General features: G+C 42.2%; 2 protein-coding genes across 2 annotated transcripts; both read left to right on the top strand.

Moving 5' to 3' along the window:
* The first annotated feature begins 3,747 nt into the window (after window positions 1–3,747).
* On the top strand, window positions 3,748–11,455 carry gpr176 (G protein-coupled receptor 176). The gene is made up of 3 exons (XM_036542891.1): window positions 3,748–4,158; window positions 7,544–7,796; window positions 10,171–11,455. The coding sequence occupies exons 1-3, from the start codon at window positions 3,918–3,920 to the stop codon at window positions 11,330–11,332; spliced, it is 1,656 nt and encodes a 551-aa protein (XP_036398784.1). The 5' UTR covers window positions 3,748–3,917; the 3' UTR covers window positions 11,333–11,455.
* Window positions 11,456–22,178: 10,723 nt separating this feature from the next.
* Window positions 22,179–60,647, top strand: fsip1 (fibrous sheath interacting protein 1). Its single transcript, XM_036542323.1, is given in 10 exon segments — window positions 22,179–22,343; window positions 24,001–24,163; window positions 24,463–24,638; window positions 24,766–24,859; window positions 25,616–25,693; window positions 26,556–26,692; window positions 26,904–27,014; window positions 33,250–33,417; window positions 59,420–59,557; window positions 60,462–60,647. Coding segments are annotated over 10 exon segments (1,416 nt in total).
* The last annotated feature ends 11,442 nt before the right edge of the window (window positions 60,648–72,089 follow it).

The raw sequence follows: 72,089 nt of genomic DNA, 5'->3' as shown, positions 1-72,089 counted from the left end.
TCAGACTTGGGCACAGAGAAAATCTCTCTCTTTTTGAAAGACTGAAGAAATTGTTATTCAGAAGGCCTTTCTCAGTCTTCTATACACATTGCAGCCTTTCATCTGTCAATGGAAGACTCACTCTGTTTCTTTTATCAAGAATAAAACTTTGCTGGTAGGATTTCAAAAAGCAAATTATTCGTTTCACTCAAACACTGAAAGCAATTGGTTGCCTGATGACCCTTTGCTGGATAATTGGGAGTAAATTCTTAATTTTTCAGGTTGAACATGCAGGTTTACCTGGCACCACTGGAGAGGCCATGCTTCACATTGCAGAAGGTGATTTATTGAAGCTGCCCTTTGCTAAAAGAAGACTCATACAGGCATATCCAGTTTTGCACATCAATTGATTTTACTCAGTTTATTAAAAGGGTATTGATCAAACTGACACAAAGGTGATAAAGTCTCTAAATTATAGGCTGTATGAGCATGTTGTCTTCTTGTGTTTCCTCACAGTGCCTGGAGGATTCTCTGTAAATCTAATTTTCACAATCTAATTGCTCAGTCACGCCACAGTCTGTGCTGTATGCCACTACAATATCTATGCCTACTATAATATTGAGAGTACTCAGTAATAGCGTGAACATTACTTACTTTATAAAAATTATTTTTATGTAGTGTATTGCCAATGACTGATTATCTTGAAAATTTAATCAGTTACACAGAGATCATGTCATATGATGTTACCACTGAAATTTCACACCTGGTCTTACATGGGACCAGGTGTGAAATTTCAGTGGTAACGTCATGACTACAGTATATCCTTTCATGAATCATACAATAACATGCAAATAGGGGGTTTTCCCCATCTTTGATATCCAATGGCAAAACATCTGTGGTTACACTTCTATGCAAATAACGGTCTACATTTCTATAAAGTTGATGTACCAACCACCAAATATATGAAATACATATGTATCTCTCTCTGCATACCAAAAAAGATCCTGACCAACCAAAATGGTCCAACACCATTAGCAGTCATCTACAAAACAAGTCAAGGCTAGCTAATGTCTCTCTGTTTCCTAGTCATCTTAAAGGTCCGATTGTGGACCCTAGTTCTTACCAGCCTTCTTCAGCATTACCAACAATTTTTCTTTGCTTTCTTGGCTTTTAAAAAACCCACAGAGATATTTTAATTAAATGGCTTAAAGATTATCACTGGTAAATGTCCAATACTCTTTGTCTTTCCCATGCAACAAATATGAAGTTGATGACTATTTTCAGTGAGTAGCAGATTGATTGATTATTGTTTCTCAATTAGTGTATTCTGTACTGGCATGTAATGTTTATTATTTTCATGAGGTTGAAAATTGGCGTTGGGTACAGGTATTGATCTTAACTGCCTCCAATACTGGAGGTCCAACACTATCTGATACACTGATACTTAGCCAGAGCAACTTTCAATTTTATCCATTCATATATTCACTGAGGCAATTGTGGGTTAAGTAGCTTGCCCAAGGGTACAACAGCAGAACCCCTGCTCCTTACCACACTTTCTTATCAGTTCTTCACTATGGCCATGGTTTACCTAAAGGGAACCACAGTGATGAAATCACTGCTCTAGAGTTTGGGATTCTGAATGTAAGAGGTGTCCTCTGTGTTGTCATTGGAACCAAGGTCTGCTCTGAGACAACATGAGCAACTGGTTGATAGTAGCTTACCAAGCAAATGAAGGATGTGGGAGGTGCAGATGCACCTCGGACTTGGAGCATATTTGGATCCTTCATACATTTCTGACTGTCGCAGAATCAAAAGGAACATCAGAAAGCACCTGGGTGAAGGCCTTTTCTGTTGCAAATGGAATATGAAAGGAGTTCAGGCCAAGACCCCAGAGAAATTCTCTTATGAAAAGCTGGAGAAAGGGGTCTTCAACCTGTTCTCTCCATTACCTGACGTAGCCCTCTTGATCTCCTGTGTGTGTTGTGTGCTTAACTTGGTAATAGCAGACAGCCTGGCTTCAGTATTCCTAAGTCTTTGAGTCATTCTGTGCACTATATTGCATCAGACCTACCTGTAAACCTTTCATTATGAAGACCATGTTGCTTCTACGGTGGGTAGAAAAGCTACCACTTCTATGCAGATTCCACATAACCAATATGAAACCAAACTAGGAGGAATGTCTCTCCTTGCTGCAATGTTTGCTTTGTGGTGTTTTATGAACAACACAGTTCAAAATTCCGAATTACATATACAGTAGCCTACATATACTGTATACTACCTAGCATTATAAACGGATAACATGTTTGTTGTACCACACTGGATAAGCCGACTAACCAAACAATTATGCAAATTAATAACACCTGGAGTTAGTGTATCACCCTTAAGAGGTTTACAGATCTTAATAGTTTACAGACCTTCTTGGTCAATTTATTTATATTATAATGTCCAATATGTCCGTGTCTTTGAATCAATTGAACTCATACTATTGTTATACGGAGTGCCGTATGGTAAAACACCTTGAGAGGTGCGGGAATGTTAAGCGTCATGCATTCTTTTCATGGATTTCACCATCCATTGATATAATAAAGACACAGTTAGATACCCATTCCCCACCTGCTCCAATCCACGGTTTTAGGAGGAGGGGCTCACTACCACAAGGCTCCAGCCCTCAGCTCGGGAAATGTAGCTATATCAAAACGGGCAGTGGACTGCCACGCTTTAAGTCTGTTCGGCGCTGGCGCATACTATTCGAACCAGACGGGAACTGTAGCACACGAAAAAAGCATTTTGGCCGTTTTACAGTTTTTGCCGATTGAGCGTAAATAATCACCAATGCACGCAGTCGCCTTGTACAGCTCAGGGCAGTTCGTGGTGAGTACATTTGTCATATTTTCTGTGGACAGAAGGGCAGTTTCAGATGCAAATCCGTAAATACACGAGGCTGAAAACGATCACCATATTGCATTAAAACACGGGACTTTGTGATAATGCTTTAGAGATAAGCCAGTGGGAGAAATTTCATTATTTTCAGTCGTCTGTGAATTGTGCGCAGCGCTTAATTATATTTCGTACTGGTGCAGAGAACAAGGTAGCCCCAGTTCTTTCAAATTGAAGGAGGGTTTCATGATTGGTCAAATGTATTTGTCCGCCAATATTACATGTTATTCGAGGCTACTCCATATGTTCTCAGACGCGTAGTAATATTCTATTCAGATGCTGTACCATACCATGTGAGAACTATTACACATATACCTTATCCAGTCGTCCAGTAACAAGGCGCTGTGTCGTGATATACACAGAACACATATTTCTTCCAGATCACATAGTTTTGGTTTGCAGATCGTCTGAGATGCAAAATGGAAAAGCTTTGGGAAATATGGCAGACAATTTTGGAGAAAAGATTTTGCCAGATGTTGCTTTTCCTTCAGTAAAGTGCCCTTATTTCAATGTCTCCTGGCAACTACCACACGGGAGATGACACGCCGGGTCATGTATGGAAAGGGAAGATTGGAGAGAATGAATAAGTTAGAGTAAGTGGACTTGTATGAAATATGCTTTTTTCCTGTATTAGTAATTTTATTTCAGCATTCATATGTGTCCATCTCGTAGCCGAAAATATGTGGCTCTTTAGTTGTTACAAGCAAGAAAGACATAAGCTCTGCACAACAAATAAGAACGATTGGGGGTCGTCCACCCTAAGGCAATGAAATTAAAAGCACAGCACCTTTCCCTTTTCAACTTTTCGTATTCATGAAGCATTTACACAATGCGATGATGAAATTAAATAATTACCACGAATTGTGTAGTCTGTGTCACATTAAGGTAAACTACGTATTGTGAAATACACTAATCAAAGGGCGTCAGCGTCACCTCATACTTTGTTAGTTTAGTCGTTGTGATGTAATCTGGCGTCTAATGAAATCGTGAACACAACGAACATGGAAGAGGAGGATAATAATTTTGTCAGTTGGGCCTTGATAACTGGAAATGGAAGTGGGGTAGTCACGCCAGCAAACCGCATCCGCGAGTTCCAAAACACGTCCACTCCCTGGGCACTGTGGGATAACGTGAGTGCGAACGAGATGTTTCCTCTGGATAGACGTCGATACAGCCAGGAGAAGACTTACAGGAACTTCACCGTCACCATCCAGGTTCTCATCTTTATCGGATCTTTGTTGGGTGAGTGAATTGCACGAACTTTTCTGTGCACTGTGGCGTAGTGATGAGGCTCAACTTTTAGAAAGCTATAGGTTCAAATCTCGACTACGACACTGCTGTTGCCCCCACGAGCAACATATAACATTGAATAGCTTCAGTGACCGGTTGTAAAATGTTTGTTGTGCCAAATGGAAAATGGACTAGTTTGCTGAGCAAGAAATAAATAAAAAAATTAAAACGATCAAAACATTTATTGGTTTCTGCATACTCCGAAGAAGACATTATCCCTATGGTTAAAAGTGGTCCTGGCTTATCGTAGGCCTACATCTTAAATCAAGAATTATATTTGTTACTTGACAGGTACAATTTTTCTTTTGCCATTCAAGACAAAAAATGACCTGTGTCTGTATACCAGTCAGGTCATCGTGGACCTTTCAGACACAGTTTATGTCAAATGTCCTCCTAATTGTTTTTAGTAATTAATACAATGCTGGACCTTACAGTCCTCACTTTGTAACTATATGGTGGCTCAGTGTAGTGAACATTTACCATTGGTTTTTAAGCTTCAGGGCAAACTAGTTTTTTTCTGTTGTTGAGCCGTTACTGCACCTTCTTGACAAGCTGCCATAAAGCAGTCCAAATCTTCTTATGTGCTGAGGAGCTGCTGCAGTACAGGGCAGTAACGAAATTTTTGAAACACAAATGCAACACAGCAGACATATTACTCTTGCCATTCTCACAATGTTGTTATGGTGCTGTAACAATGAGATTTTGTTACTTAGCATAATAGGGACTTAATGTGTAGGACAGCAGGTAGTCACAGTCCATTTCAGTTGCTCAGCAATAGTGTAATAATTGGCAGACTCGTTGTGTGAAGCTGTGGCTTCTCTTTTGTCTTTATATGAAAGCCACAAAAGTACGTCAGTGTCCAGTGCTGAGATTTGGGCCTCACCTGTTTCCTTTCTGCATGAGAACATTAGAGTGTCGATTTAATCCAGGCAGATGTGTGAGCATGGTTACCAAGGAGCCCTCTTACAACCAGGTCCACAGTTCAAACACCAATAATGTTTGATTTAAAAAAGAATCGATTTCCCTAGCACTATAAATGCAGCATATGATGGGGGGTTTGCAGTTTATATTGCTTGTCTCAGTTGCCTCCTCACCAATACAAGCAGTTGTTTTTTATCTGTTAAATGCACAGTATAAGACAGTGAACACACACAACTGATGGAGGACTGTTTACTAGAAGATGTTTTATCTGAGGATTACACTGTGGCTGTTGGCAGTATAGAGCAGCTGTCATAAATGATGCACCATTAGCCAACGCCAGTTGTGATGCTTGAAGACATCTGTCATACATTGTCACATTCTGAGTGTTGCACCCCTTTTAACAAAATTCTTAAAGACCTTTGACAGTGAAATAAGGTGAATCATAAACAGATGGTATGTCAAAAGTAGATGAAGATGAAGTCATCATGCTCTGATCTGCTGATTGAATAGATCCTTCATTCCAGACTGTACATTCTCTCATACCATTTCTCTAATCATTGTGAAAATGGCTTCTTGGAAAAGTACCTTTAACTTTTTTCACATCAACCAATGGCATGCTACAACCACAGGGAAAGCTCCAAAATCTAACAACAAAAGAAATTCATGGAACCTCCAAGTAATCAGCAAAATGGTTTGAAGCCCTGTGAAAGTGAGAGGAATCTCTTGGATGTTCTCACATACTTGCTGTAGCAAGCTAGCTATGTGTGGTCACATTATCATTCTAGCTGCTCAGCAGAGGCCCTCATCCTGCACCATATAAAGTGCTTACATTAGGTGCCATGTACCTGGCTCAGTGGCACCATAGCATTCCACAAATCTGGGGGAGTCCTCTGCAGGCCAGTGGCCAGAAGAGAGCAGAAGGACTCATGTGGGACAGCTGTGAGCACTCAGACTCATAGTCCTGCGTCCTGTGATAACAATTGCAATGCTCGCGGCAGCGTTCCCCACAGTAGCACTGCATTTCAAGGAGGGCGCTAATGATTCGGTACCCATGAGGCTAATTACCTAACCCTTTTGGAAGCACTTCTTCTAAGTCGCTCTGGATAAGAGCATCCGCCAAATGAACGAACGAATGTAAATTCAAAAGCAAGACTGGGACAAGGCTCAGGAAACACACTGTTGATTTTCTGTTTCGTTTCAGTTTGCTCTTTGCCATAAAGAGATGAAACGCTGGCGCACAGATTGCTGTCAGCTTCGGTCCATTTTAACTGAGAATGGAAAAGGAAAACGTGATGGCTGTGATGAAACAGTGGAGCATGAGGGCTTGGTCAGAGTACTCACTGGTTTGCCACTAAATGCAGCGTTGTCTATCCAAACTTCCTTTCTGTTCCCAGCATGTCTTTCCTCGTTTTACCCTATCCGGACAGTTCTTGTCATTATGGCTCCTTCCTGTTGTTCAACTAAAGTGAAAATTGGAAAGCTGTCCAATGAGGTTTTGAATTTTATACCTACTGAGAGTAATAGAAATTTAACATTTGATCAATATCCTGTTTAGGTAATTACTTTTTGGATGCATTTGATATAGTATTTGTTGTCTGGACTCCATAATATACCTTTCAAACAGTTTTTAGGTAGATCAGTAAACATTTGCCCAGTATTGTAAATGCACATTTAATTTGATCATCACTCCTCAAAATTCTGATAAACTTAATTACTCAAGCCGCTGACTGAAATATTAACCAACAATTTTAGTGAGACGAGTGATGTTGTTTGATCAAGGATATGTCTTTTAAAGCACTTCGAAATGCAGCTCTCTCAATGGTTTGCTTTGGCAACAGGTTTGCTTCCATAAATAGCGCTGTATTGCAAGAGCGCGTCACTGAGGGAATTGACAGAAATAAACAGCTAAGTTTAGCTCCTCAGGTCTAATGTATTCTGTGCTTTTACCTTATTTTATGTTAGCAAAGCAAGGTGTATCATACTTCTCCATTTTTGCCATTACATATATATATGTCCCTCTTGGAGCCCCACTGCATTGCACCATATGAAAGCTTACTGGGTATCAATTTAGGTATCAATTTGACTTTAAATGCCAAAAACAGCCAGAAAGTGTCTTAGTAAACAATTCATGAAGTTTGAGTTGCTCTAATGACTTGAATAGCTGCAAAGTTAATAAACAAATACCCTCTACTGAGTAACATTCTCTATCCTCATTCAAAATGTAAGGTACACGATATACAAGATATGCAAGAAATACAAGATGTACAGCCACAGATACACAAGCGCTCACACACACACACTCATACACATATATGGCTATAGTGGTTTGCTGGCCATCAAGTGGTTTGCTTGGGTTCATCAAGACTGTGCATAGCTGTAGTATGCCAACAATGCCTCTCTGTGTTGACTGTAACAGGTAACACCATGGTACTGTGGTCCACGTGCCGCACCACTGTCTTCAAATCAGTCACCAACCGCTTCATCAGGAACCTGGCGTGCTCAGGCATCTGTGCCAGCCTGGTGTGCGTGCCCTTCGACATTGCGCTGAGCGCCAGCCCCCGCTGCTGCTGGTGGGTCTACACCCTGCTCTTCTGCAAGGTCATCAAGTTCCTCCACAAGCTCTTCTGCTCCGTCACCATCCTCAGCTTCACAACTATTGCCCTGGACAGGTAGGTGGCCACTGTCCTTCAAGTGGGAAACAAAAAGGATTAGCATACAAAGCAGATAGACATAAAACCAAAGGAAGGTACTGGTGCTCTACCTTCTAGTTTTACCAATATGCATGAGACAAGTAAAACAGATTTTAAAAATTAAGCATCATTTGGAGGACAATTGAAGCAGAAGAGTCAGATGTTAGATTTTTATTATTCAAATATTGGTATAACTATTTAGTTTTTACTATTTGTATTTTTGTAAAATTGCCATTTTTGTTTTGTGTATCATATTTTTACCTCTCTGTGAAGACTGTGATACCACATATCTGTGCTTTTGTTGTCGTCTGAAAAAGTTTCTGTTCTTCAGCTGAGTGGGAGCATGACACTATAGGTCCCAGGCAGGGCACACATGTCGAGTGCGTCAGACCATTCAGTCAACTCTAATTTTCAATACAACATAGTTTATTGGTTAATAGATAGTTGCTGTCATAACAACCAGCTTTTTGCACTCCCATTGGTTGCTCTGAGGTACCAAGAGGTTTTCTTGCTGTTTTAGCTTCTTTGTTGTCTGATAAAAAGATTGCCTTGATGAAAGTTTTAAGTCAAAGCATATTGGTTTTTTAGAAATACAAATAGCAGATAAACATTTTGAATGGTTCGCCAAAGGAGCCTCTCTCTTTTTAAAATGACTGTCTCACCACACTCCCATAGCTTCCTCTCACTTTGGTCTCAGGAGGTTGCGTCAATATCACACCAGTGCTGAGAGAATGCTGTGTGGAAAGCGAGCCGTATGCACTGTGTTGTTAAATGATCCAGCTTTTTTTAGCAGCCGCTTCAAAACTTTTCACATTAGTGTCCCGTTTCCAGGTTTTCTGTGAATGCTGGGATCATTGGCTTAATGTTATACTTCAGCCTCAAGACCAATGAAGTAATCCTAGATGATAACTAAGGGGATTTTGATTATTAAAAAAAAAAGAAAAATATGAAAAATATACAATGAAAAAAGTGAGATTCACATTTTCAACAAATAATTGTACAATTGTGAACATTGTACATTTTATGAATGTGGATTATGAAGACTGTATATGGTGCATGGTTTTTGTGTGTAATAGGCTACGGTATATAATTTCATAATCCTTGAAACTTCTCTTTTACCCAGTAGGTATGTTCAGAGTGGAAAGCACTCCTACAGTCACTTGGCCACCCGCACACACCCATCCTCATACCAACCTACATACATACATACACACACACACACATACACACACACACACACACACTACTATATGTGCACACACTGCAGTCTGGCCTGTACACACTGGGGGCACTGCTGTGTATCCCTTTCATGAGCAGTACCGTAGCACAAACTCTCTTGCCCATTCTGAGTAATGTAAGTGAGAGTGATTAAGGCATAGCATGTGCTGCAGATTTAGCCTAATCAGACTGCATGAGGTTAGAGGTCCCTGGGCAAGGTGGCTGTCGACAGGGAAATATCCCTCTGTTGAAGTCTGATGGTTATGGTTAAGTAAAAAAATAAATGGATTTTACCATGACTTTATGATTACATGGGATATCACTATGTCACAGAAATGGTTTCCTTCATTCCCAGTTCAGCACCCATCTGTGAAGAGCAGCAGGAAAGATTCACATAAATGTCTTTTATTAATGCGTGGCATTATTGATTCGCTCAACAGACTTCCTTGTTTGAGCTGACTAACTGTCACTGTTTATACAGTGTGTTCCATACCAGATGGGTTTAACGTAAGTAGATATTTCAATGGTAGCCCTTCACCCTCCCAAGCCCATTTTCTAAGCATACCTCCATATGACCTACCTAAGAGATAACTAAAAAAGAAGATGGAATGTCACACACAATGCACAATGTCACAGCAGTGCAGCCTGGCCATAGCAGTATATCATATCATGTTTGTATTGAATGGTAGAATCAAGGTCATTCAGGAAGCAATGTGGTGTCGTGGTAAGAAGCAAGCCTCCTAGCCGAAAGGCTTCTGGTTTGATTTCCCTCAGAGGAACTGCTGTTGTACCTTTGAGCAAGGCACTTAAGCCACAATTGCCTCAGTAAATATCCAGCTGTAATAAATGGATAAAATTGTAACCTACTATGTCAGTTGCTCTGGATTAGAGTGTCTGCTAAATGACAATAATGTAATATAATGTCTTTGTTGTCTTTAGCAGACAGTGATAAGTGTACTTGGAAGTGTACCAGGGAGGGATAACATCATTTTACTGCTTTTAACAATTTATTTAACAGCAACAGCTGTGTTTTACTGATTGTGTTACATGTTTATGTCTGACTAATTTACAGCAAGATAAGCATTTGTTATTTTCACAACAGTTTTTTAAAAATAATTTAAATTCTCATTTTCAGGTACTACTCAGTTTTATATCCTCTAGAGAGGAAGATCTCAGACACGAAGTCCCGAGACCTGCTCATCTATATCTGGGTCCACGCAGTGGTTGCCAGCGTGCCTGTGTTTGCGGTGACCAACGTGACGGACATCTACGCCACGGCTCTGTGCACGGAGGCCCAGAGCCCTTCCATGGGCCACCTGGTCTACGTCGTGGCCTATAACGTCACCACTGTGATCCTGCCCCTGGCCGTGGTCTTCTTCCTCATGGTTCTGATCCGCCGGGCCCTGAGCGCCAGCCAGAAGAAGAAGGTGATCATCGCTGCCCTGCGGACGCCGCAGAACAGCATCTCCATCCCATACGTGTCTCAGCGCGAGGCGGAGCTGCACGCCATGCTGCTGTCCATGGTGCTCATCTTCCTGGTCTGCAGCGTGCCCTATGCCACGCTGGTGGTCTACCGCTCGGTGCTGGACGTCCCTGAGGTGTCCGTGTTCCTGCTGCTCACCGCCGTCTGGCTGCCCAAAGTGTCCCTCCTCGTAAACCCGCTGCTCTTCCTCACCGTCAACGGGTCGGTGCGGAAGTGCCTGCTGGGCGCCCTGGCGCAGCTGCACCGGCGCTACAGCCGGCGGAACGCGGTGAGGGCGGGCGGCCTGGCCGAGGCGGTGGGCGAGCCGGGCGTGCGCTCCGGCAGCCAGCTGCTGGAGATGTTCAACATTGGCCAGCAGCAGATCTTCCGGGCCTCCGAGGAGGACGAGGAGAACGAGGTGCGCTCCGTGGGCTCGGGGGATTTCCGGCGCGGCGAGGAGGAGCGGGTCTCCGGCGCCGGCCTGGGGCTCGGGCCACCGCTCCAGGAGGGCACTGCAGGGGCCGGGGCAGTTGCTCCGGCCCCCAGGAGCTCCCCTCTCCACAGCTGCGCTGAGTCCTCTGCTCAGGTGGCCCCAGCCACGCCCTCGGACCCAGAGGAAGGTGGTGACAAGTATGCAACGCAATTCGGTTTCGGGCCTTTCGAGCTGCCCCCACAGTGGCTCTCAGAGACCAGGAACAGCAAAAAGAGGCTCCTCCCCCCACTGGGCAACACCCCCGAGGAGCTCATCCAGACCAAGCAGCCCAAGCTCCGCACGTCAGAGAGACGCATCAGCAGGAACAACAAAGTCAGCATATTCCCCAAAGTGGACCCCTGAAACCCACACTGACTCCCATAGACGAGCAAACTCTCTTTCATCCCTCTCACAGAGCACACAGAATTCCCCTTATGAGCCTCATCAGCCTGCATTTCTTTTTCTGGCAGGGAAATATTCGTTGAGGGACCCTTGAGCTGTGTTAAGAAGGATGGTGTCCAATTACTATCGTTGGAAATCTACAAAACAAAGAATCAGTCAGCTGAATATGATGTCAAGGACTATATTTTTAATATAATGGAACAACAGCAACATTGTGTCAGGTTATCAAGGTAATTAGAGCTTTGCACAAAGTATACACAATGGAGGAAAAAATCATTTCAGTTGAATAAGCAGAGGCAACTCCTTTCAGTGGAATGGCTTCAGTCTTTTGATCATCACTAGTAGAAAGACATTTCTCTGAGAAATGGGCTCCCAAAGCTGGGTCATGTAGCCCACCCATCTTAGCCCCTGCTTGTCCCAAGGAAACAGCCTTTGTAAAAATTTGTTACCAGATTTAGACCTTTTTTCACAAAGCGTAATTTTCCTTTTATGTCTTAGATACTGATTTTCTCTACAGATCACCTGGGGGTCTGATGTTTTTTTTTTGCATTTGACTATTATGATTATATGTTGGTGTTTGTGCTCCATGATACAAATCATTGCTTGTTTGTTCATTGTATTGATCTTCTGCAAGGTGGTAAAGAAGGGCAGTCTAGCCAATGAGGTATGCAATACCTGCTGCAGAAAACATGAAAGCCTGTTACTGTTGTTAAATTTATTGTAGCTGAGTTTATAAATATTCAGAGAGTACTTGAAGGGTAAAATTGGGATGAATTCATTATAGTGGTACTGCAAAAGCATTGCGTATTAAAAGGTTTACTGGGCAGTGCTCAGGAAAAATGGTTATAATTGTAAGCCTACAGATGACATAATTGTAATGAAATCATTGATAGTAATGCTTATTTTTAGACCCTTTAGTGATTGGCCAGTGACATTTACTTGGAAAACAATACCACAGTACCACAGACATTTAAAAAAGCAATATTTCTCCATTTATGGAGAGGTCATTGGATTCAGTCCATGCTGTTAAGATAATTGTTTTATGTTAATCTTGTATCACATCAGATTGACTACACTTGAGCAAATCTGTTTCTTGTAGTACTGTGCTTTAGAATCAATGAAGTCATGTGAATCAGTGAGCTGTTTACATTTTTGATCATCTAATTTTCATTTTTGCCAACAATCTGAATGCATCAAATTCATGGACATATTTGTAAGACATACAGATGTATTTAAAACATATATATGTGGACCAAATAATTTATTCTGTTTTCTTTTATTTATTTTTCAGTATTATAATCCCTTCTCATTTACTCTAAGCAGTGTTTACCTGCTTACATTTGAATAAGAGCATTGAAAGTGTGTGTGGCAATAAACCAATGAGCATAAATACAAATCATCTTGACTGAAACTTCAGGTTGGTTGAAGCTGATGTATGTACATTCTCTGCTTGACTTTTCATCACTGTGAATTTGATAAGGAGACTGCAGAGCCATTTCAGATTAAATGTTTTCCTCAAACACTTACCAAATATCAACTCTTATGTCCTTCAATTAAAATAACTCCCCTATGAATCTATCCCCTGGTTCATTTGGTTGGTATACATTTTCAGAAATGATCTATCATGATATGCTGAAGCTAAAGCCATGACATTTTGAAATGGAGGATAATGTAAGAATGACCTTTGCCAGCTGGTACACTTATATCCACAGTAATTCTGCAAAGGGACCTTAGGTATTTGTGTTTCAGTGCTAAGTGCAGTGCTTAATAGCTCCCTCTAATGAATGACAGATAAGCAAGGCTTTGTGTAAATCACCAGTCACATTGTCTTTGGAATAGAAAGAATGAAATTTGGTTTGGCTCTGTCTCTCATTAGATGTTGCTCCAGAACAGCTGAATACCAAGTGTAGGGAAACCAGATTTCAGAATCGTTTTAATTGCTGGGAATTTGTAATTATACCTAGTCACTTTCCAGATTGGTTATCAGAAATGGCTTCATTGGAGAGGTAACAGTGGCATCTACAAGAAACTCAACATAGTTTTAAGAGGTGAAATGGAATTCATTTGCATGTGACCATGTTAAAAACAAGCATCAACAATTGTGAATTACAAATTTTATTTGCAGGGCATGTTCCTTTTCTGACTGTCTTGGTGGGAGTCATTAAGCTGTTAAATGATACACAGTGCTTTTTGTTTAGTCCACAGACATGAAATACAGAGAAACTACAGCAACAAACTCCTGAAATCCAGTCTCTCGTGCAACACTGAGGACTACTCTGCTTTCATTGTCGAGCAAACTATTTGTGTCATGTTTAGCCAGCTAGTTCTGTTATTCAGCTAAACAGTAAATGGACAGAAATGTTTCACACTTACACTTGTTTCTTATGGAGAAGGTGGATAGCATTGGCTGTGTACTAGGTAGCTAGCAGAGGAGAGGTTAGCTACAGCTGCAGACAATGCTGCCCTCCTGGTCTGGCTATGCCATCAGAACAGGTAGACTGACCGTTTTCACTTTAAGACCAAAAACAATTTCTAAATATTTGTAGATAAGGCCCCCGTAGGCCCCTGATACTGACATCAACAGGTTGATGTCAGTAAACCTGCTGTTTGAATTAATGTGCCAATAATGTGTATTCAACAAGTGAGAATAATGACTGTTGCCCTTATCTAAGTTATGAAAAAAAAAATAGTTTGCAAACAGTGGTTACAAAAGCTTTGTGTTTACGCTTTGAGAGATGAGCAGAATTCATCTGAAAGCTCAAAATGGCTTTTTTTGTGCTATGGCAATCATTCTGACATAGCAGAATAGTTTGTGTTGTAATCTGTTTCGTGATTTTGTGCAGTGCATGGCAGTCTTAAAATCTTTCCCTGCTAGAAACCTGCAGCCTTATTTCAAATGTGCGTACACCTTGTGGCGCCAAGACAGTAGTTAACGTTCACACACCTCACGCTCCCTGTCACGGGGGCCACAGGTCTAAAGCTGGTCATGCTCCCCCATCTGGTCCCTATTCCCTTCTGGTGAGCCAGATCCCTGATGCATAGCCAGCCCAAAGTGTCCCCCATCATTCTTCTCAATTCAGGGTCAGTGTATGTTGACACTCCAGCAAGTCTGCTTTCAAAGCCATCAGCATAGGACACTATGTAGAAACAAGGTGAGCTAGAGCCTGTAGGTATATTGCTATAGAATTGGTCATAGACTGCAAAATACCTGTATGTCCCATTGTGGTGAAAAATTCATATTTCTCTCTATTTTTCCTGGTGCCTTGGCCTGGTTCTCGTGCAGAGGAATCTTTGCCCAAGGAAGTGAGTTGTCTTAAGCCCACTCAGCACAACATTGTTTTGATCTAAGCTGATTTCACATGGTTCTCATGTTGGAGATAAACTGCCATGTTTACCCAGTATTGTGAGAGCTATGTAGCCAGTTTTTTCCCTTTCCCCCAAATAGCTGGACCCTAGTGCCGGCCAGAATTTATATTGGTTCCTTTTGCAGTGCACCCATTTAAAAAAATTTAGACACAGCATGGAAGCTAGGTCATTGCAGCCTTGAGCTCTGCCTGTGTTTCTGCCTGCTGTGCGGTGTTGGCTGTAACAGTTTAAAATAGTCTGCCTGAATTTTGTGACATGGTAAAGATAGCTTTTGCTTTAGTCTTCTAAGACTCAATTACTGTCGGTGTTAATATCCAGTTCCTTCCTCACAGCTGCAGAGAGGGAGCAGAAAACATTACACAACACATGATTTTAACACATAATTGGTAGTGCATGGGTATTCACAATCTGAACTCGCATTTTTTTAGGATGAAGGAGGCAGCCCAAGAAACGGTTTCCCAATCGTCTATTCATTCATTCCTGATGCAATCTTATGCAATCTTGACCTTCTAGAGGATCTTTGGAGGGACAGTCCTTGAGGAGCAGTACATTTTCAAATCTTCCTTTCTTAATTTTACCTTCGTGTAACCATGCAAAGTTTGTTCAGTTGTACCAGACAAATTTGCACAATACTTCAACAGGCCTAACACCAGATGACCAATATCATAATGTGTTATAATGCATTAAGTGTTTGAGACCAACCTGGCACTGCTTTCATCCAGATGATTCTGTATTACTCTCTTGCCAGGTTGTGTGGTTGTGTTGGCATGTGCTGCCCTATGAGTTCACAATGGCCATTTATGCTGAATGATCCCATTCACTAGACTGAGAAATGATTGTTGTTCTTGGTTTTCACTGCTGTAGTCTACCTACTATATTGGTCAACTAAATATAACTCATTATAGCACTTTACACATTGAATCTGATTAGAGACTAAAAGATTAATGTCTTAATACCTCTTTAAAAACACAAATTTGCTTTTTTATGTGTATGATTTGCTGATACTCAATGTGTTATTGGACATTTTATTGGACTCTCACAATATTCTGTGTTGTGGTCCCCAGTAAATATTAGATGCCTTCATTTTGCAGATAATTGGTGTATAACTCATGAAGTGGCCTAGATTATTCTAACCCCAACAGAAAGGAGTTTAATCGGAAGTAATCGTCTTTGGAAACATAGCACCATTCTGTGTCTGAATCTTAACTGTAGCACATGACATGTGGCTATTTTAGGAGCAAAGTCACTGTTATCATAGTGTTTATAGAAGCAAGGCATCAGTTGTCATCACTAGTATCGTAAGTCATATTTCATCTACCTTCATTGTCACCATTCACATCAGTCATCTCAATTGATATTATCCTCATTACCAGTGCCACTGTAACTGTCACCCCACATGGGGTTTAAAGGTCAAATTGACATCCTGACCTCACTTGAATTTAAAAATATCATTTCCAAAAGTGCTACAGGTAACACATTCTCTCAGTTGTGCATTGGTTCAGTCTCGAGCTTCTATATGAGGTTAGTGAGTTTGTGAACAATGGGTGAGTTCTGACTGCGTATATATTTCTGAAACATGAAAATTCAAAAAAGACGATATGAGGAAGCTGAGAAATTCCAAGAGACTGCATCAAATTAACCAGTTATTGAAAATCTCCAGCTGCACATAATATGTTCAGGCTGATCCCAAATACACCCACAGAAAAACATTCTTAATAAGAGCTTTGATGTAATCTTGGTTCAGTGTTCCAGGTCAAGAAACTATGACCAATATAGTGTTCATGCACCATGCTATTCTCTTTTTAGACTTTTGCCAGTGTGAAATAATACTGAAGCCAAATTACAAACAGACATATTCCTATGTGAAACATCACTGGACTCAACAGACTCCCTGCAGATCCAATAAAAGAGTGTTTTTATGTCGGTTTTGTGTGCCTTGGAAAGCTCACAAATTAATTTCTTCCCATACTTCCTGATTAGAAGGATTTAGAGCTTTTGCCAAATCACAGTCCAGAGGGATTGTGTGTTCTTGGAATGGAGGCACAGTGGCCTTTGTTCCCTCAAAAGTTTGTGGTTCACATGTTACACAACCACTGTTGATACCACAATGGAATTAAGCTAAGTCCACTCAGACGCAGAAGGTAGGGCTGAACTGAAGTGGTGGTCCCATTAGTGTAAATACAGGACATTAAACAGTTAGTGAGATGTAGCATGGTTTCAGACAGCTATTTGGGCCTATGACAGAAAAAGTCTACCACCTGACCTTGTATGTTGTGTGACATAAATTGATCATGACATCTGACAATGTATTTATACAGAATATATACCGAAGTGTGTACAGAATCTCAGAGACCCTGTTTTGTGTACTTGTAACTGTGTGTGAGTAACTTCCTTTGTGTTCTGAACCCAGCTGGATTAACTGCCAAAAGACTTTGCTCACGAGTTTGAGTGATGCCAACTGGGGAACGGCCTAATTGCCTGGTGGCAGTAATGGCTCTGACACCTGACGTATGGTCAGGCTGACTTCAGCCTGTGTTTTCAGCAGGCCCTTAACAATTCTCATGTGTTTGCCCAGACTTCTACTTGCTCTATATATTCTAATAAATAAGCCAGAACATTTTGTCAGTGCTCAATTGTATTACCTGAGTTTTGTGAAACTATTTTTATGATACACTCCAGTGTGAGCTCACTGACTCCCCCTAGATTTTCTCATAAAATGCAATGTCATTCAAAGTAACTATAAACGTGAAAGTAAATTTAAAAGAACTCAGACTCACCTTGGAGGTTAATTTCAATAAATTTTCTTGAGATATTGAGAGATTTCTCCAAGATACCTTTCTGTATATATTGTCTGTCTTTCATGCTTTACAGTTGCCTGGAATACCAGTTTGTGTGTTGCTCAGCAACACAGAATCCAGCCATGTTCAAACCCCGGGCTTTCCATCACAGCCACTTGCATTATTAATTATGCCTTCCCGTTGTTCTGCGTTCAATGGCAGATGGCACTACAAATATAATACTCAGTATCATTTCTGAGAGAAGAATAAGTTGTCAGCTGATTACCTGCATGTGTCATTTATCCTGAGCTGTCAGTCAAGCCATGGACAACGGGTGTAGTGTTCTCGTGCAGTGTGTCGAAACTCTGACTAAACACCAAGTTAAACCGTTGCCAATGAAGAGAGTCGTAGTAAGATTGACCACTTACTTTGACATTTCCTCATACATGCTGCATACGGTGAAAACTGTAAATAAAAAACAATACAAAATATTAAGTGTCTGTGTTCTTAACGAAATACTACTGTGCATAGCTGTAAAACAAAATATATATTGCCGTTTTGTACCGTAGGTAGCAGTTACCATGGCTACTAGCATTGTCATTAACTTATGTATGATAGCGAACAAATCGCTACTAAGATAACTTATCAAACATCGTTTTTAAATAAATTGTTACTAATATATGTTCACACAACATGTCAGATAACTCAGTTTACAGCATTGCCTTTAAGATGCTTCACAGTAGCTTATATTTCGATTTTGCCTCACGTATCTCTTACTTACCTGCCGAACCAGAAACAGTTTAACCGCAAGGTGTCTGAACCGCAAGTGACGTCATCAAACGACACAAGCAGTTAACGAATATCATCATTTACGAACGAACCCACAAACTGCAAAGCAGTTATCAATTTGTTATATTCAATAAGAAATAATTACCAACAACTTAATATTATTTGTTTTGAAGTAGAAATTTGAAACAAAGAAGATAAACAAATGCCTTAAGGGCAACACAAGGGGCCATGCTCAGATATAATATAACTGCTTCATGCAAATAGTCTATTGTATTTCTTGTACTCTGTCTAGCAGGGCTGCCTGTGCTGTTGAATATGATTTACACCTGTGGATCCAGCTCATTTAGTGGGCTGATTGAGCTACTCCCTCCGTGGAGCGGCCTGAGAGTATGGGCCTCATCAGATGGGCAGTCACAGCCACGGCGTCCCCCAGGAAGGCGGTGTCTTCAGTTGGCCTGACTCATCTTGCTGGGTTCGGGTGGATCTTGCTTGACAGATGAGAGGAAGTGCCATTTAATGGATGGTTTGGTATGCAGTCTGCTCAGTCACGCGCAGAGAGTGGGGGCCTGGTGGCGCAGTGGGAAATCTGCTTATCAGATCGCACTTCTGCAAGTGGGCATGTGGCCACCTCGGTGTGCCCGAGGGCCCACTTTGGAAAGCATCTGCGCATCTGCCTTGACTGGGGAAATCTTGGCTGCATGCAGTAATGTGCCATTGAATAAATTTACATCCTGGCAAATGGTTAGCAGGCATGAAATAATGGCTTGGTTCAGTTTCTTGGAGCAATCCAATATTTCACCATTGGGTCTGTCTGGTGTGATAGAAGTACTGTGGTCCTCTCATTTCCTGTTATGTTACTGATGAAGACAGTATCAACAGGGCTGCCTCTGACACACTAGGACAGATTGTGCAAAACCTGGCTTTTCCTTGTAGCTAGCAGACCTGGCTGCCAACCAGAATTTTCAATGATACTAGTGCTGAGGGGGAGCAGAAAAAGAGGCGTTAGTACTTAGGTGTTATAGCAACCAATGTCAGTGCTTTCAAAATTAGTTAAAAATTCTATATTACCTCAAAGTTGCAGTACATTTTATTTATTTACCTTATTTCTTAGCATAACACTGTTGTTCTCAAGGGTGTTAGAACAGATTCACACTGGAAAGGGGAGACAGCAGCTGGGTTTGCTTTCTGCTCTATGGCTATGTTGCCAAGCTTGAGTATTAACTGACCTTGTGTGGCAAAGACTTGCGCTATATTCTGTCACTTAAATAAAGACTTGACTTCAATATATATGGCTTACATGACTTAAATATATATGAACTGCACCTGCGTGCTTGAAAATCTGCTGGTTTACGCATGAAACTCAAGCCTGTCTCATAAGCTAGGTCAAGATGAAAAACTGAAAGGGCTGTCCTAGGGCTTGATAGAGGGCATATCAAGAGGCTCCATTAGGAAGTTCCAAATCCTGCGTGAGGCACTACTTTTGTACCTGAGTTACTTAACCTGAACTGCATATTGAATAGCTTCAGTTAATAGATCCAGCTTAACAAATGGATAATATATGCTGCTGTGGATAAAAGACTCTTCTAGGCCAAGGGTATAATGTATTGCTAGAGAGGGAGTCCTGTTTTGAAATACCTTTTATGCAGGCGTTCTGGGACTCTATTGGAAGGGTATGAGATTAGACAGCTGAGCAATGGATGTTTTCTCTGTCACGCCTGTTTCAGCAGTACTGGACAGTGACGCTGGTCTTACTCTGATACTTTGCTGGCTATCCGGCATCAAAACAGCCTTTCTGTTCTTTCAGTTTTACACTGGCAACACAACGGCAGGAAGAAAATTGGAGAGTGAGAATGGCAGTAGGATAGATAAAAGTTTAGATGGATGATATGTATCTGCTAGAATCGTTAATACCCACTTTTACCTTCCCAGGCCAATACTCTCCAAATCAATACCTAGATAAAAAACAACTCTGTTTTTCTATCTTGGGTCACTGTGCAAATGCAAAAGATTGGGTAAACAACAAGATTATTTGCTGAGACAATTTCAGCTAAAATAATCACTTAAAGAGTCTCCTGAAGTAATACCAAAATAAAGTGGATGGTTTCGTGCCAAACTACAGTGATAACATGTTTAAAAGTCACTTTGCTGAAGTCTTACTCCAAACTTTACAATATGATTTATTCAGGAAGATGAATGACTACAATTCATATGAATATATACATATATATATATATATATAACTTGAAAGAAGAACCCAATTTTCCACCCCATGAAATTAAATTCAAAGGATTAGTGTCAAGGTCAGGGGCACAGAGGAAAACTGAATAATTGTAGTAATTATAGTGCTACCTAGAACCAGCAGCAATTTTGAAAAAAGAAAAATATTTACCATATTTGAAATTTGTCAAAAGCCCTCTCTTAAATATAATGGCAAACTGAAGGAGGTGTCTGTAGGAGAGGCAGTCTTTGGGGTTATGGACTGAGAGTGCTCCTTAGCTGTAGAAAAAATTCACCATGGCAACAACATTCACCTACTTTTCAACTCATTCAGCAATAATCTCTGGATGTAATACCTGCCTTGTCTTCTTGGGCAGAGCAGAGCAGGGCATTCAAATCATTTTTCATATGCTATCAATTAAGGCCCTAGTCCAAAGCTGGTACTGGGGACAAGAATGATGTCCTAATTATTGTTATGGACATGCTCTCAGAGTGGGAAAATAGCCTCTCCTCAGATTATGATGACAATGATGATGGCATTATCAGAAGCTCATTTAGCCAATGCCCTTATACAGAACATTACATTTGAGTAACATTTAGCTATAGCTGACTAAATATAACCACAATTAAGAGGCAAGCAATTTGAAAAAAAAAAAAAACGTTCAGACACAAAACAAAGGTGCAGAACAGTCAGTACAAGTAAATTAATCCAGAGGTTATTTAAGTTATATTGGGCGAATGCGATGAAGTTACTTAAGACATGACACTGTCTTTTCCAGGGCTTAGCAGCATTTGCTTTGTGATGACTTCATTTCATATATATCTAAGTTTGAAATAACACAATGTCCACAGTTAAACTAGTAGCGATAATAATTAACTACTGGCAACATATTTAAAATGCTAAATGAAATTAGTTACGCTTATTCAATTGTTGTACAATTCAGTTGTACAGATAATCAAAATATTTGTCAATTATTAGTGGTAATATGGAGTAGTGCAATAATATTTATTTATTTGGTGCCACATATGGTTTTGAAAGAGAAACAATAAAGTTGTCCTGAGTTTGCATAGCAACCTAATCCGGGCATTTTAATGTTCCTGGATACCAGCTGAACTGGAACGCTTGTGAAAACCGGCAAGCCAACGCTACTGAAAAGGTGCGTACCATTAAGATGGCTAGTTACCTATTATAGTTTTGTTTTCATAATATAGCTTGTCAACAAGCGGCTAACATATGATTGTTGTTGCAGTTGTTCTCTCATTTATCTTTTCTCTCCCAGTTGATTATGGTAGCACATTAGCTTGGTAAAAAAACTTCGCTGCATGAAAAGGAGTCAAGCAATTTTAACCATGTAAGTTAGCAACTTTTCATTGGTTTACATAGAAGCTCCTTGCGCTCTTAGTGGTTTGTAGGCTATCTAGCAAGTTAGCAAGAACACAGATTGCTAGTCTTTAGAGATGACGAGAAATATCTGTCAAACGTCCTTCTTGCTATTATTATTGTGACTGGAGGAAAACGTTTTAGCTAACGTTAAAAGGGAACTGTTGGTAACGTTAGCTGCCTACTTAAAACTGTCAGCTAGCTAATCACAAAAATGACTGCAACGTGACGCTACTTGAATCAGTAGCCGATGCTATTCTTTTCTGTTTAGATCACAATGGACATAACGAAAGGCAGTCTTGATGAAATCTCACGCCCGGCGTCCAGCGAGCGTTCTCGTCCAGGCAGCCGCGTTTCCAGTGTGTCTTTGCACGATAGAGGAAGGGCCAGCCATGCTGTCTCTTCATTGGAAATCCTAAGTCCCGATGTCCCAGAAACGCAGGTAGCACTCAGTGGCAGTTGTGTTAAAATTTCTCTATTCAGTCGCGATGTATTTATCCACCTCCATTCACCTTCATCCCTCTTCTCAGCCCCAGTAATTGTGTTAATTTTCTTATCAGTCAAAAATGTTTTCCACATGTTTCGTGCCACACGAAGTAAACCGTATGAGGCAATGCTATATTACAGGTATACAGTAGGTAGGATATGGCATGTAACATGTATTGAACAATGAAAGAACAATAATTTGAATGAATAAAAAGGGTGACTAGGAGCTAACAGCAGTTTGTTTTCACTTTTAGATTCCTAAACGAATACATGATGCACTATATTTTGGGCTGCTGCTCTCTTGGGTTCAAATATTTATTTGACCAAAAAATGCTAATGCTTAGACACATAGTCCTCTATAAGAGCATTCAGGAGCACTTGAACAGGCAGATAAATTCAGCAGTCCTCTGACAATTCAGATATTGGGGCTGTTGAACATAGGCAAATCTTACTAATTGAAGATGTAATGTTATTTAGTCTTCATCTTAATGTAATTATTTGGCTGACCATGTGAGCAGGATTACATCTAAACACAAGACTAGCAGTTGTGTACATTGTTCAAACACTGTGAACATCCTCATGTTGGTCGAAAGACTGAAATAAAGGGTTAAATTAATTGCAGGGTTATTGGGTAACATGTTGACATGTCCTTGTGGAATTTCCCAGTTCTCTAGAGTGTCTAGTAATTTCTCAAAATTTTACTAGACATCTTGCTGTAATAGGACAAACACCTCCTCAGATAAACTGCATTTTGGGGGTTTAGAGGGAATGTGGGTGTTGGAAAGGGGAGGTGATCTTGTGAGATGATTGCCAAAAAGAGAAGCATATTTGCCAGCACTCATACCATGGGACTTGAATGAGAACAAAAACTCAATACAATTAGTCTGATCTCTCAATGTCTCTGGGATGAAAAGTTATGAAGTCTGGACTGACTCATAATTGCTTAGGCAAGGCTGTTCAATAAACAGATTATTATTTTCAGTGCAATATAAAATTGCTCCTCTTGAATCCCTGACGACTCCTGTTGCAGTCCTAGTGCATAGCACAGGACTAAGTCTTGGCAGATGCTGTTGGTTTTACCTCAACAGGAAGAATATACCATATATCTGAGAGGGACATGGTTAAATCTTCACAGCACAATGTTTCTACTGTTCTAATTACTTAGCCATACACAGCTGCAGAAACTTCATTTATACTTCTTTGGTGAAATGCAAATGCTTTCCTTTCTGTTATGAAAGAATAAGGAATGTATTATCTGGTAAAGTGAAATTGCACCTGTAATATGTGCCTTGTGATGTCATGCCGTCTTTGAACAACAGCCTCATTTGGTGGTACTGGTGTCTTGTCTAACAGTGGGTCTTCATCCCTTACTTCCTCTGGCTGCACATTAATCCCATTTTTCTGGCCTTTATTATTAGGGACACAGTGGTACACAACTTGGGCATTTACATGGTTGATAAATGAAGGCCTTGGTCCCCACACATGGAAAGAACATCATAACTTCCTTCATTTCCCATGGAATTAGCCAGAAATAGCTTAATTGTTGAAACAGAAGTTGAAGAAAGTGGTGATTACTCTTTCAGCCTGAACCTCGCGGCCGTTATTCTGTGTAGGAATGCAGGAGTGCAAACCTAAACCTCTCCTCGGAAAACTTCTCCTCAAACCCCTCTGAAGATGTGCCCCACAGACTATTGGATGCAGGACCTTCTCAGCTCACCGCTGTGCAAGCAGAGGACGGTAAAGAGTCTCTACCTGGCAACTGCTCCCCTGATCCTGGTGGGTATGGTGCAGTGTTTTTATTAGAAGCATTAACTATTCAGACAGGACATGAAAATGAATCATATCACTTTTATTGTGTGAGAGAAGTGCCAGCCTGGTAGATTAGTTAGGCTGTGAAGAAAAAAATGGCACATATATACTTATACTGTTTATACTTGTACAACTGGTAAGAAAAAAAAATGTAATTTGCATGCAGCAAGTCAAACAGTTAGGCTGTGTTCATCTAAACATTTTTGGAAATTTTCATAGACATCATTTTTGGCTGATAAATGTCCTCTTTCTGAAATGGAATGAAGCTACAGACTGCTCTAATGCTGATGGATCTGAAGAGGAGAGCAAGGATCCAGAGCTTGTGAAAGCCATCAGTAAAATGAAGAGGCTGGACAACCTTTTGGCTCAGAGGATCTCTAAGGAAAAAGAAGTCAAGAGGAGAGGGAAGGAACTCCATCAGAAACTATGGCAAGAGTTACAGGTCTGAACACTCACTGTAGTGTTTTGGAATGTATCTGGATGTATCACTTCACAGAAGTGGAATACTCATTATAACCCAGCATTTTTGCATGTTGGTCAAGTTTTAAAAGAGCACTCACCACTTGCAGGAGATGAAGTCCATAGAGGCACCTGAACGTGCCGATGAAGCTGAAAATACGAGACTTTTTTTGGCCCTGGCCTCCAACAGTAAGTGCTTTGAATGTGTATGTCAGAATACATTGCACATATATGACTGTTTCAAATTAATTGGGTAATTCAGAAAATCAGTACACATATGAGAACCGTAATTCTCAAGGTTAGGATGGATTATTTGGCACAACGTAGGTGCCAGTGTCTGAAACAAATGTGTATACACTGTAGCTACAGGACTTTGTTTGGGAATACTACTTTGCACTGTAATGGTGGAGAAAATGCTGAAAACATGGCAGAATGTCCTATGACCCAACACTCATACTGTAGGCAAGTTTTGAGTAGTCCATTGCTCATTACTAAGTGATGATTACTCCAGGATGACATATTTTAGTGGATTTAGTGGTATGTCTGGTGGAAGCCCCATTCCATAGAGCCACACAAGCCTGCTCATTTTTGATATTTCTTGAAGGGGGAGATGAGAAAGACATGAAGGAGGTATTTGATATACTGGCCCTACTCTCTGTATATAGTTTGCACAGATTGAAGTAAAAGAGAGGTACCTTTTTGGTGGGATGCAGATTTTCAAAAAATTTCATTAAACAGCAAACTCAGCTTCTGCAGACGTTCGGTATTGCAGTCAAGTTGAAACTAGGCCTGCATCTTAGTACTGAAAGCCAGGCTCGGGTAATGGAACTCATACTTCTTCTGCGTACACCAGCCTGTTCAGAGGTGAAAGGCAAAGCTGCTTTAACCTGGTCAGTGCGGATAGGTTGATAACATTAAATGTTTTTGGTCTCTTAACATTAGCCATTGGCTCCAGTGAAGAGGGAGAGTATGATGTGCTGTTTGGGACCCAGGTTCCAGATGACCTGTATGACAGTGATGAGAAACACTGGAAGGAAGGTAAGCAGCATGAATGAACGAGAGCAATCAGCAGGGTAAAATCAACAACAAAACACTGAAGTCCACACTTTGGGCCAATTAATGTATGTAATTTTGAAAAGATCCTTTGAGGTTGGAGCCAAATTGTTAAGCCAATCTGTTCAGTTAACTGAGTCCCTCTAAGAAATCAATGTATTCAACAGGTGATATTGCCAGTACCTCCAGTACCTCCAGGCATCAGTGTGAAATTGACAACAAGGGTGAGTTCAATACATCATTGCTCATCGTCTCATAATGGTGCTGACAGAGAGCCAGGTCCATAGCCTAAATTATTTTTGTTTAGTCATGGTTCTCGAATGCCTTAGAATTCTCAATCAAGCTATTTTCAGTTACTTACGCTAGGTGGCGACATTATCTCAGAAAACAAATGTACCCTTTGGAAACTAGAATGCTATTCCAACTATTTGATACTGTTGGACACTGGTGTTAAGCTGTAGTGAGCCTATTCTTTTCATGCTTTCTTTCCTTTAATCCATTGAAAAGCAGAGGTAAACTGTGCATGCTGAACTTGAATTGATTCAACTATAATTCATGTTATTTGCCTTACTGTTTTCTTGGTAACAGCAACAGTAAGGGTAAGTTTGTCAAATGTCATGCTTTTTACATAGCCTTTTAGCAACACAACAAAACGAGTGAATGTACAGCAATAATGAACATTCACAAAAAAAGAATGTGGAAGGGTTTTCCCGGACAGCTGGACAGGTTTATGTCCCTTTGCGTCCTCTGTGTCATGAGCAGATCTGGAAGGGTCGCCAGATTGCTCCCAGCCTCATGTGTTTACACGCATGAATTTTTTTGCGAAGTGTGCGTGACTGGGTTTCAGGTGAACCAGACAACAGTAAAACGGCAGATTCCTCCAAAGTGGGTCACGGGGAGAGGATGGCGGAGCAGTCAGAAGGCAGACAAAGTGGAGTCGACAGAGGCAAGAAGAAACAAGACTTTGTGAAGAAAAACATAGAGGTATGCCGGGGGACATAAACTATGGGCATACACCTCACTTATATCTAGTCAAGTCGTTTCGCTACTAGTAGCTTTTGGTTCACAGTGCACGTCGTTAATGAGTTTAATCAATGTATAAATTTAAAATGGCTTTTGAATTAAGCAGTGGTTTGAGCGTTCCCTGGTATTGGCCGGACACAGCTGTGTGGTGACATATCTGGTAATGTGACAGCTGGCAAGGGACGCTGGGAGCCAAGTTGTCATGACGGCGGCAGAGAAGGCGCGGCTAGCGGAAATCCTTTGGGATGTGGATGATGGGGACGAGGAGCCGGCCGATGAAGAGGTACGTCCTGATCGGGAGCGGTGTCCAAGGGGAGGTCATCTGGGAGTCACACTCTGGTCCCTCACACCCAGAACCTCTCCGCTCTCATACATACAGCAGCACTGCTGCTCTGTGCCCCATGCCAGCATATCCAGAGGTGGAGATGTGCCTTCCACCACTGAAAGCACAGCATCCTCACAGGCACATGGGGCCATAGGCACAGGCCTAGTAGCATGTGAATTTCAATGGAAATGGACAGAACCCTAAACCTGGGGAAATGAAAATGTAATTGTAGATCATAAAGGTCTTTTCTGAGTTTCTTTTCTCTGAGGTTCTCCCATCATATGTCCTTGTGTCATCCAATTAACACATCGGCAGTGAAGGACTTGTTTTTCTCTGAATTCATCTTTAGATTTTGAAGCCAGTTTTTGAAATTATATTTTTGTCCTTCACAGTTTTATTAGAATAATGAGCTGAGACCCAGGGAACCACTTGACCCGCATGTACACACAGATTACACATCTCCCGAACCACAGATTGCTTGCAAAAATTAATGTATGATGGACACAGTTGATTTAATTTTTTCTTCCACACCCGAATCGGGCAGCTTAGCTTTCCGTTTGCATATGCTTAGCATATGCATTTAGGATGGTGTCAGCTCGACAGAACAGGATACCTCCCTCTGTTTTTTGTAAAAACTAAAATGCTTTGAGTTTAATCAGCATAATCATGTCGCACATGTTTTGCGAAGGTACATCAAACTATCTTCGTTGTATTGAGGAGCTTAATATTTTCAGCAAACAGCAGCATGATTTCTTTCTTTGTTCAGCATGTTTTACACAGTCGAGTGAAGCTTAGTCTTTCCTCAGCCTCAAGTCTCCAAAGCATGCATTAACGCAGACCACAGGTGCAAAACTCTCACTCCATGACAATTATGCAGTATGATCCTCTACCATTGTGTCTTCTGGTACCACTGTGTCTTCTTGACTAGACATGTTTCAGCACACAGACATCTGGAACGAGTGCATTAAAAGTAGAACCCCATATTGCTATGTTAAAGTGTTGTGTCTGAAGGAAATCACCCAGCGGCGGTGATCACCCTGTAGGGGGATTCCTAACAAAGATGGCGCTCTCTGCTCCTGACGTGGCCGTCCTCCTCGCAGCTCTGTGTCAGTGTGTCAGCGCCTACAGCGGGGGGCAGAGACAGATGTGATAATGTAGGTCAGAGCCGCACCCCACGTGACTGATGACGTGCTGACGACCTGCAGGGCAGGCAGCCCCAAGCTGGTCATTTCCAGCATCCAAAACCAGATGTGAAGCACTCTTTACAGTTCACGTGGGATCCTTCCATGTTGCGGGCCGTAGCCGAAACGTGTGGCATCATCGACTGTCATAAATTCCCAGAGGAATGTGTCTGCTTTTAGTGGGCAGCAGAAGGCATGTTAATTATCATCTGCCTTTGTGACAAAGGGTGTCTTGTATTTCATTTTTGAACCTTTGGTACATTTGTCGTTGCACATGTGGAAATCTCTGCTGTGGAGTTAGACAGTGTAATACTGTTTAACTCTCCTTTATTGATGTGAAAATATATCCAGAATTAATGTTAATTATCAAATAAGCCGACAATCATGAAAGACTACTAATATGACTGGAGAGATACACAGGTATGAGATGCTAAATGTAAAAGAATACTTTACCATTTAGCACATGTACCCAAAGATGTATGGTATGAGATGTAGCTGCTCTGCGTTTATGAACAATGTCTGTAGTTAGCATCTCCTTTCAAAACCTTAGTTTCATGTGTAACTACTTTTTCTAAGTGAGTCCAACACCATGTTTACCGTTGATACTGGATAGATTATATCATATCTGTCTTTTACTTTTCTTTGTTCATGATAGCAGCGACACCTGATAAGGAAATGTGTCCTCAGGCACATTTCTGTAAAACCTTTGCATTTACATTAAAAGTAAATAAGTCATATATATTGTTCACCGTATCACACATTGCAATCTAAAAAGGTCAAGACCCCACAGCAAGTGCAATTACAGGCCCTTGGCCCTTTGACTTGACCCTGACCTCTAGTGGTGACTTTTCATACTGCAACCCTTTCATTTGAACTTGGAAAGAAATGGTCATGCTAACATACTGAGCCAAATACCAAATAGTCACAGTGAAATTAATACCTCTAACAACAACAACAAAAAGCATTAAGAAAATAAAATTCTTTCCTCTGCAAATGGAAATGTCAATATTCCTATTTTGATGTTTCATATGTGCCTGTAGCTGGGTGGTAAGTTTTTGTCAAGCGTTGCATTTTTAGGAATTTTGTGTTCCCTTGGATGGAGTGGATTTATGGGATCTCCACTTATTTCCTGAAGGCTGGATTTACTTAAAGCCTTGAGATGTAAGAGTAATTGTTCAGAATGCCCCGAGCGGCTTTACACATCTGGTAAGAGCAGTGAATCAGTGGTCACGTTTTCCCTTGTCAAAGCCTCCGGGACCTAATCTTTGCCTCCCCTCTGTAATGTATAGTATGGAGTAAACAGTGGTTCCTTCATGTTATTCAGTCAATAGATTACTGCATTGCCACCATTTAATATGTAAGATAGCCCCTACAGTGATTCCAGAAACCCTGTCATCCACTTAGCTTGTTTTTCAACCATTAACCATTTCATGTTCAACAGTGCAGTTGTACATTAGACTCACTGTGATAGTCTGCAGCCATGCAGGAGCGCAGGTGAGATGAATGCAATCCTTCAACGCGTGCATATGCTGCCGGCTCTTATTCCCATCACACAGTGCAGGGCAGTGGGGGCCAGCTGGAGGATAAGAGCTGCTCCACTGATGTCATCTGAACAACTATGTACCTGACAAATCGCGGTGGGCCTGAAAGCAGTGAGACTACGAAACCCCGGCCAACCCGCCCACCCCTAAGTCTGGCGGAACAAAGGTGGTTTGTTCTGCTGCTCTGGGTTCCCGGTTGTCATTGGCGGATGACGTGGTCAGTTTCGAACCCAGGCTGCAGGGCTCAGTCTGTGCTCAAGACAAGCGCCTTGTGAGGCTAGCTACTGGGGAGTGTCCTTGTGGTTTGAAGCAGCATCCAGTAGACAGCCTCCCATGATGCCCACCTCTCATGTTTGAGGTTCCTTTTTGACTGCAGCAGTCCTGGCAGCTGAAACCGATTTGTGGGGCAGGTGTGGTGAGCTCTGTGCTCTTAGTGTAAGGATGTGGAACTTACCTTTCTCATACGGGAATATTTAAGGCTCACTAGAGCTACCCTCTCTCTCTTGAAGGCGTTGCCAAAGTTTTTGAAGTCTGGCCATGAAACGTATTGCTTTATTTTTTGGTCCCCTTTTAGAGCAATTCTGCAGCAATTGTGGTTCAGATAAGCCAGTGTGTGGAGCGCACATACTCTGAGATTTTATAGGGTCAGCTAAGACTTCCTGTTGTTGTCAGGCCCTCGGTTATGAATGGCTGTTGGACAGCGAGAGTGCCTTTTGAAGTCTTTTGGAAGTAGCTGGATCCTATGACAGCGAGGAGCCTGCACGAATGACCGGAGGTCTTGCGTCCAGGCAGAGAACCTGGAACCATCCAGCAGGACCCATAATCAACTGCAGGCCACGCTTCTTTTTATCACAGTGCTTTATAGACTTATTATAGCTGTATTTTATTAATTCGTGGAACTGTTATCTGTGAGCCGTCAGACTTTGAGGACCAGAGGTACCAGTAATAAACATGCCTACATAGTGATACTTTCCTTTCTCAGTGTAATTGGAACAAGCACTGGCTTGACGTAAGGGCTGAGGGTATGGCGAATTGCACAGTCCCTCACTGCTTATGCGGAGCATGATGGGAGTAGCAGGTCCATGCTGCGCTTTGATGGACACTGAGCCTGACCATGTTATTCTTTGAATGTGAAGTTGGAAACTTCCGTAAGTGTCTGGTCACCAGCTGTGCAGCAAAACAGGAGAATGTTCACACCCAAAGTGTGTTGGTGACACTTTCTGACCGGATCCTACTGACCCGGAGTGGTTCAGTAAAGATCCTCCGGGCAGTCGCAGTGGGAATATTCACCCCTCAATTGCACAGTACCTGGGCACAGGCAAGGGTTCCCAGGAAAAGCGATGCAGGTCCTGTGATCGTCGCAGGACGACGATCTCTTAGTGGAAAAAATGTGCCTCAGTCCCATCTCTTTGACTTTGATCTCGTTTCATGCCAGTAACCAGCAGAGTTCTCCAAATAGATGTTTAAAAAAGCAAGAGACAAACTGAAAGCATTCACTGAGTTTGTAAAAAAGTGTTTCGCTGCTGTGCCAAAGACACAGTTAAACTGTCGCTATTGAGCAACCACAGTGGGTGCTGCAGCATTAAGCTGTTTTTGTTTCAGGCAATAAAGTAGGATATATGGCCCCTCAGTCGCAGCACTGACAAGACAACATAAATCTGCAGCCGTGAGAGCGCTAATCTAAAGCCTAGTGATCCAAAATTCATGTTGTTATTGCCTCAGAGAGGCACTATTTTTAGCTTTTAGTTTTTTAATCAGAAACCTTTAAAAACTTAATGAGCCTTCCTGCTGTGGAAGTACTGTGTCCATCCACTGAAACGGATTTATGTTTAGATGCCTGTCTTTTTGCAGGTTCAATCTTGTTTGGAGGCGATGCCCTTTGACCGAAAACATTGTGCTAGCTAACGCAAGCAGCTTGGATAGTAACTGTCTTTTCAAGATCATATTTGATCTGTTTAGTATAAACTAAAAGCTACAACAGGCTAACTTTTTTGCCTTCCTAAGGCCTTTCTTAAAAACAATTCTATGCGTAATGGTCTGAGGGTTTTTATAAGCTGATAGTTGATGTAGATGAAGAATAAGAATTCTGATCAAACCCACAATTTTTATTGTTGTGAAGTCATAAAAAAGAGATACTGGTCTGTGACTTTGACTCTGTCGCCATCTGCTGTTGAAACTATAGTATAGCTCTATGCATCAATACGTATGTAGTCTCTAGAATTGTGGCCAGTTCCTGTCTTGGAGGACTGACATCCTGACACTTTTAGTTGCTTTTTAGTTTGCATCTGGTTTATACCTGGAATACAAAGCTAGTTTTCTTATCCAGTAATGACCTGTAAGGACTTCAAATTAATGTCTGGCAAAATGAAACCAAGAGGCCAGGTTGCACCTCAGGACTGTAATTGTTTATCATTGTTAAGGGCAAGGGCTGCCTGTGGCTGTATGTGCAGTCTCATTATCTTCAAAGAATCTCCAGTCTTTCTTTGAAGTATGTAAAGCACAGTGTCGCTCAAAGATTTTTGACACTTTATGTCAAAATATTTTGATGTGTTAAGGTAGGATATGAAATACTTTAGAATGTCATGTATGTTCTGTCTGATGAATCTGAGGGTTGTAGAGCATTCGGTGCCAAGAGGATGATTCAGGGCTCTATGTCGCTGCTCAGGCCTGGGCACTGATTCGCAGCTAAGATCAGCAGCTGAAAAGAGGCCAGACCTTTCAGCAGCCTTTGCACTCACACTAAGGGATGATGATGTGTTTAGGCCAGCAGGTTGAAAAATCTCACTTTACCACTGAGGTCAGGCAGAGAGACCTCATGGCCACCCACTGTTTTATAAGACAGTCTGTTACCCAGGACATTTATTTATTGTGAAACAGGGAGAGAGAGAGGGGTCACTGTTTGGACTGTTTCATTGGAAGTATTGAGACTTGGCAAGATCCACATTGCACAGCAATAAGGTTATTGTCCCCACTCCAAAAACAAACACCAGGTGCAAGAAAATTGCTTTTGGAGTGCCTCTCTAAGTGAGCGTGTAATGTGTGACAGTAGTTTGGTTTACTGGCCAACTGACCCCATTTTATCAGAATATTTATCAAATACCCCAGAGCAGAATTTTGCAAAGTAGGTCAAGGCTAATTTAAAAAGGAATATTTAAAAGCTTGCTGAAATGCTGCTCAGTCTGGTGAACCAACAGTGAGAGCGTTGGCAACACTCTTGCCCAAAATCTTAAACCCCTGTTCAAAATTTCATTAATCCTAATTGGTGTTAGACCTTTTGTGTAAAGTAAGGAATCTGATTTGTAGGGAGAAAATTCATTCCTGAATTACATACATGTATTAATTACTGACACATGCATTGAAAATTATTTGGGAGGTAAAAGATGCATCAGCCTGTATTAGGAGGTTACGTAAGTTGCTCTGTTTTTTGATAGATAGAACACTCCCTCATATCCTGGCATTGTTTCCCTCTAGGTAGCCCCCTCTCTTAGGGCTGTGTCTGTGCCAGCAGGGGAGGGCTATACCCCTGAACCTGCAGAACTACACCAGCTCCGTCACATCGACTCCAGACTCCAACTCCTTCTTCCCGAAGAGGACTTCCTGTCTGTGTGCAGCAGCTACTCTGACTTCAGCCTGCCTGAGGTACATACTGTACACTTCTGCTATCTACTCACAACGGTTTGCGAAGGTCCCATTAAATCCCGAACGCAGTTCACCACCCCCGCAACTTAAGGTCATTAAGTGTCATTACAGTGGACGGCGCAGTAGGCCTCCGCCATTAAGGTGTTGTAAAAAGTCTTGCCGGCTTCCTCCTGGAAGCTCTCAGCGGGGTCAGAGTGCTGTTTGCCATAAAGGGCTGGCTTTGTTTGTGCCTTTGTGTTCCTGCCTCCTGGTCGTAACCACAGGGTTGAATCACCGCATCCACCCGGCAGCTCTCCCTCGCAGTGTAAACGTCTCGTAAAACCTGTCAAAATGCAGCGCCACACTTTCACTTTTCTGCTGCACACATACAGCGTACTGTAGCGTGATTCCCTTGTCTTCAGAAAGCCCGGGGTTTGGCCACCGGGCCTCTCCTTTAAGCAGAGCTTCCACACTCTTGGAAAACACTGGAAAATGCCTTCATCTCGGAAATTTCTTTAAAAGTGGTGGCAAGTAGTCAAATACCTCACTCTCCTTGGAAGGTCGTAGGACATTGCTCATGTCTAAAAAAAAGTTCACCTTTTCTTTTGCAGTGAGCCAAGTATGTCCATCGTTTTTGCTCATTCAGATCACTTGTTGTAATTTACTATCAAGTCCAGCAATTTTAAATGCATATATCGCTAATACATTGGCTAGCTCGATGGCATGTAAGGCCAAACAGAAGTCATCTGTGGCTGGTGTTTACCAATAGTATTTACCACGCTTAAAGAAGTGTATTACCCACTGTGTCTGTAGAGAAATGAAATATTTTTGAAAACTGTCTCAAAAATCTCATTGAAAGCTGAGGATAATTATTGATCTGTATGACTGGAAAGCATGTTTAAAGTACTCTTAACACATTTAACCCCTCAGACAAGGTGCGGTAGTGGAATGTAATGATGCTTTGAGTGTTATATAGCCTTAGAGGATAAACAAACAGGCCTACTTAGCTAGGAGTTACAACTGGCACATGTCAAGTTCGTTGGCTGTTACTTGGTATCAAAGTGAGGCTCACACAATACACCTCATAGCCCTAATGTACACTGTAGGGGTATCCAATTCTTCTCCTAAATTGGTCAAAGTCTAGGAGGGTTTTGTCTTCCACAGATCTTAATTTGGCTAATTAGCAAGTTCGCACCTTAACTTTTACCACTCCACCCAGAGAGTGCTGGAAGGCTAATTCCATAGTGCAGCTTTAAGACAAGAACGGGGCACCCCTTCCACTAATTGTAGACACTGGAAGTACAGTACCCTCATTATTTATTCATACTCTTTTTAAATTTGAAGAAAAACTGCTTCAACAGGAAAAAAATGACTGCAATATTTTTGCTCATGTGAAATTAAAATCAATGAAAATCTAAAAACAGAAGCATCCCATGCTTTAATCTTCAAACACAATTCTGCTTCAGCATACAGCAAAATGTATAGACGTTTTAAGGGTTAGTGACCTCCACAGATGAGGTGATGACTATGAAAATATTCGTATGAAGCTGAACCTGCCAGTTTCCACTGCAGCGTCCAGCATGAAAACGTACAAGGCTAAAAGTACCTTTGATGGCAAATCGGTACATCGTAGGTACATGTGCAAACTATCAAACGACTACAGTTGATTGTTTTGTTTTTCTGTCAGTTTGTGCATCTTAAGAATGAGAATAAAAAAACTATTTTAATACTTTTCATCTGAGGAGGGTGACAGCTTGACTGTTACTATTTACAATTTGCATGTGTTCGCAGTGTTTTAATTTTACTTTTGTTGGAAAGGCCTTGCGTTTTGGCTGTTTATTCAGTGTGTGCAGACATTTTTTTCATCGTGTTCGGATGTATGAGCACTGCGGTTCAGGTGAGGGCCTAAACCCCCCCTGCGTTGCTCAGACAGCTCGTCAGGAGGCCGGGAGGCGCTGTGGGCCCTGCGTGACGGCTGTCCCAGGCGTGCCAGCGCAGCCATCCTGGCAGAGCGATGCGCAGGGAATGCAAAGCTGTAGCTCAGTGGAAGGGGGGGGTGAGTGGGGGGCGGGGGGCTCATGTGGTCTTAATTTGTTTGATATCATGCCACAGGTGCTTCTTCTGGGCAAGACCTCTCTCACACTTGATGCTGAGAGACTGAGATAGCCTGCCTTCGGCTCACCTTTGATCCATATTTTTTGCTAGCCTGCTGTATCTTTTGAAAAAAATAAAAAAATAAAACTGAACATTAGTGTAGAATAGATAATGCATTGTGGATACTGAAAGAAACAAAAATGAATCTAAACATGTAGACTGACACGGAACTCTGAGAAGGGGTCACAGTTCTGACAATATGAAAATGTAGTGGCAAAAGCAGAAGGACATCTTGTCCAGAACTGCAAGGTTCATGGATCTTTTTCGCAGTGTGTTGTGTGCTCCTTTAAACGGCTTGTTCTTTAGCCAGCTGGCCATTTATCTGCTCATTAAAAACCTCTGCGGAGCTTGGAATATGTTTTGGGCCTGCTTTTCATTATTATTTTAAACTGAGGTTTTCGTTTACCTTTCAGTGGCCACGTCCAAGGTGTGACTGAGGAAGACACGTAGATGGACAGTCAGTGAACTTGGCAGGTCTGCCTTCTCATCTCCTTTCGGTCAGCTCATTTATAAGGTGTTTGCCATAGAAATCATGTTCACCCCCTTGTATCCCACCCTGCCATTGTTACGGGTTAGTTAGGCTATCTGGAAGGTGTTTTTAAGTGTTGTGACAAACACAGAGGGGCTAAAACAGTAACAGCACTACGACCCACATTGACCTGTCCCCCTGAGAGCTCAGGGCACTTTTCCGGTTTTGGAGAACCAGGAATGCTGCACATTGCTGAGCCAGTTCTCACGCCTCTGCTAACCTGTATCTTAACTCCACTTTCTATGACTTGGAGCTCATTTGTGGACTCTCTGCATCTGAGAGGGGAATTGAACGAGACCAAAATGTCAATATCCTCGACATTTCATCAGTCATGATCAAAAAATTTGAGTCTGCCCAGGAAAGTGTGCTGCTATTCTGCTGTTCTGATACATATGGGAAGCTCACTTCACCACTCAAGGGCAGGGGTGGAGAAGGGACGTGAACAAGACGAGTGATGCTTCCAGGAAGGGACTTCAAGGTGACAAGAGTTAATGGAGTGAAGTAGTCCTATCAGGAGTGTAGGGTGTAACAATAGATTGTATGTATGGGAGTCATTTTTTGTTAGTTCTGGGCAGGGAAGAACCAGAGTGTTTAATTTATCAGAACCATTACTAGTAGCCAATGTAGAGAAGTGAGGAGTGGTGCGACATGACAGCATGTCGGTCTGGTTGTAGATCAGTCCAGCAGCTGCGTTCTGAAGCAGCTGGATAGGTCTGATAGTGCTTGCTGGGAGGCCAGCCAGAAAAGAGCTGCAGTGGTGGAATCCGGAGAGAACCGTGGCTCCAACCAAGAGTTGTTTTTGAAGAGCTGCTTTTGAATTTACGAGGCTTGCTTGGGTTTGCTCCTTTTCCCCAGGAAGCAAATGGTTATGTTTGGAGAGAGCTGTTGCAAGGCTATGCGGCATGACATGCACAAAACCCATAATCTCCTGTTTTTTTCACCTAATCGCTAATCAAGACACCTGTGGTAAAATCATCCTGGGAAAAGGAAGATACCAAGTCTGCACTGCGTTTTCCAAGATGTTTGGAAATGTTAAAATTTCACCAGGAAATCGACCAAAATTCAAGTGGCAGCAAAGGAATGTCACAGGAATTCCAGTCAGATGCTGTATTCAGCCATGTTCAAAGGAAATGGCTGGATCAAAGGAGAGTATATCTCCCTGATATAAACATATATAAAACTTTATTTTGAGAATTTTTTTGTGTAAAAGTAGTGTGCAAGCTGCATTCTGAGAAGATCCACATCAAGAGGGAAATGATTAACATCAGATACTGTGTGAAAATCCATGTGTCTCAGGAAAGCTGCAAATACTGACTGCAGCCTACCAACCACCATTTCTTTTGGAGGTTGGGAAAACACCACTGTCTTTAGAAGGGGAGAGGAGAAGTTGTGAGGCCGAGTGCACGACTGCCAGTGTAAACGGCATTTTCAAAGGTAGTCACATTTTTTGCTTTGTGCATTTGGCTGCAAATTACTCTCACGAGGGCTGTAAATTGTGAATTGTGAGATCATGTTGGCAGAGTTGTCGGTTGAAAATATCAAACTGTTAAAAACTCAATTGACTCATGCAGAACTCTCTGGCACTAGACTAGGGCATCCGAATCAACTGCTGCCTAAGTTTGAAGTAGTTCTTTCACGGATGGGCAAAAGATTCCTTTTTAATTAGTGGAAATGACGCATGCCTGGAAAAGTTGAGCTCAAACAGCGATGAAGGGGAGCTACTGCCAGTATAAAATACTAAAACCGTTTAATGCAAGTGACCTGAATTAAAACTGATTTTGTTCTCAGAGCAGTATCATTTGGAGACACTGTGTGGGCAGTGAGAGTATTTCAAGAAAATGTTGAAATAGATGAACAGCACGCTTTTTGCACCTTGGAGACCGTAACTGTTGAACACTTGCACTTTGCAGCTTACGTGGCCTAGGAACAGCCAAAAGAAATATTGACCTAAGCCTGAAATGACAAACGAATATTGCGTCTAGTAATGTCCAAAGGCCGTGTTCACAAAACACAGGTACAGTATAAAGAAGCAGCACAGATGTTTTGATTTTTTATTTCACACCCTCGAGTGTTCCTCCTGTAATATAGAGACTAAAACAGAATATGATATGTCGCAGATATGCTTTGACTTTGAGGGCTCAGCATGACTGTTTTGGAAGGGTTGGAAGAGGAAGGCCCAGGCTTCAAGATGGGGTCAGACAGGTCACTAAATAGCTATCAATATTACGCCACATAGGCTGTAATAAACAGCATTTTTTTCCCTTTGCCTTGACTTAAACAAAAACATGTTTCGCACTGACTGCGAACATGTTGAAGGTTGGCTACACTGTCAATAAATCCGTTTCATAACCATCCATTCACTCCTCACCTGTGGCACATTCACGAGTGGCCCGTAAAAGTAAATATGCTTTTTTTGTGGTTGCCTTTCTTCTCGGCGGTAGCTTGCACCACTTAAACACATAATTAAAACCATGCAGAAGAGAGGGTGTCACGGCTGTTCACGTACGGCGAGATTTTTTTTTTTTTTTTTGCCATAGTCCAAGCAAGGGCAATGGAACATTTCAGAGCAGCTCAGAGAAGGATTCACATTCATTCTCTGACCTTTCACCTGTCACTCCCTCCCCACTTTTGTAGGCTTAATCTGGAAAAAAATTACATCTTATAAATTCAAGGATTTGGACAGAAAAACTCCTTCAAGTGAAGAAGACCTCCCTCTGTTGTCACCTTTGCTGTGGCTAATCTGAAGGATCTCTGACCCAAATTAGTCAAGTTGGGACATCTGGTCTCAGGTCACGGCTCACTGAATACCATGCTCTTTATGTTGCAATCTGCGGAAGAGAGCAGACTGTGTCTCTTTTTGCTTTGGAAGTGTTGCCTAACCCCCAAAATATCCAGCAGATGTTACCTGCCAGCTGTTTATGGTACCCTGTTAATTTGGTGATTTGCGTGTACCTGTAGTGGTGCAGTCCTTTTCTCTGGCAGTTCATAGTTGATATGGAAGCCTGAATTCTGTCGAATGTGTAATTTACACAGCTCATTTTTTCCAGCGAGCGCACACAGGGGGACAGTGGCACGAACACGAGGCTTTGAGCTGAGCCACAGTGTTTTTTCAGCCACACGTGCAGCCAAACCTGGAATTAAACTCGCAGAGGAAACTTCTCTGTCCAACTGCGGTAACAACACATTCTTTTCCACTATTCCCAGCAGGATGTTTTCTGGCAGGGCCGTTTTTTTCGGGCCCATTATACCCGCTCTCCGGTCAACTTGTGGTGCTCTGCACGCCGCTATGACGGAAAGTTCCCCACCTTGCTCCCCCGCCTCCCGACGCCCCCCCCCCCCCCCCCCCCGCCTCCTGACCCCGGGCGTAATTACAAGGCTGCGGTGGATGCCTGCCAGTGCCAGAAGGGGCAGGACCTTTCAACATGTCCCTTTGAGTCAGGGGGCAGAGGGAGCGCGTGCGGAGGTGGACACGCCCATCGGACGCAGGGGCAGAAAGGGCCAGCCGGTTCGACTCGCAGGCCCTCGGAGGCTCCCAGATTAGTATCTCAGTATCTCAGCGAGATACTGCCGGTTGACAGCCCTGCATCGGCTGTCGCAGAGAGAGAGAGACCTGATTTAAAATGAAACACGGCAGGCCCAGGAGCCGTGCACCAGCTGGGAAGAAAATTGCACAGCCTGAGCAGGGACTCCGAGACTGTGCCTGCTGCCGCGTTGAGTCAAAGTGATCTGCTGTTGATGTCAACTTACCCCATATACATTTCAGAGATTGCTTCCTCTCTTTAGCTCCTGAATGGGTAATGCTTGTGTTACTGTAATGCCTCTGTTACTGTAAAGAGCTAGCAGTGAGCAAGGCACAATGACTGAAGGTATGACCTAACATGAATCACACATACATGAACCACATTCAGATGGTAGGAGTAAATATGTTTTCACCTGAACATGAAAGTGTAAGTATATACAAAGAGAGGTGGCGTGCCATCTTATCCATCTACTAAGGGCAGTGGTGAAAGACACTGTAATGCGTGACTCTTCAATAAACTTGCTGTGATGTTTGATGTTCTCTGGTACATGACCACAGGAGTCTACGTTCTGGAAGGTATGACCAAAAAGTAATTTGGTGGCATTTCCTGCGTTTTACAAGACTAGACAAATGCTTTGTTCTTTCCAAGCCTTCAAGATGCTTTGAGGGTGGTCCTGAGTATTTCTCGCTGGCTTGTCTGGCAGACGGTTATTCTGAGTGAACCAGTGGAGGGCCCCGCCCAAAGCTGTGTTTCTCACATGCTCATAGAGGTACAGGCATTGCCTTTGAAGTTCTCTTTTATACGTTTACCGTTATGTAATCCAGAGATGTGTAGATCCGGGTGGACATTGTAGTGACTAAACGAATGATGAATGGTTTAACAGACCCATGTTGTGAAATCGCTCATAAACCCAACAGACCAGGTATTCACAGATATGGAGAGAATCACCCGTCAAATGACCATTTCACGGTGAGGATGTCTTGAAGATGGAGGGTTTTATGTAACAGTGGCCTTGATATTTAACGTCCCATTTTCTGCATTGAAGTGCCTGTCTACTATACTACTGTCTGCTGCCTGGTTAGCGCATTGCGCTTGTTTCTGGCAGGGTTGTGAGAGCATCTTTTAAAGTGCATTTTGGTACAGAATGCTCACTCTTTCTGTCATCTGTAATGTATTCTGTTACATCACTCAAGCGTAGCTGATTCATCAATTTTCTATCAGAATATCTGATGTGCTTTGGCATATATCCAGCTTAAATCTATATATGAAGCCCCTGTACATATAGCCAATGACTCAAGTAGGCTCTCACCAGGATCCAGCACCACCAGAGCTGAGGGTCAACTCCATTTCAATTAAGCCAATTCATAGAGTGAAATTCGGTTTGAATTGAAAATTGCCTGTCATTTAGAAATTTCTGTTAATTTCCTGAATTGGGTGAACTGAAATCGACTTGTCCATGACTCTGCTAATCAGTCCGTTTGCAAGGGTAATTGAAAGGTGATGGGTCCTTGTTATTTTGTGGAAGCAGACTGTCAATGCTAATACCTCTGCAGAGTATGGGAAATGTTTTATCTTAAAAAAAAAAATAATAAAACAAACTGAAATGTCTCTCAATACCTTTTCGATTTTAAATCACATGAAGTATTTGTAAGCATGCCGTGTGCCCCAGCATAATAAAGAGTAGCCTATACCTACGACGACATCTTTGATGTAGGCCTCAGGAACAAATTCCCCTGTGAAACCACCTCCGGTGCTTTTTCAGTCCTGGTGGTTTCTTCATCCTGAAAGAATGCTCTTCAGGATTTTTTTTATTTTTGATCCTGTGTCAGTCTTTTCCTCTTTGGCATGAAACCCGCTTATGAATTACACTATTTCAGTGTATAATATTATGGGCTGGCAAATCAAACCCCTTTGCAAAAAGAGTCAAAGGTGAGGCGTAGCAAAAGAAACAAACATAAAAAGCTGACGTAGGCCAGAGTGTCTGATGGAGAGTTATAGAGGAAGCCTGCAGTGAGCTGGCATTGAGCTGCTCTCCCGCGGACCCTCTGCTGCGATGCGAGACCACGCCTGTGGGAACGCCGTGGCTCTGCACGCACCACCCAACTGTTAAAACCCTCTGCGGGGAGAGCCTGTCATGTTGGGGATGCTCCGTGACATCTGGTGTTGGGTGGCGCTGCTTTACAGATGCAATTACAGAGGCTGGCCTCACGGACCGCTGGCAGGGAAAAAAAATACCTCGCGTGGTGATGTGCTTGGAGGGACCCGTCATTAAGTCACGCCGGAGCTTCCTGGAGGTGACGTCCCGAGGGCTTCAGCGACTGACCTCATGAGCTTACAGCATGTAGACGTCTACACCACCGTGTTTGCTGGGTCAGGGAAACCTATTAACGACAGACAGGGAGGGACGGTATTTTGGAAAACATCTGCCAGTCAGCTCTTTTTGTTGCAAAGATGGGAATTATGTGGTTACATTTGCTTTATTTTCTATCACCGAGTTTAGCATTAAATTTCAATTTCAATGTTGCAGCATTCTGAAGAGGGTACAGCCAGGCCTGCCGCAAGAGGGGGTGCTTAGGGGCACATTGCACCCCCAGATGGACCTCAGTGCACCCATAGTTGTCTCCTTATATTCCAACGTGTACATAGTATTTATGAATTTTTGTGCACCCCCATGGACTGCAGTTGCACCCCTCTGTATTTTCTCCTTTTGCTGAGCCTGGGTACAACATAGAAACACGCTGAAGCGAATTTTTCCACTTCAACGAATGATAGGCATTCAGCAAATCCAATATCTGGCATACCGTAGGCTGTGTGGCTTAATAAAAGAACAAGGTCCTTTTGATGTCTTGTGAACCTTTATGGAGTTGAACTTCAGCACCCCCCACCTTAACCGAAATGTCCGAAGAGCCGTTGTTTACACCGTTGCATGTGTACTGCTGTTTTTATTGTTGTCTCCCAGCTGGCTGGTTTTATGGTGTGGCTGTGATGTCACATGGGGCTGTGGAAATGTGGTGGGCCACCCCACATGGTTTCTCACAGTAGTCTAGAAATGACCCGTCCCAGCAGAAGCTTCTGTTACCGCTCGAATATGGTCACCACATGGAGGGGCCTAGCTTTATATTTCAGAAGGCGTTCTTTGATCGTTTGATACTTGTCTTTAACTGTGCGGAATGTAAAGCTGTATGGCTATGTCACTGTGGTGCATATAGTGCGCTATGGTAAATCCTTCTGTATTATGAAAACTGCAAATGGGTTCATCCAGCGTGGATGAGCCTCATATCAGAATATTCTGACAGGGCATGGACGTAGAAAAAGTTAACATTTAGAATCCATGGTAGAAATGTTTTATAGCCTTCAACGCAGTTCTTTGTTGGGGGAAACTGCCAAGATTCCATTGGCAGATTTGTTTTATGAAGTTCCAGTCTGTAGTACATATAAGCAGCATGCAAGATTTTTTGAAGCAATTGTTTAGAAATATATTAAAACCAGCACGGTAGAGTGGATATGTAAGTTGGCTTTTCTTTTCAACCGTGATGCAGATCCACCAATGAGATCATGTCAAATGGCGCTTATTTGATATTGGGGAAACATTGCCTAACTTTACGAGGGGCCCTAGGAGGAATGGTTGTGTTGCATCTTACAAACATCATGCAGATGTAACCGGTGCATACCCTTGTAAGCTATCGGAACATTCTCTCAGCATTGTTGATAGCCATCTGAGTTAAGGGATTTTGCAGTCTCTTGTGCCCAGCAACATACTCTGTGACACAAGCCAAGAGTATGTTCACTAAAACTAAACGTCTGGTATCTTAATCACCACTGTAGTATTTTTTTTTTCAGGAGTCCAGCTTCATCTGGAATTCTTATTTTTCACGGCAGGGTACTGCAAACTCTGAATCTCTGTTGAAAAGCTGCTGAAATTTCATATGCTCAGTGCATAGGAGGATGGATAGATTCAACTGTTTGAGCCTCCTTTGCCTGTTTCAACTTTTAAGGTTCAAGAAACATTTTTAGCATTGAAAAGAAGAGTTTAGCATTTAATTTGCAAGGCTTATTCATCCTCACTAAACTTTGACTGTGCTGCAGTCTGTCTGACTGCCTAGAGGCACATACACAGTTATGCGATATTTTTGTCATGCAACTCTGGGGGCATCTTTATGCTTATTGTTGTTCTTTTTATGTCTTTTTATGATGTCTGCTAAGCCAGTAGATGTTCTTACCAGGCAGTAGTTGCTTTAATTTTCGCTAAAGAGCTTGTTAATGCATAGATGGTTTGTTGCTGAAGGCATCAGAAGTAGTATGCTACCATCAATGTGCCAAGACTCTACGCTAAATCTTCATCAAAACACGTGCACCACTTACACAGAGGTAGAGTAACTTGTTCTCTAATCATTAATAACTAGATTGCTGCAAAGCTGACCTGGCAGGCAAAACCTGTTGTGTTGGCAGAGTGATTTTAGCTTGACAGTCGCCTCTTTGAGTAGCAGTGAATGCCTGGCTGGTGCTTGCAGTGGATTCTGCTTCACTTTGGACAGGTTGCTCTAGTCTCCAGCTCCAGATGAAGCATTGGTCTTGTTTACCATTATGGGCCAAAGCTTGAGCCGAATTCTGAAAAGCCGTAAATTATTCCTTTGTGTCTAATGCGGCTTTTATCGCCAGCCAGGGTCAGTCAGACGTTCACCGTATTTAGCAGATGTTTCTTATTATTCCATTTACGTTTTGATTAAATTATACAATGAACTGTTTTTTCGTCAATTATTTGTCCTGGCTCAGTAGAATGAGAACAAGTTGCATCAAAAAGTGTTGGATCCTTCAAAAACATAAAATGAAAATATCAACACAGGAATGCGTTTTCAAAAACCTGAAGCTCTTTATAATGAGCAGAAAGGACACTGGGGGGGGCACAGTTACTGGAATTCCACAAAGACCGGGGCAGAATGGTGGGGTTGGTCATAAACCTGTTTTCCGCAACTGAATTTCTCTTTCAGTTACGCATTGACCTTTTGAAGACATACTGGGATTTTAACATCCCTTTCACTCTTATGTCCAATCCCCTGTGATTGCTGAGAAATTGAAGGGAATGTAGTGACCTTGAAGGTGGTTACTCTGCTCTGATCAGCCATGTCTACAGAATATCTTTGATGTAAAGAGCAATGCCTCTTTATTGGCTCTCTACTTTGTACTTACATGTGGCATACAAGGCAAACAGATGGAAAGTTGTGCTGGAAATCTCAAAGAATGTGCCTTTCATATGGAATAACTTAAAGGAACATATCACAGGTAAGCCTGGTGGTATGTGTGCAGATTGTGGGAAGGGAATTGTCTTTCCAGTACATGGTTTTACTCTCTTGTGAGACAGATGGGGTCTCTAGTCATCCTTCATCGCCTGTGTCTCTAGTTGCTTGAGTGTAAATCCATGTGATATCTCTATGTTTTTAATGTAATTATTCAGATTCTTAGTCCAACAAGACAGTGGTTTCATGAATGTCCCCTACACTCCCCCCTTGGGTTTTGTATTTGTAAAAATGGGAGAAATAACACAGTTCACATTCTGTATGTGAAATTGAAACTGCAAATCGTCAACTTAAATTACCCCTAGATTCCTAATTTCTGGTTTAGACTTTAAGACCAAAGGTCCTAACAGTAAAGGCATTTCAGTCATTATCTGGGGTGCTGATTGTTCTTTCAGCACCAGGTAACACAGAGATGTATAGTTTTGTATCAACAACATAACTGGAAATTAACACCATGCCACCATGACTTTGCTCGAGGTGGTTATTCACAGAGAAAGATAAGGGACCAAGAACTGATCCCTGTGGAACCCTGCAAGCAATGTTTTTTTAGACACTGAGTTTTCCGAGGCAACATTTCTTTCCTTTAAGATAAGGATCAAACCATTTTACTATGGTCCTAGAAAGCTAAACTCAGTTTTCAAGATACTGTATCAAACTTTCATGGTCTGTAGTATCAAAGACAGCTTTGACCACCTTAACTAAAGCAGTTTCAGGGCTGTGATTAGACCAGAAATGTGATTAGACTGGATGGGATCAGGTGAGCAGCTAGAGGATTTAATTTGTGAGACAGCATTTCATAGTAATACTGCATGACGCATGACACAGCATGACACATTTTCTTTATGTTCTGTCGCAAGTGGTTTATGTTCTGACTCCACACTGTTGCACGCAGCGTAGTCACCGATAACAAGAAACTTGGGCTCAGAGGCAGCATTTTCAGAGTAGAGTACAGATCGCTGATGACCACCAATAGAGGCCCAGATGGATGAATCCCAGATTTGCACCTGTGTAATTTATCCCCTGATCCTGTTGTGAGGAGAGTAGCAGCTGGTGGGGTACCACACCTGCTCAAACTGTAGTCAATAGCTTGCTCACACTTGCCGCTCACCTTACAATTAAAAGGTGTTCCTCCAGCAAGATGGTTTTACAACCAAGTACCTGTACATTCTTGCGTTTGTCACACTCAGTTATCAATAAAATCACCAGCATCCGCTGTCAATAACCGCCTCATTATAGGCATAGGACATTGGGTTGTTGGTGCTGATTGTAACCTTGACGATGCTGAAGCTGCAATGGTTATGTAGTACCTGACTTAACCAAAGGAGTTGTGGCGGAGAATGGCTGTTCTTCTGGTACCCCAACAAGGTATTCTGGTGCAGCCATTAAAATGAAATAAAACCCATGTGATGTAAGACGATAAAACAGTTGTAGAAAAATAAAAATATTAGGTAATAATGAGTATAATAACAGGCGTCTTCTGTATTGTCGTTTATGATCAAGTGAGTGTTATGTTCCTTTTCTTTATTGCACTCAAAATGGCAGACTAAAGGAGTCATTTTCTTTTACTGTTTGGAAAAAGCATAACTAATTACACATTATTTTGTACAACAGTCTGTTTACTCTAGTTAATTCCATAAATGAGTTCATTAGAATAATGTTGTCACACTGTTTCTTAATCTAAGCATGCACATTTATACTGACTGGGAGTACTCCCTCCCTGCACACATTCAGAATGTGCCCTTTCTTTTTTTAGCTGTTGTGCATAATTTAGCAAATGTGATAATTATTACAGTCTGTTTTTACTAAAAATGTTGGCAGCTATGCACACACAAAATTTAGCCTAAGTGATAATTTGTGCTGTTGTGAGAACGGAGTTTGTCTGGCTTTAAATAAGCAGACTTTTGGGGAAATGTATGGCTCAGACAGTAGCCATGGTCTGTGTTGACTGGCATCTTCACTTTCCTTCATACATGAACATAAGAAGTTTAAGGGTTGAATGACTTGCGAAACATAAGAAGTTTTAACAGGTCATTTAACAGGTCTGCCTAGAGTCTAAATTGAATCTAGCACTGTGTCGAGCCTTGTCTTGATGACTCTAAGGGTCTTTAAGTTTCCATTATGTATGGCGGCAAGATGTTCCATGCACGCTAATTATTTCATCCCCTTGTGTCTATGGTAAGACCTGATGTATGGTCTGGCACATGCAATCCCTTTGCCGTTTCCCTAGTATCATTTCCGTTGCACAAGCTGGATCTAATCAATACTAGAGCACAGTGACATTGTATTAGATTGTTAACAGCTGAAAATGTAGGTCAGATATTCTAATGGTCTAACAGCATTTGTCACTTGTATAGATGGGGGGGTGGCTTCAAGTTTGACCCAGATGTTTTGGATAAATATTAAAAGCACACAGTATGCTTTCAGCCCTCATGCGAGCTATTTTCATCACTTTTTGGCAACACATAGACCTTCTTAATATCAGTGATGGTCCAAAAGAAGAGAAGCTGAAAAGAAAATGTCATTGAGGGATGTTCCCAAGGGTCTTTGAAGTGTTTTGGATGAGGGGGGAAATTCCACTGTCAGTGTCGGCATCGTTATGCTTGTTTTGTTCAGTGCGGAGTTGCATGAGGTAATTTCTTTGTATTGTGTGTCCAAAATACTGAAAAACAAATTTCTTTATAAGATTTGCCCATACTTTTAAAATTGTTTTGTTCAATTGTCTACAATGACAGCATTGTAACAAAGACCTTGCAGAAGCTAGGAAATGACACCTATCATCTCTTAGTAGGCGTGCAAGACATAAAAATTCATTTCAAATTGAAGTCAGCACCAAACACTTACCTTGCTGGCAGAGACGTTGTACTTTTAGTTAGAATAATAAAGATGGATTCAGAGAGGTGGACATATTTTATTATAACATTATGTACTGTGCAGGCTGTGAAAATGGCTATGAAAATAATGTCTCGATGGGAACCAATAAGCACATACATTTTTTGTTCATTTGTAATGTTCTTTGGGAAGCAGTTGAGCCTGAAGGTTTTAATCTCAGAGAACGCTGAACCCGGTGCACTAGACCACCCCCTGTGCCAAGAGTGCAGCTCTACAGTCCAGATGACCTTTAGGTTTATCTTCTAATTCTTCAGGAATTTCCACCAAGTATGATGTCATCCATGAGCGATACAGCATGTCAAAGCTCTGTGAGGAGAGAGTAATATGAAATAAACTGTGAAAGAAACTTCTATTTTTCATCATTAATTAATAACATCGTGACATTTAAAGCATTCTTGTGTATTGCTGTGCAGTGTTCTGCATCAGTTTGACGTTCACTATGTAACAGAGTAGGTTTAGTGATCTTTGGTGAGCAGGTCTTGAGATGAGAAGAGGACAAGAGAGCGCACATCTGCCGACGAGGTCAGTCGATAGCTGTGAGTCGCAGGGCTCGCCGCAGTTTTGCTGAGGTTTACTCTGCAACGCCCTGCAGCTGGTGCACTGCATGGGCCCCGACCGGCTCTTCACAGCCATGATGCCGCTGTCCGGGGGGGACCTGCAAAGGATTAAGGGCTGTTACTGTGCAGCCCACTGATCAGAGTGGCCAGGCTTGCAGTGCTCATGGCAGGGTCGGAGAAAATGGCTTTACTCTGTGGCAGGTAGCCCTGGTCCACGTGGCAAGAATCTAAAAGAACAGCTTTCCAGAACTGCATGCTGTTTTCTTTTTTCCTTTTTTTTTAACAAGGCTAATGTTGAGTGAATCAACTCTCTCAGCTCCTGTTTTCCTTGCACTATGTCCAGTCTGTAGAAGCAAGTTTTTCAGTGCTTTAGAGCCGTGTTTCCCAACCCTGCTCCTGGAGGCACACTGTCCTGCATATCTTCTATGTATCCTTCCTGCTTGACTAAATCAGGTGTGCTCAGCTAATCAAAAGTGCCACTGATGAGTTCAGTCAGGTAGGTAGAGCAGGGATAGATAGAAGATATGCAGGACGGTGTGCCTTCAGGAGCAGGGTTGGGAAACGCTGCTTTAGAGCACACAAGGTTATTTTTTTGTCATGTATTACGCACATTTGAATTTATTGACTGTGCTGTTATATCACCGAAATGGAAGAAAATGATGGAAATGATTTGAATCATTAAATTAAAACAATTGAAGTAATTGATTAAAGATATTTTGATTGACTGGTACACCTTTTGCTTATCTCTGACGTATACACCTTTGTGCTTTCACCCTGCTGGGTATTTCCCTCTGTTTTCCAGTGTTATGTAAGAGCTCACCTGGCCTTATTGTGGTTTCTGTGAAAATGCATCAAACACAAGTAGGCTGTGCACAAGCAATTTGACTTGTTGTTCTGACTTGCTGTGACAGTATAAGTCAGAGACAGGCATTTAGATGAAAACTGAGGTTTTTTTCAGGCTTAAATTTCTGCCTGTAGTGAAACCCACATGTTTAGCTCTAAAATATTCCCAATGATTATGTTAATATGTTAACTCGTGCAACCATTTTAAAAAGAGATAACACATCACAGCTCACTTCCCTTCTAATTAAGGAACAAAATGTTGATATGCTAACCTGTCTTGGAAAGAAGGCTAAATCAAATCATGGGCTCTAACACTATTTGTACTCAATTAAATAATAAAGATCAGAATAAAACACATGGTTAAATGATGATGGCAGTTAATCACAGTTATAGTTTTCATGCCTTTACAGATTTATTATTTCACTATAATAACATTTTAACCCTCTGTAATCCAGATTTTGGAAATGCGAATTTTGCATTTGGCTTGCCTTGCTGCGACACCCTCTAGACTTGCTCAGGAGTGCTGAAGTGGAATAAATACAATCCTTTACACGTCCTGCAGCCAGTGGTTGTTCTTAAAACTACAAGGCCTACAGTACACTACAGGAGAGTGCATGCTGGTTGGAGGATAGGCCATGTCATCTGACATTAGCTGGGCAGTTGTAGGTAAAACCCACTGTACCCTAGTGGGCAAAAACCAGTTATGTTCCTCCTCTTGTAGGCTTCCAGTCATTGCTGGCTACTGACACAACCCAGATTTGAAGGTGTGATGGAGTAAATTCATATTTTTTCAGGATTCTTCAAAGTAAACATCAAAATTAAATAGTAATCTAGTGATATTTAGAAGTTCTCAAGTAAATAATACACAAAGGGATAGTTTACTGTGGATGCAAGTTGCTGTTTCGTAATACCGCCACTGTCTCAACTAAGATGCTTTTCACTTATTCCAGTGAAATGTTTTTTGTATACATAATACTAAGTAATCAGGGCTCATACTTTTCATTAGAAACACTCAAGTTAAATCCTTCCCCTAAATAAGTGTTCTAAAGGGCAGTCACAAGCTACACTGTTGGCTTTTGCTATGACTTAAAGTAAACTGAAAATTCATGTAAACATACTGCACAAAAAAACTGTGTACAAAACAAGACATTTTAAAGGAGCTTCATGTATTTACAAAAAAGTAATTTTCAAGCACGAGATAAATTTTTATTTTCATTGTACCATATGAAAATCTTCATAATCATGGCATATGTAAAGCAGCTCTGGCTAATCTCCTAAATACATACAAACCATACTACAGCCTATTATTCTGGTCAATCATAGTTCTTTCCACTGAATCAGTGACTGATGCAGACTAGTTTTAACATTTACACAGGATAATGCTGTTCGTTTTCCCGTACCTGTGCAGGATTATCAGAGAATGAGAGAGCTGAATGACATGAGTGGCCATCAATCAGTTCCTTGCACAATTTGCAGTCGTTTCCAGAATCAAGGATCGAAGCTGTCCTTAAGATACACACATCCATCGCGTGGACTAGCCTCTGCTCACTACACTGGAATCAGACTGTTCAAAGCGAATCCCGTGGTGTGTCTATCATACGGTTCCCGGAACACGGGGAACATGTGGGGAAGATGTCAGTGTTGGTATGAACAATGTCACATGACGAGGTGGAGGATCAGAAGATTTGAACCATTACAGTTTTTTGGTGCTTCCAGTAGAGTGGACTGTGGAATGTAGAATATGAATATTTACTCTAAACTTTTGATAATTTTAGTGATGCTCTGATATTCTGATGTATGATGTTCTGTAGACACAGCAGATTTCAGTTTAGGACTTATTGTAGACTTATGGGGGGGAGGTGGTTATAAAGGTTGTTTAACAAATAGAATATGATTGTGAATGCACATTACAGTTACTTTTTTTGGATCCCTGAGCTCTCAGATGTAGTATTAATGCACAGCACGTGTGAAGCTTTACCCATGTCCTCCTCAGACGTATGGTGTGTGTCTCCCTCTTGTCTGAGCATTTGACGTGGTTTCCACATATCACAAAAATGTCATCAGTTCTTTGACATGGGAAGGATATAGCTGGGCCACCTGGATCAAGGAAGCTCAGTTTTACTTATGATGTGTTCTGGAAAACTTCCAGCAGACATGCCTGATAGTCTCCTTCCCCATTCATAAAATTAACAGCATTTCCAGAATAGATCCTACTCTCAAATTTACTATACTCATACGGTAGTCACACCAAGAGCTTTAATTTGTTGCCAGGATTCTGAAGCCATCTTCTGTAGATCAGGAATTATATTATGTCATAACAAACAAGGACAACCTCCACTGAAAACATCACAAAATAATGTATGACCTTAATTAGAAGTTTCCTATACAGCGGTGAAGTTTGTTTACAGTGAAATACTTCACAGCAAAACCCATTTACAGTACTGCACTCTTCCAGCATTAATAGGCAGGGTAACACAGCACTAAACCCTACACAGTGTGGGATGTCGACATCAACAACAGCTGAATAGCTGAATCAGGAATACTGTCTCCCTTTTTTGATTTACTTTGATTTTAGCTATGTTTAGTTGCAATATTTAAAGCTTGATAGAGCTTAAAATATTCATACTTGTCAGCTGTCACAGACTTTGCTGACAAAAAACTGACCCCTTGCAAAGATGCAATTGAGTGAAATTCCTGGAAAATATTTCACTGCAAAAATGAACACATACGTATTGACAGAAAGGATACCTTCTTAGGTGCTCCTAGTAGGAGCACAGTAGTATTTGTAAAATGATGGCAAGATTGTCTTTTTAGTTGAACGTTCAATGTCCTCTTTTGGATGTTTAAACATCTTGACATGTCGACCACTTGTTCACATCTCTGTGAAACTCAGACACGGATTCTGCTTCTTGTGATAGAGACCACAGCTCTGTATTTCACCTGTGATGTCAGTGATTACGTGGTAACCCGCGTGAACACATTCACCGTGCATTCCTTTATCTGAGGTGTGAAAACCAGCCTGGTTTATGTGGTTAACTTCATGTGCGTCAGATCTGTAGATGTATGAATGGGGTCCAGTCAGGGTGTGGATTACGTGCTGATGTTCCTGAGCTGGAACAAGAGCCAGGAGTCCTACAGATCCTGGAGGGCCAGTTCTGGGACCCATGCGCATGCCCGTTTGAGCTGCCAACCTCCTCAGCTGAGAAACAGCAAGGTTAAGTGGATCCTAGCTCTGTGTAGTTTCTTGAGCATGATTACACAAAGGCCCTCTGCACGTTACCCATTGGTATTGGCAAGGGCCAGTGGTATTTGGAAGAGCAGGAACTGTTTAGTCTTGGATGGTATCATTTCATTGTTTCCCCTTGTGAGGCATGACTTTTTCAAAGGTAAGGTAGTCAAGACTGCAATTTTCCATTTCTGTGTGATGGCAGGGGGCCAGCATTTTCTTTTAGCTGTGCTGAATGCTTCCCACTCAGTGGTGTATCTAACTTTCATATCTGGGAGGGGCAAGTGTTTATATTTATCAGTTGTTAGGAAAGGGATGTAGTGTTGGCAGTTCATTCAGATAACTGCAGGGTAAGGAGGACTAGCCCAGAAAGTGTTGACATGACCAAAATTGGACACGCCAATGTCCACAAATGAGCCACCAGCAAATTACATGCAGAATCATTGGAACAGCAGAAAGAACATTGGTAATTGATCTTGGTGATTCACATGAGGAACTGCCAAAGGTCTCATGTGGTGATGTATCAGACAGGGGATCAGAATCTTTTCAAAAGTATTCTGTGAGGGATTAAGTCTAAGCTTTGCTGGAAATTTGATGATTGAGCAGTTGTGTGATTATATGGTTTGTTATATATATATAAATGAGCTGACTGCTCTGTCTGAGGTTATTATTTTGAATTTAAATATTTTGGTAATTTTATGCAGTCTCTCTCATGACAAAACTGAATCTGAAATATACATAATGTGGGTTATTGCAGCCACCCTACTTCTAATACATGAGTTTACCGCAGTATACTATAAGCATTGTATACATGTTAACACCGTATACCTATCATTAAGAAAGCATTTTTTACTGTGCAGTTATGAGTTTGGTTAAGATAATGCAGAAACAATCGTAATGATGATTTGTGTGAAGACAATTGTGAGGGTGGAGAGTTTGTTGGTAACCAGTGCAGGCTTTTGTGCGAGTAACAAATTCTGACAGTAGCCATGGAATTTGTGTGCTGTTTATGACCCCGAACCATATTAGAGTGGTTATGGTACTCATTGCCAATAAAACCACAGGCGGGGGTCTGCTGTACCAGCCACTGGGGTTCGCAAGCACAGATCTGTTTATTATTATTCTACCCAACGTGGACATTTACTACATTTGCAATAAATGAACTTAATTCCTTTAGCGTCTCCATCAACAGTCCATCCCTGGTGTGCTCTTTATTGCATCATACGCCTGCTCTGGAAGCTGTGAACAGGGGCTTTGCTTCAGCTGCAGTTTCAGCCTCTAATATCATAGACGGGGCTGCTGTCATCATAAACCATAATGGGATCTGGGATTGCGATGTTGGTGCAGCCAGAGATATATGGCCGGGATCAGGCTGTGGTAGGCAAAGCGGTTTTGCATGAATCACGTACGCTGTTATTGCAGCCCAAAATCAGAGTCCCTCCACTCCCCCCTGACATCTCTGAGCCTGAAATAAATCTCAGTGCGAGCGATTGCGCTGCCTGAGAATCGGCCTGTCTGGGTAGATATACAGCACACGCGAGATGAGGGGGAGAGCTCGCTCGCCTCAGCGGACCGTCAGCGCAGGCCTGACATAATTAGTTGCCTCGTTGTTAGTGCGCTGGGGGGATGTTTGCAGTGGTGTCTCTATCAGCGGGGAGCGCGCTGTTGACTCTGGCAGGCGGCGGGACAGATGGGCTCCGCATTAAAGCAGAGGGGGCGCAGCATCGTCTGAGGAGCCGCTGTCCGTTGTGACTAAGCAGGATTTGGCAGCGTGTGTGCGGGGCGCTGGACTGAGCTCTCCCGCTTCCTGTGTTCCCCAAGCTCTCCCCTTCCTCCTCACTCTCATGTAGGCGTGTTGGATATTTAGCCAACGTTATTTGCCACTATGGGTAGTATATACTACTTATGTAATCTGTATTACAAATGTACCTTAAATGCCCTTGTTTCACTTGACTGACTGAAGCGGTTAGGAAAGGACTCCCTGTCCTTACAGATTGTTTAGGTAATACTAGTAGCTTGCTGATAGGACTGTTTCTTGAACTGTTGGGGCTGTAATCACATTTTAGGATAGGATGTCAGACGGACCTGGAGGGCTGTGTGCATGCTAGTTTTGACACCCCTTTTTTAGACTGTTTCCCTCTCAAAACAAGAGGTGTTAACACATCTGTGATTGCAGTGACACAGACATCTCATTGATGGAAAGCACTCCTGAAAACAAACGCTTGCCTGCGACCGTCCCGAACAAACGAGCAAACGGAAACAGCAGAAGTATGACAATGTGAGCACTCCGTTGAAAAACAGAACGGTCACGCTCACTGAGGGAGAAATGTCAGGAGAATTGTCAGCTGCTGTGAAAACCTGCCATGAATTCAAACCACAGCTACTTTGAGGGGGAGCTTAATGTTAGAGCTCCCGTGGCCGTTCCAGAATTACTCTCACACGGTACAGTTTGCACCAATATAGTGGCCACACACATGTGTGGTACATAGAAATTGGACAGGGTGATGACTGGTGTGAGGTCTGCATTGTGAGAATATGTCCAGAGGCCTTTAAGAAAAAAAACAGACTGCTTTTGTTTGAGGTTTTATTGGGTGGAGCACTATGAAGATGGCAATTATGTCAGTCTGTTTTGTACACTCCTTTTGTATTTTTTGACACTGAAGCCCAGATTTATTTTGACATTACATTTATTAAAACAGAATTTAGTGGCCCCCTCAGAACATCTGAGCCATGTGTAATATCTCAGCAATGGCCTGAAACATACAACAGAATGTGCAGTTGGTCAGCAGTTGTTGGAATTTGGCTTATTTTGTGATAACCTCAACAAGAGTCCTGATCATGTGAGTATGAGTAATTTATGTTTGTGTGTATATATATGTGTGTGTGTGTGTGTGTGTGTGTGTATGTGTGTGCGTGATATATAATGTTTCAACTATCACACATTCCAAGGTAATGAGAATCAGATATGAGTAGTAAGGTCCAGCCAGAACGCATAAGGTTGGAATAGCAATAGCTGGAGTCTGTTAAGGTCAAGGAACAGAATTTGTTAATCTTCCAAATAAAAGATTAACACAAGATGGATAGTTGACGGGTGTTGACAGATGTCAGTGCAATGTCATGGTGCGTGTACCACTCTACTGAAACAACTGCGTGTAAAGTAATTCTTCTCAGTCCAAGGTTGTAGGTTGAGGTTGGTTTGTGCTAAATTAGTTATGACATCACTTTTCACAAGCAGATCAATAGTAGGGAAGCCAAAATTCTGCAGGCCTGTTTGAAAGCAGCAGAAGATTTTTGCATTGGGATAAGGATCAACGGTAGCTTTGGTATTTGCCCTTCTGCAGAGGGATTACGCAGTGGGTCACCATGAAAAATACAGAAGGAAACTTGCTGACCTGCAGTAAGCGGAGGGCGAAACCAGTGTGAAAGTACGCAGGCCTGACAAATTCAGACGATAGCATGGAGCCTCTCGCTGCACTCTGATGTTTATTTTCGAACCCTCTGGGCCAAATCTGTAATTATGGTCAGATAAGTGTGTATTTTGCATTGAGGAACGAAATGTTTACCTAAACCCCATAGCAGCGGATAAGAATAGCGATCTGCTAAATTACATGAAATAATGTTACGACAGGATATCCCCTGTTTTGGCTGTGCTATTTTGAGGTGAAAGGGTTCTCTAGCCGGTCGCCCCAGCCTGAGTAATCACAGATGAAAGTTGAAAAGCCCTTGACGCAAAATAAGAAATCTTCAATTATATTAAAAATAAAGCAATGACATCCAACTTGAATGCATGCTACTCTGCTTTCAAAGCTAAGCTGTAGCAGCTGGAGGCAGTAGAGCAGATTAAAAAAACATGTAAATGAACCATTATTTCATTTCTAAAACTGATCCTTTTCACTCAGTGCAACCTGCAGTTAGTGGCATGAGGGATGTACTAAAAGCAGACTTTGTTTTGATGAGTTATTTCAGCATGTTCTTCACCGAAGCGGAACTGTGCAACTGGATCCTGCACAGGCCCGTCACTCATATGGTTCCAGAAAAGTAATTCTGATCAAGTCTGCCTTGCTGATCAAGGGATAATGTAGTGACAGCCCTTACTGAAGCTTTGAATTTAGGTTGTCAACATTGTTGTTGACAGTGTTGACAACCAGTGATGTGACTGGTTACTGGTGACTGAATATGCACAGCATGAAATAAATTTGACTTCCTGCAAAGCCTGCAGGTCTAGCAAGTGATTGCAAGACATTCTTAGAAATGTTTTTATGACCAAAAACCTGCCAAATGGACTAATATCACAAGCAGACTTACCCCGGGTATGAACTCCCATGATGTTTCAATAAAGTCTGTCATAGTGTGCCAGTATACTTTATACCCAGTCATCTGCCTTGTCTCGACTGGGTTGTCCATTGTCTGTCTATATCAGACTGGGCAGATGCGTTTGGTTTAGACAGGTTAGGTAACCATCTCCTTTGAAAGTTCATTGGAGTTCATTGGATTACATAGTTGCACACTTGCATTTTCTCCAACCTACACTATATGGACAAAAGTATTTGGACGCCTGACCATTACACCAACAGGGACTGTAATGACATTGTATTCAAATACATATACTTTAATATGGAGTTGGTCCCCCTTTTGCAGCTATAACAGCTTCCACTCTTCTTGGAAGGCTTTCCACAAGATTTTGGGGTGTTTCTGTGGGAATTTGTGCCCATTCATTCTGTACAGCAATTATGAGGTCAGGCACTGATGTTGGACGAGAAGGCCTGGCTCGCAATCTCAGGTCAGGGCTCTGTGCGGGCCAGTCAAGTTCTTCCACACCGAACTCATCAAACCATGTCTTTATAGTCCTTGCTTTGTGCACTGGGACACAGTCATGTTGGAATAGAATAGGGCCTTCCCCAAACTGTTGCCACAAAGTTGGAAGCATAGCATTGTCCAAAATGTCCTGGTATGCTGAAGCATTAAGATTGCCCTTCACTGGAGATAAGGGGCCTAGCCCAAACCCTGAAAAACAGGTGTGGCCAAATACTTTTGTCCATATAGTGTATTTGCTGCTCATTCCTCACTGTGGAAGTCATCCAATACATCATGTTTTTTTATGGAATGGATCATCAAAAGGAAAGCATTTAAAAAATTGGAAAAAACATGTAACGTAATTTTAAATGTAAATGTTAAACGCTGTCTGCTGTCTACTAAAGTTTGCTAAGTTCTCTTTTAGCATTTCTGCTGCCATTGTCTGATTAAGGAGGTGTTGTATTGCATCTTAGTTCATATACTGTACTGTATATAATTTGTTACTGTATAAACTTAAAAGTTTGGATATAGGCCAAGTTTGTGTAGTTGTGTGTAGCTATTTGCTCAAACATTAACATTAGTGTTGTTATACATTGTGGTTTACTGGCAATTACTAATTATAGATATTTACAAGAGCATGTATATTGGTTACTTTATTCTGCTTATACCATCACTGACATGCATGCAACAAACATACTTCAGCGCTGTTACTGTTGTGTTTTTGGACATTTTTTTCCCTCATAAATAGAATGTTTAATTGAAAGTGAACGTTGAATGGGTTTGGATAGTAATATAGAAGTTAATATGGCCACTTTAATGCAAATTGAGCATTTAAACAAGCATGGAATAATACATAATGCACCACAGTACTGTATTTTCATTTACAAACAAGTTAACTTCAACTTGCATGACATTCAGTGAGCCACGCCCACATTTAGTATGATGTCACAGACATGCCCCCTGGACAGGTTTGTTTGAGGAAGTTAAAGCTGTCTAGCTGACATTACAGACATGTTTGGACAGGTTTCAATGACAATGGAGATGCTTACAATTTGTCAGCTTGTCTGGAATTAGTCTGTCACCTGACTACTGTAGATGCAGCTGTTTTAGTATATTTATGTATTATTTTGGATTTAGAGTAAACTCAGTTATTTTTTGAGATTGGGCTGCTGGCCCAGGTCATCTTGTGGTCTGTAATTTAAAAGAAGCAAAATTACTTGAATGTAAAGATTTTCTAGAGTCCTCCAGCACACCTCACCCATAACAGCAGTATATTCCACAGTCACAGTTGTTAAATATCAGGAATGTCTTGTAATTGGGTCAGATGCACACTTTCAAAGTTGGTTTGACTCCTGAATATGAGCGGCACTAAATTTGCATTTCTCTCTGCAGCTGCACGCAGGTCCCTGTGCACTTCATTGCTTTGTGTGTGATACTCAGTGACCTGCAGGCATTCTCAGCGGTCGTTTTAACACAGATGCAGCAGCACACTTGGGTTTTGAGGGAACGGCTGCTGACTGGAATCTGGGCTCAAGTTCGTACAAGAGAGCCAGTCCTTCTTTTTTTCCTCCCCGCATCTCTGAGCTCCGGGTCACAACGTCGCAATTTATAAGTTGTTTGGGCTCGCTCTGGTTTCTCACCGCCGGGGACTTCTCAAGATATGATGCGCCAGTTTCCCCTGACCCATTTTCACTGTTTCACCATATCCCCTGGATGCTGAGCGTGTCTTTCACTTACAGTACATGTGCACTCCATAAGCAGGTGATTTATCTTCAGCCCCCTTGAGGAGTAATGTTGAGCCATCCAGTTTTTTTGAAAAGCTGAACCAATGATCTAAATGTTGTTGAATGTTTTTTTTTCAAATGCTGTTTGCAGTGTTTTTTCATATCAGTTAAATTATGTTTTAAATGATAATTTAAGACAAATTGTGCAAAATTCCTGTATAGGTTATGCAGTTATGTGTAATTCATAAACCATTCTTATTTTGATTATATTTATTTTTGTTGAAGTCTTTGGAACAGTATGAAGTAGCACTGTCTATAATCTAAAAGTAGAGCAAGTTCAATGGACCGCTGGCTGCTGCAGTGCCAGCTTTTTGACAGACAGCCCCGGCCATCCAGCTCTGATTTTCTGTCCTAATGAACGAACCCGTCCACACGTGTGTCTGATCAGCGGTGCGCTACACGTGAGGGATGGTGATGTCTGTTCTTCGTCAGGGCCCGAGGCCCGGCCGGGACGGCAGAGGGGACCGGCTGCCAGGAGAGAAGGTCCTCCAGGACATGCAGGAGACTCGAGAGCAGCAGGCGCGTCTGAGAGAGATCGACCAGCAGCTGGAGCGGGACCAGGGCGTCATCGTGAGTTCACAACTGCCACACTCTCTCAAAGACCCATCACTAGCAGAATTAATACACTGGAGCTGGTGCATGTCTTTAACGACATGGGAACGGAGGAGTCAGTTTCCTACTGGTGAACTCTGTTTGGCTTGACTCATTCATTTCCTACAGAGAGCAAATGAGCAGCCAGAGGTAAAATTAGTGCAGTAAATAAATACGACCATGCAAAGCATGAAGTCCTTGTAAATAGCAAATCAGAAAGCACCTGTTTTCTGTGTAATTTGCTGTGTGTGTGTGTGTGTGTTGTGTGCATACATTTAGTGAGTGCAGTCACTGCCTTTCTGTGTCCCCTGTGTCTGATAAAGAGAAAAACTGCTGTTGATGCCAGGTCTCAGTTTGTGGTGTTGAATTTATGAGTTTGGACCTTGACCACTCGAAAAATGACCTAACATTCAACTGAGCACAACAGCTGCGCTAATGCAACAGTAAACTGCATTCTTTACCAGTAGAATAAACCCTTGGCCGCAGCTCCTGCTAAGTCAGGCTATCATTTATGTGTGATGTACTGTAAAAGTAGTGCCTATCCAGCAGTTCCATCACCATGGTTCCTGTCTCAGAATGCTGGCATGTCTCGTTGGAGAGCAGTGAGGTGTGTCTCAGCAAGAGCAAGTTGACCTAAATTTACTTTTTACAAAAAATCCACTCAGCAATTGTATTCCATAAAGACAGCTTATGTTTGAATGAATAATAAACAGTTACTTCGAATAGTGGGTTGGAATCATAAATGTTTGATTTAAAGCATTCAAATTGAGTTTGGATGGGTTACGAAAGAACTGTACCATTCCCAGGATGTATGCAAAACAGTGTAAAACTGTACAACACAAAAGATACCTGTCTCTGTTGTGCCAGGGTGTATTCCCTCCAGATTTGGGAGGACTGTTCCCCTACCCGAGCAGATTTCACTCTTTCATTTGTGTGCCATTTCATCCTGCTGGTGACCCCCACGCGGGGCTCCTCCGTGCCGCTCGCTGCAGTACCTCCTCGAATTCCTGTGCCTCCAGGCTCCCTGGAAACCATTCAGTGCCGTCTCGTTGCGCGGGGGCCTCCGTGACATTACCGACACACAGCCGCCGCGCTTCCAAAAGTCTCCGTTGCTAAGCGCCGAGGGGAAGAATGCCCCGGGGACAAAGGATGATGGATTTGTTTTCTGCGTCCTCTGACATTTGTGACTTACATTTAGCGATTGGCAAAAAAAGCAGCGGCATTGGATTCCTCGATTTTGCCGTGTCATTGTTTCAGAGGGCATTCCCTTACAAACCCCTGCACAATGGGCCCAAAGAAATACCTGCTTCATCACCACCTACTTATATGCATGTTCTCACAATGGGTGACCCTGAAAGAAATCTCACTCCAGAGTCTCTAACCCATTTGCCACGACGGTCTGGCTGTTTTTCCCCTCGCTGTTTGTTTTTGTCTACCATTGTAGCCGTGTGCTCACTTAAGAGAGAATTTTTTTGTAATATTTATCTTTTCATGACAAAATCCTGGCAAATCCCACTCAATTACTGTGCGCTTGATGAACAGGAAGACTTGTTTTTGACTGCGATGCATGACTGCAGTTGGCACTCTACTCGAGCAGCTCATTTGTGTTCACTTTAGGGCATGCATTCCTTGCTCCTTTCATTTAGACATCTTACTGTAAAACCCTCATGCAGATCCTTTGCACTTTTAGAAAGACTTGTCACTCGGATAAATTGTATAAAGTGGAATTAAGCTAGCATTTGAGCACAAGCCCTAAAGACTTGGTACAGTAGTATTTTGGATTGTGCGTGGCTGTCACTCTCTAATCCTCTAACAGTCTCCTCTAACTAAACATAAATTGTGTAAACTACCCTCCAATTTCTGTTAAAAGATGACTGAAGCAGTCATTCTGCAATTCTCTTATCTTCTGCACACTTGTAAATTACTGTGGAGTCTGAGGCGAGTATTTGCTTTGAATTGCAGGGATTAAGTCCAGTACAAAAGCAGGAAAACAACAAGCCCCCCACAAATGTGCTCATTAGGATGAGACTACGGCGTTTTGGCGAAGCCTCCTTCCCTCCACTCTCTGCTAAAACCTCTCTAAAGCCGCTGTGGGAAGATTTGCCCTGATCTCTGCTCTGTGCCTTATTTACCGCTATCGTGATTGTGGATTGCGCATTGCAGGTATAATCAGTCTTGGGTTTGCTCTCTAGATAGGATTGCTTTTCAGAGCTAACAAATATGTAACACAGGTCTGCTGCACATTTGTTTAAAATTAAGCCATTTTTAAGTTATTGGGACAAAATGTACATGTGCATTCTAAAAAGAAAAATGAGCTAAAGGGATCACATGGAAACATCAGTATTTGTTCGTTAAGATATGTTATACTTGCATGATCGAAGCGTTCCCCTCTGGATTTGCCTGGGTGCAGCTCAGTTACAAAATAATATACCCTAAGATTAAATCATGCTAGTTTGAATATTAAAATATTAAATCTTTGTTGGTGATAGCTTTGTGTTCTTTTTTTATTGAGTCATACGTCATGACAGATTTTTTTTTTTTATTAAATGCAGACCCTTGCCTAGTAGATGGGCTTGTTTTGTCCAAATCCAAATTGTTTCATTCCAAAAGGTTTGGAACATCAAGAAATTTCCAAGCAGGGGCATGCATGTGAGCATAACCTGAATCCTGACCCAGCTAAGAAAGAGAACAGAACAGAACTGTCATCGCTTTGCGGCAGGGCTGTCAGGCGGGCAGCACTGAGAAACACAAAAGCGGAGAAGATGAGCGATATCATTTGACCGTCATCGCAATGGCATGCCGCCAAAAATTGAAGAGCTCTGTCGAGGAGCAGAGGAACAGCTCCGATTTGGATTGATTAGAGTTGCATATCAAGTGCTTTGAGCGTTGGGGAGACCTGCCATCTGGTTCCACTGAGTCGTGGCAGCCACCATCAGTTTGTTTATAAGTACATACGCTGCGAATATGCGTACAAGGTGTACAAGGCCTTTGAGGTAACTGTCATATGGGGGTGTAGCTTGTTTTTCAAATTGGCGGAAAAAGCTCATTGGCAGGACATTGATGGAGGACGACATTGAGGGACGGGATGTGATTGCAGAGGAGGGGTGTTTATTTATGCAGTCTTGGCTGGCCGGGGTGCGGCGATGTTGGCGGAGCCTCCGGCGACTCCTCCGCAGTGTACTTTCATACCGTCCGCCATGCATGGTGTAACCGTGGCTGACACAGTAACCACCTGCCATCCCAACCTCCCACTTCATACACGTGTGCGCACACACACACACACACACACACACACACCTACCTCCCCTTCTCCCATAATTTGTGCTTTTGTGCGCCCCTTGAAATTTCACATACAGGATCATGCATTACTATTTGTGATGGCTGAATGTTTCAAACCCGAACTTGCATCCATACTCTTTTGACTCCTAGTTACCATGATATCTTTTAAAGAGGCACCGGTTATTGTGCAGACTCTGTGTGTATGTGCATTTTAATAGGAGCAGGTCTTTTGACTGCCCAGCTGGCAGTCCAGTATGTCCCAGGGCTTTTTGTACGGTATGTGTGCACACTGTCCTTTGTGCGGCTTATCGGGGCTCATTGAGGCTCATGTATCAAAGTGATTGTGTCCTTTTCAGGATCCAACATGTGAAGCTCCAAATAGTGAGTTTTGATGGTATTGACCGCTGTCTGCGGGGGGGCTTTTCAGCATCGCAGTGGCAGCCCCACAGCACTTTGTTTCCCTCTGGACGAGGCTTATTCTCCACACTCGGAGTGTCAACAAGAGCGGGGGACCAGCTTGGGTGCTGGGGCTTTGAACATGGGCCCTTCAGTATGTCCCTACTTTAAGGGGCCATAGGCTTAGCAGTAGACTGGGATTCTTCACATGCCTGTCTGGCTAAACTGCAAGCAGAGCAGCAGTCTCTCTTGTGCAAGCAGTGATTGTTTCCCCATCACGTTTGTGATTTGTTGTGAAAATAGGACAACAAACACTACTGTAAACACATAGGATAGGTCTAGGCACCTCGGGGCACGGACTGCAACCCCCATGTCAGTCAGACCTTGCTACATAGTACTTGACCCACAAATTTAACTTTTATTTCTGCATTTCCTTTATTGCAGTAGTACTTTGCACTACTGCATTACATGTAGTGTAGTCATATTTCTTTCATACTGAAGGAACATATGTAATGTGTTCAGTCTCACAGCATCCTTGAAATGATATGTGTTCATTAGTGAATGAAGTACCACTTTCCTGAAAAACGTAACAAATTGGGGATTTGTGTTGATCGAGATGACGGGAGTGATGGGAGAGATCAGACATCAGGCAGCATGTAGAGTGTTTATTTTGTTGCTTTAAGGCACAAAATGTGTGCATACAAAAATATATCGACACATCTGAAGGTGCAGCTGAACATATGAACATGCACATTTTTATACAGTCAAATAAAGCAAAAAAGAAGTAATTTTTGCCTGGCTAGCACCATGCCTGCTTTCTTTGCCCCGTTTATTCGAAATTGGGTCTACTGTGCGTTTGTAGAGTAACTGGCTGTAAACTTCCAAAAGAGCTAAAAGAAACGCATAGGTCAAGGAGGATCCTTGTGGCTTGTGTTCGTCCAATAAGTATGTTGGATCTAGGCTAACAATTGAAAATACAGCTGTTGCCTTTCTTCAAGTCTTCAAGGAACATGTAAAGCAGAAAAGTTGACAGCTGCAAGTCACTTTTCACTTTCTCAGTGAAAGTAGGCAAATGGGCTTCTCGATGAATAGATAAAATGTAAGTTAGTTTCTGAAACCATTAGAACATTGTTTAATCTCTCAGTGGCTGTCCATGGTAATAAGATGACACGTAAGTTGCGTATTGCAATAAACTATTGTAGCAGCTATGAAGGTGACTCTTAGGCATGTTAAGACCAAGTGTAGCGGGTTTATTAGGAAACAAATCCCACGCCCAACTTACCAAGTCAGTGGAGAAGGACTCGCCAATGAAAATTAATAACAATAAATAACAACAGCAGACACAAATAACAGACTCGACCGAAACACAAAACATGCTGGGAACAATCATGAATAAAATGTAACCAACAACAACCAATTACTGCCCCATAGTTAGCCAATTAGTGTGACTAACAGCTCACCACTGTTACTGTATGCTTTAATATGAATTTATCATAAATACATATGCAACATGCTTTCTGTGAATGGCTGCACTTAAAATTCCTTTTAGCGTTTATAAGTGAATACTGTGTTTATTTATAACTTACTGATCATTTTCGCATTTGCAGGTTTGTCTACGGGCTTCCCCGCTCTGTGTCTGTGTTTCGTGTGAGGTGTCTGCTTTTTGTCCTGTACGTTACGCGTTCCTCTGGGAAGCGGTGGGGACAAACATAGGGAAGCATAGCTGTTATGATTGGACCATGGCCCTACAAGGTCACGCAAGGCCTCAAGGCCGAAACGTCACTGTTGTCTTGTCTCAAACTGGAACAAAGTGATTTTTTCCAGACCGAGACTATGCTATGTACTGTACCTGTCTACTGGCAAGGCTATTATTTACGATGAAAATCGCTTTAAACATTGGTGGCACCTATTGGTGAACAGGTACCATATCACCAAACAAGACAACGCTAAACTCTCCATATTACTCGACCTTTTTGTAGGAAAGTAACTGTCACCAGTTCAGTATGTTCTCCTTGGTGAGCCATTTTAAATTCCCCTCATTGTAAATTGACTGTGAACCTACTCGTTTGTCTAGAGTGGCTCATATTGCATATTGGAGTGTTCTGTTATGAAAAGAGGAGATGTATGTAGACCTACCTGTGACTGATTTCAGCTTTAAGTGTTTATATTAGAGCAAGGCTGCACAGTGTGTGCAGCTGGAATGCATTCTGATTGATGGAAGAACATGGATAGAACACCATGGATAGGTCAGATGGAGGTAACTACAAAACTGTCAAACCGGTTGCCTCGTGACTTTCACCTACTAAGTGTTCTTGGAAAGACAATTCTTGAGAAATGTGGCAACTATCAGTTAAATGTGTCAGAGCATTATCAAAGGTGGAAATGATGCTTTTGAAGACAACAGTAGTGCTTACAATATTGGGATGGCTGGGCAGACTCAGAGACCACTAACCATGACTGGAAGGTTACATTACACACATACAGTCCATGCCTGATGAAGGCACCAAAGATGAGATGAATGAGTGAATGGTGTCATAACTTGTGAAGAAGACATTTGGTAGCTATAGTGGGTATGGCTTATCAAATTTAGGGCAATAAAAAGTATCTCTCAGGCATCTAAACACCATGAACAACAAATCTGTCAGATCAAGCAGTGCAATTACAAAATTGTGTCTTGCAGCCATATCGTCCATGGCTGGCAGTTCTCAGGGACGGGGAGCCTTTACAATGTGTGCACAGATCCAGAAACCATACCTAATAAGTGTGCTAAATGTGAGACGATGTGAGAGTGAATTCTTGGAAAACTTGTGTGAAAAACAACATTTGGGCCAGCGTAATTGACATGGCTGATGACCTTGGGCACTGAGAAGTATTCCACACATCAGCCTATTATGAACAATAAATACGGCAAATTTGCAAGGAAATCGCACAACACTATCAGTAGTTACTTGTGGAAGAACAGAGAAAGGGAAAAAGACCAGAACAATGGACTGCCAGCCCCTCTGGCTTGAAAACCTATACACAGGTCCAGTACTACAAGTATTGAGCCATTCTGGCATGAAAGCTTAAGAGTATGTTACAGCAGCAGATCACTGACAACTGTGTCAGATATCGCTGTCAGGGATATCGCTTTAGATGAATGTTTGTAGTGGGATTGGCACGCTGGCAGTGGTGATTTAGCCGCACCTTGGTAATGATAAAGAGTGCCCTCTCGGCTGGACTGGGAACCCTGGTTCACACAGCAGCTCTATGGCTTAATTTAGCACTAAATCAGATTGAGAAGCGGGGGAAAACAGGCAGTTGGGGCGGAGCTATGTTGGCCAGACCCTAATACGCCCATCTTGCGCCTGCTTCACAGCCATTTCCCCGCAGCTTGGTTACAGCCTCACCATGCCTGGCTGTGCTCGGCTCTCCTTGCTGTCCAATTTGCATGCTAATTGCCACGGCTGAGGGTATAATAGCTCAACAGTGCCAGCACCAGGCGTCTCTGTAAGGATAACATTGACAGGGATTGTGATCTGCTAAATTTGGAGAGTGAGGAATTCCGTCACCTCAGTTTTCTGCCTCCCCCCCAAAGGTCTGTTAAGTGACATTTCTGCAGCTGAAAGGGGGTTTGTAACAGCCCCCATATAGGTAGGCTGGCAGCAGTTACTTCACCCATTCAGCATTAGAATGAGAGCTTGTGCAATTAAAAAAATTAGGCAAAATAGATGGAAAAAAAAAAACAGATTTGAATTGCTTTACAGTCGGTTCTTTTTAGATCTGTGGGTCTGGATTTTCTGCTTTGGTGGCTTTATCTATCCTTTGGGACAGCTCTGCCTGGGAGTGGCGGTGACTGCTAAGGAGCTTAGAAGTCTTGTGTATGGCCTGTTTGAATGCTCTCTGCTGATTAACATTACAGGGTAGGACTGAGGAGTTCAATGGTGCCTAGCCATCCCTAGCCAAGGGAGCTATAAAGTTCCTTGAGCAGCTGTATCTCTGAGCAGGTCCTCTTGTACTTTTTGTAACTGACAAGGCTGTAATTTAGCTTTTTGGGTCTTAATTTCCCAGACATGTACAGATGCTGCTGGCTGATGTTATTTTTTCAGTTGAAATCTGGTTTAGTTGACTGCAATTAATTCATGTATCTTGGGAGATACAATTAACATAGATGCTCGCCATACTTGTCATTAGCTGTTTGCATCCAGAGCTCAACTTGAGGAAATATTTGTGATGAACCATGTCATGAACCACCGGCTGTACTGTGTACTTGATGACCATCTCAAGCTTAAGCAAAGCCCTCTACAAACAAAAACAAACCACACTGTAGCTTGGATTTTTAATATAAAACAGCCATCAGTAAGCAATGGATTGCCCTCAAGTTGCAGTACAAAAGTAGGTGCATTGCATTGTACATCAGCTGCTACTTCTGATTAGATATTCAGGACAATATAAGGTGCACTGAAAATTCATCTGTAAAGTCATCTTGATGTGCATTTGCAGAGACTTACGGAGATGAGAAGGTAGCTCTGCCCTTGTTCAATTCAGATTTTTATAAAAGTGTAATGTCTCCCTTTCTCCTTTTTATGCTGGAACTTTAAAGCCAGACTTCAAGTGGAATGCTGATCTAATTTAAGATTTACTGCCTGACCACTGTGCTGTTAAACTTCCGAAATTCTTGGACGGAGCTCTGTGCCGGTTGAAGGCACAAGGCCACAATGCCTCCCCCGAAAAACCTCAGAAGAAAAGCCATTTCTATATCGCTCTGGGGCCCTGAGGGTGGCATGGCTTCACTTACAAATTTAATTTAATCAAGATTATCTCAATTTACCCAGCTTGCCTTAGAACCCAAAGGCCTGGAAAGGAGGAGAAAATGGGAGAGAAAGAAATCCCCCAGCTTTCGCATACATGACAGGAAAACCAAACAAGCCCTGGGCTGGGAAGGAATGCAGGATGAGGGAGCAGTGTCACAACACGGCACTGCCAGGACCTCCTCTGAAAAGGAGCTGCTACAAATCCTTGCCTTTGCTTTATGAAAGTTTCACCCTGCCACAGGTCCACAGGCCAGCAGAAGCCACATATCTGCAGGGAGTGAAATATGGTAAGAAGTAATAATGTTAGAGCACTAGCGCTAGCTGCATGGCTCAGAGGCAGGGAGCAGGGCATGTGACTGGAAAGTTGCTGGTTTGATTACCAAGCTGTTGCACAGGGTACTTTACTCAAGTTGCCTCAGAAAATATGCAGCTGTAGAAATGGATAACATGTAAAAGTCTTAGATGCACAAGTCACTGACTAAGAGCGTCCGGTAGTCCACAGATGTAATGTTTTGTGTCTGACAGGGAATCGATTTGTTGAATCCCCCGGCCTGATGCATGGGGAAATGTTTATTGAGATAAGATGCTCGGATAGCTTAGATGGAACATTCATTACCGTCACACGCTTGAGGCCCCTAAAACCTGCTATTACATAGCAGCTCTGTCTCCAGTGTTGTCGGGTGATCAGCAGTGGCACTGACAGGCCAGTGTCAGACTCCAGGTGTCCCTCCATGGAGATGCTTCTAATCCTCTTAACAATTCTCGGTTGGGACACAAGAGCTGACAGGGGCCAACAGCCCGAAAATGGCCACAATGCGCCTCTTCATCGGCAAACAGCATACCTCTGTGCTGCAGGCTTTTTAATCCTGCGGCCCGGGCTGCTGTGTGTGTTTCATCAGACCTGCTAAAAAAGCCTCGCATTTCACCTCTCTTCATCAATACAATGAGGACTGCCAAGCCAAACTGTCCAAACTGTACCGCTTACGGGATCATATATGCTGTAATAAATCAAAAAAGACACAATCCATGCCCTGTTGAGAGTCATCATTGTAAGAAACAAAAAATATATACTTTTATTTTTTAATTTGTTTGAAAGAAATGGGAGAATACTGTGTCATTAGTAGGCATGAAATGATGAAAATAATGACATTTTTCACGGCCCTGAGAACACGTCGCGAAATCATACGTAATATATGACTTAGATTAAAACTGGCTGGAATGTAATGTAAATTTTCCCCCAACAGTCATATCCGTGGGATTTTACTTGCTTTACTCGTTCTGTCCGTTTCTCTTCTTAAATACTGCTTTTGTTTTTGTGGCCCTCTGCTACTAGTAGCATCAGCATGTGATGCCACTGTTAGATGAGAAAGAGAGGAGAATGACAAGACTGAGACAGAAAAATTTGAATCCAGATATGTATTTTTTTAACAAGCACCTCGTTTTGAGTAAGACTGAATTTATGCTGCCTCCCCACATTAAATTTGACATGAATAACAGAAAGAAAAACAAAAAAAATGTTCAGTTTCATCATATTTTCCTTTTTCTATCAGAATTATTTCTTGGAGAATACCATTTTGTGATGATTTCATATTGTGAACTCCATTCCGTAAAGCGTATCCTAGTATGAGCCGAGTGTATTATCTCATTTCTAGTCATGAGATCATCATCAGTCCTTGTTGTATTGATCAGTTTTTTTTTTAACTCTTTCCTTAATTTTGCTTGTGTTCCTGGGGAAAATGGTGTTTTGGATTTACACCTGTGGAGCAAGTAGAAGTAGTAGTACTTAATAGTAGTAGTGGTTATTAATAGTGGACATTGAATACATGTCTATCTGGAATCATTTCTCTATAGGTCAGCAAATGTATGCTGACTTTTTCTTGAGCAAAAATGCAAATCTACAGTACTTGGATAACTGGATTGGATTACATATGAACTTGTTAGATTAATGTTACAGTAGCATCAGATGTGATAAGCTGGTATGGTGTCATATGTGTCACGGACATTGAGGACGTTGGGGACAAGTAAAGCCTCCCCTGTCTGGGACTCTCTCACTGCCAATGCATTCCTGCCCAGGAACAGAAACAATCAAACATGCTGCTCGGTGTGAGAACACCAATAAACCTAATGAAGAGAGAGGAGGCCATCTGAAGGATGAGGCCTGTATGCTTTCTCAGCCACAGTTTCACAGCCTGCCTGCTTCTGTGGACTCCTGTCCTCTAATTCAAAACGTACAATGAGGAGTGACACATTCAGTAAGGAAAACTTTATGTGTGCAATTATTAATCAGTCCACTGAGTAAAACTGCAGCTTTGCTGTTTGGGTCTTTGAACACGATAGTGAAAACTTCAAATGAATTTATCTTTGTTAGTGGTGGATACACATTTACAGTAACAACAGGCAGATGAAAGCCTTCGTTTGCTTCCCACCGATTAGTTTCAGATGGACTTGTAACATTTCAGACATCAGCACTGGCATCATTGGACTCTGTAATCTTCTGAAGTTGCCCTGCTTTCTCATTACAAATCGTTTGAACTCCGGAGCCACAATTACTCAGCACAGACGTACAGTAGTACACACCTTCGCTACTTATATGTGGAGACAAAGCAGAAGTTAAAAGACTTGACATGAATGTACTATGTCATATTAGAGAAGTTGTGATATTAAGGAATGCTTTTGCTCAAAACTAGAGTTCCATATCAGAGCTTCTGTAATGAAAAATGATCTTTCCTAATATCCCAAACCAAGGTTTGCTTGTGAAAATTCAGTCGGGATGGTCACGGTTGCCATGTTGTTCAGCCTTCCCACAATCATGGAACCTGCATAATATTGGGGGAGGTCTTTGGGTTGGTCTTTGAGATCACTGAAAGGAATCCTGCCATGGTAACATAGGCTTCACCAAACTATAAGACAGGAATCACACCAAGTTAGGCGATGAAACCTAAGGGGGAAAAGCCTACAATGACAGCACTTAACAAACCAATGACTGCAGTGGTGTGCAGTTGTATTTGATTAAAGCCGTGCCATAATCAGGTGGCAATGACATCCCAGAGGCAATGTAAGGAATTATTCTTCATCACACTGCTTCTTTTCAAAGCTGTAAAGGATAAATGTGTGACTGCTTGATGAGTGAAGATAGCTCTCGGCCTTGTCAAAGCCAGCAGCTGGCCAATGTATGAGAAGGGGTGGCTGGGAACTGAACATCCACAGCCCTGTCCCTCACACGCCTCTCTCTGCCCACCTTTGCAGCCTCACCCTGGAGGAAAAGCCTTTACCTGAGGCGCCCCCAGCTCTCTGTTTGACTGTTGCCACCTCCTCAGGCAGAATTGCAACGTCAAAATCCACCACAGGCAGAGACTCGGCTCAAAACTGTCTTGTCCTAGCAGGAAACTTTTCCACCTACCCTTAAGGCCACTCCTAAAGTAGAGCACGCGTCTCCCCCTCCGTAGAGCCATGTCCTTAAGCGGTAGCTGCAGTGTAGGTGAGGCTGCGTGGCCTTGTGAAGGGGAACATTCCTTTGCCCGCCGGCGCTGACTCAGGAAGACTGATGAGTCTCACACTCAGGTGAGCATCACAAGGCTGTTTTCCTTCTGCGTTGCCAATCTTGTTCTCCCTTCCTTTCAGATCACTCAGGTGTTGTTGATATCTTCCACCAAAGAATTGGCTTAACACACACAAAGAATAATCAATATTTACAGTATTTGTCCCCATATTCTGTGTTAATGGGAGTGGGATGGAAAAAGCACTGGAGCTCCTTTGGCAATGTGTCTGTGATGTTGGAAAACTGGCAACAGTGCACTTTATCACTCAGTCACTGAATGACAGTGCAAATAACAAGAGTACAGAATGTCTCTTATTATGCCTGTTTATCTCAGTGACCTTGACCCAGATGTCTGCATTTTCCATTACTAGACCTTGCTTAGCTCACAAATAAGAGCTTGTGAGCAAGCCCCTGCTCCATGATAATACGGTATGATTGAAAGTGCATCCTTATTAGACTTGTTGACACACTGGATCCTTGTGTATTGGAAAAAACGTTCATCAAA

Source organism: Megalops cyprinoides, chromosome 12, assembly GCF_013368585.1.
Source record: "Megalops cyprinoides isolate fMegCyp1 chromosome 12, fMegCyp1.pri, whole genome shotgun sequence".
Taxonomy (NCBI): Eukaryota; Metazoa; Chordata; class Actinopteri; order Elopiformes; family Megalopidae; genus Megalops; species Megalops cyprinoides.
This window is presented reverse-complemented; position numbering and strand designations above follow the sequence as displayed.

Coding starts and splice junctions, on each gene's coding strand:
- gpr176 (XM_036542891.1), top strand. CDS start 3,918: ATGGAAGAGGAGGATAATAATTTTGTCAGTTGGGCCTTGATAACTGGA. Junction 4,159..7,543: donor CTTTATCGGATCTTTGTTGG/GTGAGTGAATTG, acceptor TGACTGTAACAG/GTAACACCATGGTACTGTGG. Junction 7,797..10,170: donor ACAACTATTGCCCTGGACAG/GTAGGTGGCCAC, acceptor TCTCATTTTCAG/GTACTACTCAGTTTTATATC.